This window comes from Poecilia mexicana, unplaced genomic scaffold, assembly GCF_051168715.1.
Source record: "Poecilia mexicana isolate PSO_F unplaced genomic scaffold, ASM5116871v1 scaffold_19, whole genome shotgun sequence".
NCBI classification, from domain to species: Eukaryota; Metazoa; Chordata; class Actinopteri; order Cyprinodontiformes; family Poeciliidae; genus Poecilia; species Poecilia mexicana.
The window spans coordinates 26,455,048-26,514,988 of record NW_028263388.1 but is presented as its reverse complement, the minus strand read 5'-3'; the positions used below and the strand labels follow the sequence as shown (position 1 = coordinate 26,514,988).

The 59,941-nt window shown below is 37.7% G+C and overlaps 1 protein-coding gene and 1 pseudogene across 1 annotated transcript; one reads left to right on the top strand and one right to left on the bottom strand.

Annotated features, from left to right (window-relative positions):
• Nucleotides 1-14,743: 14,743 nt before the first annotated feature.
• LOC106907341 (zinc finger protein 518A) lies at nucleotides 14,744-43,923 on the bottom strand. The gene is made up of 3 exons (XM_014972989.2): nucleotides 43,570-43,923; nucleotides 28,507-28,713; nucleotides 14,744-20,937 (listed from the first exon to the last, which is right to left on the bottom strand). The coding sequence occupies exon 3, from the start codon at nucleotides 20,916-20,918 to the stop codon at nucleotides 16,899-16,901; it is 4,020 nt and encodes a 1,339-aa protein (XP_014828475.1). The 5' UTR covers nucleotides 20,919-20,937; nucleotides 28,507-28,713; nucleotides 43,570-43,923; the 3' UTR covers nucleotides 14,744-16,898.
• A 7,396-nt stretch (nucleotides 43,924-51,319) lies between these two features.
• On the top strand, nucleotides 51,320-56,193 carry LOC148153803 (uncharacterized; annotated as a pseudogene).
• Nucleotides 56,194-59,941: the final 3,748 nt, after the last annotated feature.

Here is a 59,941-nt window from a genome sequence, read left to right as displayed (position 1 = left end):
AAAGATTTAGTCTCAGAGGCAACTGAAATCAATTAATTAAAAAAATCATTTCTGAATATCATCTCATGGTCTCTGAACTAAATGCGTCTTTCTGACCGGAGCTTACGGCGTGTTGAAGAGTTATGGACCGGACGCTTTGGAGCGTCTGGTTAGGAAGCGCATTACAAACCTTTGGTTGAAATGTAGTTTGTAGTCAATTTGTGCTCAAAATCTATTTTAAGTCAATCATCGGCCTATAAAATGCTGGGGGGCCACATGTGGCCCACGGGCCTTGAGTTTGACACATGTGCATTACACCATAGAACTGCCAATTGGTAATTGAAGTAAAGTAACTTTGATTTCAAAGAAGCCGACATTGAAGTCGATTGGCAAATGAACCAATCAACTTGGCATGGAACACGAACGGGGAAAGCTCTTGTTGTCTCACTGCACCCCAAGAGATGCATAACCTACAAAAACTGTTTCTGTCTGGTTTCGAACCAGAGACCTTTTGCATGTAAAGCAAACATGATAACCACTACACTACAGGAACTGAACTTCTCTGCTTTGATTCAGTTTGAGGTTCCAAAGTTGATGATATGAAATGCAACATGAAAATTTCAACTGAGGCTTTCACTCAGATGCCTGGATTCAGAGTACAGACCATGACACCACAGAACCCTTGTTGACCTTTAGTAAACACCTGTGATGAATAGAACATGCAAAATCTGTTTCTGTCTGGTTTCAAACCAGAGACCTTTTGCGTGTAAAGCAAACATGATAACCACTACACTACAGAAACTCATGCTCTTTCCACTGTTCCTGGTAGATGATCCAAATTTTGTTAGAGACTAACATCAACAATGGGCATGAAACAAAGTCAGATACTTACAGATCCTCTCAGAGAGCACAGTAACTTGGTGAACAAACTGTCAGACTTATAATTGTGCCTAATTTCACATTACAGTCCATAAACTAAGCCTGGGATCAAAAATTGTATTGAAGATGTCATTAGCAGAGACAAATGGTTCTACAGAGACTTGGCTAAATGGCTATAAAATAAAATCAATAATTACAAATAAAAGATGGTTCAAAAATAAAATTAACACATTAAAATAAAAAAATATCTCTGAAATACAATCAACACTTGAAAATTAAAAATGGTTCAAAAATAATATCAACACTTCAAAATACAAAATCTCTGGAAAATAAAATATTATGTATGTTGTTTTGAAAAACATTGGAATATAAGCACTTTATCAAATCTACATTGGTCATGTAAGTTCTTCTTAAATCCATGGAAACTCAACAGTTTGTAAGGTAGGTGAGTTAGCTCAGCAGGTTATAGCACAGTGCTGGTAATGCTGAGGTTGTTGGTTCAAACCCCGTATGGGGCAATTCATGTCTAAGGTCTTTCCAACAATCAACACTTCAAAATAAATAAGGGTTCAAAAATAAAATCAACACTTTACAATGAATAAGGGTTCAAAAATAAAATCAACACTTCAAAATTAAAAATGGTTCATTTATGTTTTCGCATCCACCTGAATAATATGTAGTTGTGCCCCTGGTTGTGTTAATCCATTTGAGGAGCCGGGGGTTTATCTTGAGGAAATAAATGACGATGCAAAAGTTAATTAGACTGTAACATGCGCAGTCCGCTGCTCAACCACTGCGGACGCGGCTCCGCTGCTGCGAAGACTGAGAAACCGCTGGGAGAAACTCATCCAGCGGTTTTAACAAATGGAGACTTCTGGGTTCACGTTACCCAGGAGAGCGGCGCTCTGGAGGAGCTGCAGACGTAACATCTGTCCATTTCGGAGAAGCGAAATCACGCAAATAAATAAATAAATAAATAAATCCTGGTAAAAGCTAACACCGGACCACTCGGGGTAAAACACTCACAGAGTTCAGTTGATCTGTTTGGATCAGACAGATCCAACTGACTGATGAATTAGCGCAGATTTCTCTGCAGATGGGAACCAGGAGGAAGTGCGTTCAGACCCAAGCGGGTGAAGTGATGCTAATTTAAGTGAAGTCGCTTAATTTAATTTATTAAAAGTTATCGGGGCCTCAGTCAGTGGTTTTTGTCACTACGGAGAAAAATGTAGATGCATTTATCTTCTTAATTTGTGATGGGATCTGGATTTACGGTGAATATTAAATAAACTGCATAAAATGCGACTAAATAGCCGATGTTAATATGATTGTAATTTCACGGATAAAAATAGTACAGGGCCAATTTTTTTTATGTTGTCGGTCAAGATAACGGATTACAAAAAAAGTCTAGTGCGACCTGCCGCCCTGACACCAACTCACACACATCTTCATTCACAGTCTTACTTGTAAATCGATTTTTCTTTTCTTGGACGTTTTGATGTTAGTTTGTCGATGTCTCAGTTTTATTCGCTGGGAAAATCAATAAGCAGCTTGAGGTGACTCTGCTGCTCTCTAGTGGCGAGAAGCCGCAATGTTGGCTGGTAACAATCGGAATGCATTGTGGGAGATGTAGTTTGTAATCAATTCGTGCTCAAAACCAATTTTAAGTCAATCATCAGCCTATAAAATGCTGGGGGGGCCACATAAAATGACATGGCGGGCCACATGTGGCCCGCGGGCCTTGAGTTTGACACATGTGCCTTATTGGGTGTAGCCTCCTGAGAACTGGCCCATAGTATGTCCTTTATAATGGATATTTTGTTGAAGCTTATTTTTTGTTCATACTTTGCGTTACCCTTTCTAGCCCTACAGTACTCTTTAGAGGACATCGTGGGCTTTCCAGGGATGTGTCATGTGATAGGTTTGCATAGCGGGAAGTCCCTTTTTTTTCCTAAATCAAAATGGCTGACCTGCCAGAAACCACATTTTATGGAAAGAGTGTAGACGAGTCAAATATTTTTTTGTTTTGTTATTTCTGTCATGATAATTATTCATATTCTTGTTAATAATAATAATAATAATAATAGTTTGACCAGTGAAAACAATTTAATAATTTCTGTTTAGAAATAACAGACCTTTTCTGAATGTCAATTATAATGGACATCAGGACTATTTCAGTGTATTTAATGACTCCATATTGTTGTAGGAGAAAGACATTGTTAAGAGAAGACATTGTTAAGAGAATAAAATCATTAAATTCTGGCTTGTTATATTCTCTTGTGCTCCCGGATTCAATGGACCTTACCAAGCTCCGCCCAGAAACGCCCCCTAAAATCCCACGTGGCTGCATGTCTCACAAACAAAGCCTCGCGGAGCTTAGTTTCTATGTGTAAACATGGCGTCTTTCGTTTCAACTGACTCTACAAAGTATTTCTGAGTCGATTAGTGTAGCCTTTCTGCCGGATTTTCAAAAAAATATCAGCCACGACAATGGACAGGGGAACCAACAAGTTCATGTCATCTTTTTTGGATGAAATCAAGGTGTTTGAGCCACACGATGCCTCCAACATTGTGCGCGTCGCAGCTAAATGCTACCGGTCGATGAGGAAAACAGCAGATCCTCACACCCTCAGCATAAATATAGCTGTGGACAAGATTGTTCTTGCAAGGCTGCGTTAAGTCGGTATTCATGGTTTTGATGGTTACTTTTGGAATCAGAGATTTCTGTTGTTGGCAAATGTTTGAGTGTGCCTAGGCCTGATGCTCGGTGCTAGCGTGGCTAACATGATTACAGTTTCGTAAAAAGCCTTTTCAGGTAAAATAAAACCTTTAATGTATGTCAGATACGGTACACATTGCATATTGATCTGTTCAGCTAACGTAAGACTATGTAACAGACAGGCTTCAGGGTGTAGAAGATGTATCGTACTGCCATTATGCTGTACTTAGCTAAAAGGTTTTCATAATGAATGTGTTTATTATTGACTTTCTTTTTCAGACTTGGGGGTCATTGTTCACACATTATAGGCCTCCTTAAGACCTTAAAATATTTCAAACTTCAAAATTCAAAAGGGATCGGGAGGTGCTGGTGCCTATCTCTAGCTAACGTTCCGGGCGAGAGGCGGGGTCACCCTGGACAGGTCGCCAGTCTGTCGCAGGGCCACTCAAAATATCCCCATTCACTAAACACAAAGAAAGCAAAGTAATAATACTTAGACCAGCACACACTCCTTTGTTCTGGTCGTGGACAAGCTTTGATCCAAGCTAGGCATTCCGTATCAGATTTGGGAAATTTGTGAATTTTATTTCCACAAATACGATCAGGATACCTGACATCGCCTGTAGATACCCCACTGACAGTGGAGAACCATTCTTATTTGAGTTCTGTCGCAAAAACTTTGATTGTGTAGATTGTGGTCTGCTAGTCCACAATCTACCTTAGCATGTGTATACCATAGACATCAATACGTATTAATGTCTATGGTGTATACTACTTTAGCTTTTGTTTGTGAGACGGTCAAGCACGTGGTAGCTGCGCAGTGACGTCAAATGGGCATTAGCCAATGAAACGCGGCCCCTGTGGTAATGTCCATGATTCCATGTGTGGAAACAAAAGCCACACAGAAATGACAGCGTCACAATAATCAAAATAATATTTATTCAAGACAGATGCATACTATCACCAGAAAAGCACATCACACAACATCAGAAAACTCAGAGCACAAACAACACATGAACTTAACTGAAAGAGGAAAAAAAACAAAAGATGGAAACGACAAACAAAAAGCAAAGACGTCTTTGGAGAATTGTGAGAGCAAATCTAATTTGTTACTTCTGTGTAGAAAGTTTTATAGTAAAAGGCGTATTCTTATCTTTAATTTATTCAAATAAGGCGTATCTTTGCTCATCCAACCAGGAGCTATCTCTGACCCTCTCTCTAAAGCCAGGAACTCCTGCTGTTTTACGGCTTTTCACAGATGAGTGTGAAAAGGGTTAGGGTTACTAACTTCATCAGATCCAGGACAATCTGATGAAGAGACAGACTCGTGGTGCGTTCTCACCAAATGCGTTACGCATGTCAAAAATGCATTTGACACTTCAAATTTGACACGTGTGCACTTTTGGTGCATTCATACCAAAAGCGTTTTGAGCATCAGGTGCGTCTGGTTTACATTCACAGTCTATGTGGAACGTCATAAAAATGGTTCAAACGGTTCAAATAGTGCCATGCTAGACATTCAGAACACTCCTCCATGGCCCTCAACGCGCCTCCACATAGACTTTGAATGTAAACCAGATGTGCCTGACGTTCAAAACACGTTTGGTATGAACACACCATTAGAGCCAGAGAGAGAGAGCAGGAAAGTTGCTGTGCTAGGTGGGCCAGGATTAATTTGAATGTTTGTCTAGGGCCAGGCATTTGTGATGGGAATGTCCATTTCTTGGTTCTGGTTGACATTCAATGAAAGCTCAACATTTAGTCCTAAAGATCATGGACACAAGTTTTTTTCTTTGTTTGACCATCAACTGCAAATATCATTTAGATCTTTCCCATAAATGGTGGAGGCCATCACCATAGGTTTATCATCAAACCACTTTGTGACAGTCAACTAAGATGCTCCGTTCTGTTCACAGTGGCCCATCTTCTGGTAAATGGTGTGGCTTTGGTATTCTTTGGTTCATCATATTGGTTCCAGTTGCTGGAAGACCCTTTGAGAAGTTTTCAGAACTTATTCCTCATCATTTTCCTGCTAATAACTGGCACTTTTGATTTTTTAGTCCAGAAGATTTTGACTCTGGGAAAACCAAGATACGCCATGTGTGCTGATGTTCTGAAGAAAGTCCTTGTTCATGTATTTTATATTTCTATCATGTTCAAAATAAATAAAAAATAAACAATTAATTAGGTAAAAATAAATAAAGTCTTCATTTTTTGGGCAATAGTGTTTAGCGACACCCCTGCAGTTTGCAGACATTTTTGGTTTTTATTTCAAGTAACAAGCAATAGACTGCAACCAGAAATGGATAACTTCTAATTATTAAATGTATTTTTCAAATTTGACCTCTTGTTGTGTGATTCATTAAACAATAATCTGTACATTTTTCAATTTTTTTGAATTCTGTCATAATTTAGACTGAAATAGTCCTGATGTCCACTACAATGGACATGCTGTAAATTTTAATAAAAAAAATATTTAAAAAAAATAAAATGCTAGCCTAAATATGTAGGAAATCACAAAAAAACTGAAATTGGAAGACACTTGTTTTCTTCGGTTCTCAGGAGGGTAGAACATAGGTTCCTGCCGTGCATTGCATGGGCAGACCCCAATAAAGGCAAATTCAAGACGGCTGACTCATTTTACCTGAGGGAGAGATAAGACCCACCCACCAGAACGTCATCACGTTGCTAACGTCATGACACTACACTCGAACCTTTTGAGTGTTCCACACAAATTAGCTATAAAATATTGAGCCCTGTTCAGTTAAAGTGGCATAAATCTCAACAGATCTCAAACTTTATAGTTTGGTCAACTTCATAATGACATTTGACTGCTGTGAACTTATTAGTTCTGAGCTAGTGCAACTGTTTGGGAATACAGTGTATGGTGAACCCTGACTCATATGCAGCTAACGTCGCTGCTGCTCTCCAGCCAGGTAAGCAGTTTGGAGATATATCCAGGGGTGAAAATAGGGGGGGTATGGCAGGGTACTGCGTACCCCTAAAAGATTTAGCGGGGGTATGGAGTACCTGCAAGAGAGGGGAGCGGCTGTCGTAAAAAATCAGTGGGTTCACTGTGCAGCCGTGAGTGATTAGTTTTTCAAGAACAGTCTAAAACACGACTTAATCAGTTAATAAATAGTTTTTTCACCATTTCATATTGTTGCTTAACTAATGCAGAGCTGCAATACGTCAATCGCAGAAGGTTTTGAGTCGATCTCGGCATTAGGAGACAAACTGAACGCCGCCAAGACGCTGAGACCAGCAGGTCCTCCTCTGATTGGCTTATCAAAACGTTCGTAACATTATAGTATCACAGGCAGATGTTCATGGCATACCAAGTTGTTGTTGACTCTTCTGAAATTGTCTCCTAATCTGGACTTTGTGATTAATCATTCTGGAATACTGGCTCAAAAAAGCCTGTATTCCAACATGTACTCCTTCAAATGGAGATGTAAATACATGTTGGTGTTGCAGTGAAATGAGCCAAACAATTTAACACATTTTAAGACATCTGTAGGTATTGTTCAGTTATAGAAGTATGCCATGAAGAAGTATGTTTGGAGAAAGAATATTAAAACAATAATCTATCTTATCCATTAAAATATATTTTACATGTGTGCTAGGAGCACTGAAAAACTTAGTTTTGGTTGAATTCATGATATAAAAGAAGAATATGCATGAATACATACATAGACTTTTGTTAAACGTGATCTTACTTTGACATTCCTCTCACACAACTTAATCAATAATAATAATAATAAAAACATGTTCCAGAGTGGTTCATTGTGTATAAAGTATTTTTGTGAATAATATTCAAACTAATGTTAATGTTCACTGATTGCTTTAAAGACCCAGAGTCATGCTGTCGGGTCTAAGCTACAGGGGAGACGTCGGGCCTGTCCTGTACGCAGCATAATTTTGGATCATGTTAGGACAAAAAAAAACACAGCCAGATAGTCCAGAAATGGGCAAGCATTTATGTCTTATTTTGTGTGCAAACAGTAAAAAAAATAATAAAAAAAAATAAAATGAAATAAAGAAAAAAACTTCTGTGCCTCATTTATGTTCCTCATATATGAACATGTTGCATATAAGCAATATCAAATGAATATATTTTAATACAGTATTTATTTTTTATATAGATTTTTTTTAAATACAGCGTTCAGAATATTAATGATTGGGGCGGGGTTTATTTATAAAGACATAAGTGCTGTTCAACGGGCACATCAACCAACCAATCACATGTCAATGATGAACTGTGATGTCATTGTTTTTCATCCAATGACTGAGAATCCACGTGGGTCTGCTGAAGAGCCTTTGCACATGCTAAGTAGAGTCGTTAACACCTCCCGCCCGCTCCCTCCTCCTGGGATTCCGCAATCGACAGAATTCGACTCCCGTGAATGAAAATGCAAAACTGTCGATATCTGTCGCTCACGAGCTGCGTTTGCGTCAGAATACAGGGTCAAAAATCCCACTTTTCGTCCTGTGTTACATCGCAGCTCGAAGACTGAAATAATTTTCCAGGTTATTTGTTTAGCTTTCTGACCGTCATGCTAATCCGGGTGAGTGTTTGTAGCTGTGCGCTGCTTTACCTGCTACCTGATCCTCCGTATGTCTTTTTTACTGCAGTGAGCCTCGATTTAGCCAAACTCCGTCAAGTATGTCATTGTTTTTTATGCCATATTAGATTCATCGTGTTGATGCATTTTGACGTGCTTCAGTTTTCTGCCGCAACACGCAAACTTCCCCATTCACTCAGTGCGACATCGCTTAGGATTTGTTGCTGCGCGTTTGCGCAGAGTGAAGGGAAAAGGAGACCAGCTGCACAGGCAGGCTGGAAATAAGAAGCAGGTGATCGGTTTGTGTGATCAGCAACAAGAGACCGTGATCGGCGATCACCGATCATACACTTTGTCACGGAAATCGGCCGATTATGATCGGCCGATTATGATCGGTGGCCGTCGATCGGCGCACCTCTAGTTTTTAACATAATCTCTGGTCGGCTTGTGGAGCGTAGGAGGTTGCCATGGCAACGGGTGTGCTTAAACGACAGAGAGAGACGGAGAGTAAAAATGTGCGAGAGGTTTAGAGTTGATCACCTGTTCAGTTATTTTACCTTTCTTTACCTTTGCTGTGGCTCTTTACAGCCGCTGTAGTTTCTGAACGTTCAATAAACGACAAACTTGGACTAATTACCTCGTTCTTTGTGAGTATACATCATTTACAACAAACATCAAACACGGTAAATATGTTTCATTAAGTATTTAACAAACAAAAGGCTTCTATCACGATAATTATGTGAAATTAAATTGTCCAATATAAAAAAATAGTTTGGTGCTGTCGGGGTCAGAGTCTGAGAGGTACGGAAGAGGTTTAGGGCCACTGGAAAAAAGAAAAAAAAAATCTGACTTTTTTCTCAGAATTCTGAGATTAAAGTCAGAACTGTTTTATTTTTTTTCAGTGGCCCCAATCCTCTTCCGTAGAGAGACTTTTCCTTTATCAAACAAATTTATTTATTTTTTTGCCTCTTATTTAGTGGAAATATTGATGTTGATGAGACTTTCTCCAAAATAATAACCTTTTTCAACATTTATAGCTCCACTGTTGAAAATGAGGCTCTAACATTCACAAATAACATTGAAATAAAATCCAGTCCAACATCTGGTTTGAGGTGATTCCTCTGGAACCTGTTGGAGGAAAAATATCCCAACTTCAGAAGATGAGCTTTAACCTAACAGAGCTCTGTGGTTCCTCCTGTCAGTATGAGAGTCAGAGTGAAGAGGCGCCATGTTAGGAAGAGAAGTGGAAGCTGCAGGATCTTCAGAACAAACAGGTCATGATGCTGGGCTACTGATTATCCCTGTCTGGACACAGGATCAATAGAACCTGTTTAAAAGCTAAAATGAATGGTTATATGCCAGACATGGAAAACTGGGATGACTCCATGCCATGATGTTCAGGATTTAGGTCTCATGGCATCTCAAGGTGTCAACATTGCAGCCAGAGGGCTGAGAGAGGAAATACAGCTTTATTTTGTAGCCATTCAACAGCTACCAGCTTTTATTGCTTTGCAAAAAAGTTAATCAGCACAGAAACTCCAAAGCACACAAAGAAGGAATATATATACTTTTGTCAAGAATTTAAAACTGCTTTCACCCCTGTTTATACTCATCAAATTCTGATATATTTTTGTCACTTGGAGAGTTGCAAACTAAGTCCAGCTAGATAAAAAGCATAATTTTAAATTTCTTCATTTGAGAAGATTTGTCAAAGCAAATTGCAGTCATCTTAAGAATAAGTGGTCCATAATTAATAAACTAGTGTTAGTTTTTCTCTGAATTCCTGTTCTGATGTTAATCTAAGGTGGTGGGGTGAGTTCCTCTGGATTCTAAGTTTGTTCTCATCCCTGAAAGAATATGTCCTTTGGACTATATGTAAACTAAATGTTCCTGTTCTGGAAAGTTGTTTCTGGATTCCAAGTTTTTCTAATTCCTTATCTGGAATTGATGGAATTATCGTATCTTTCCCTGTATATAGATACAGGGAAAGATACGATAACGCTAATTTTGATAGACTGGTGGAAATTTTCCTTCGACTCTAAAACTTAAAATAAAACACATTCATAGAATCAAAATATCAATTTCTGCATAGAGTAAAACACTTTGCATACCGTAGGTAAATGTTGTAATTTAGTTTGGTTAAGAATGATTATAGCAGTGTGAATAAATGACTTCTTATACATGTTCTTAGTTGCCAGAAGCATGCGCTCAATGAGCTCAGAGGTTCAAACTCATGAATAAAGAGGACGGATGCTATCTGCTAGATTTACTGTCTTCCATGTTCTTTCAGAAAACAGTTGAGAGTTGTTTTTGGTTTCTCCACTATTTACCTGTTATTTTACTTGCCATTACATTTCTTAAAAAATATAGTCAGTCTTTTCAGCATAGCTGAGCTGAATGTCCAGAAATGAGCCAAGATATTTAAAATTTGCCACAATTCCAACAGGTTGGCCATTGAGTGAAACTGAACCCACTTTCAGGTATTGTTTAGGTCATTTAATTAGCTCTTGATACTTAAGAGGTGTCAAGCGTACCGTCGGGGTGGAAGTAGATGAAATATTCTCAGAAAATTAGGTAAGTCATTGTTGTGTTACTATTTTCTCCAAGAGAAGGAGGTGGATGGGTACAGGTAAGTGGGGGATGGGGAGCAGGAATCAACATCCACCAGCTGAGTTAATAAACTGTTTTAGACAATAATTGTTATGGAGCTAAATTTGTTTCACAATTATTCAGTAAAAAAAAATCTTCAAAACATTTGGAATTGGAAGAATTTTTTGTTTCAAACAAAATAAAAAAAATTATCTGGTCAAAACCTTTTGAATATGACTTAAAAAAAAGTTTTGTTTAAAAATCTCATTTTAAAAATTAAAATCAATCTTTTTTTCTCATGAAGTCAAAAAGTTATTTGCAGAACAAGCTTTTATTTGCACAGAATGTTTTGAGTGAGAGGCTATGTTTATGATTGTGACTTTCAAACTTTTGGTTTTGATGCTTCTTTTTTGGTTGGACTCAAAGAGTTTTTATTGCTGGAAACATGAACATCCCATGAGAAGTCTAAAGACGGACAATGTAAGACGTTTCCCTATTGGTTAGCGCTGACTAAAGCAGATGACTGACTCTCCCACCTCAGAACTGTGGCTGGAACTGCAGGGCTTGCTACTGCTTTATTAGAAAAAAATTAGAGTGATTTTAATTCTCTGATTTTTAGATCTTTGCTGAGGTTGACAAGTCGATCATGATCTCATAAAATTAAAGAAATCGGCACCAATAAATGGCTGGCCGATAAATTGGTGCATCCCTAGCGAAAAATACTAGAGTCAACATTTTTCATGCAATTGCAGTACAAATATAGGCTGTCAGTCCAGCCTATATTTTAGTTGTAAATAAAAGTTTACTTCCTTCTCTAGCAGTAACTCAGCTCTGCAGAGCCTTGCTAATGAGCTCCAAGTGTGTAAAGTGTGAGAACTGGACTGGGCCACCCTGCTGCAGACCTTTGACACTGACTGCGGTGTAGATGAAAGCTTGTAGAGAGGAGGCTTGTCAGGTTTATTCATGGAAATGACAAAATGTGTTTATAATGAAAATGAGCTGTGCTTGACTGACATTAAAAAAACAAGACAAAAATAATAAACTAGTGAACCAACAAAGGATACAGCAAATTCACTCCAAGGTTTATGTATCAACTTCCAGCTGATGGTTAAACTGGCCCTTTAAGGTGAGTCATAGGCAAACAGACTTTAAAATTTATCCTGAATTGTTTCAGCAGTGTACCTTTTTAGCTAAAGCCTCCAGTTGACTCCTGTGTTTGTGTCTCAGCATCTCTGACTTTGATAAGTCTTAATGCAGAGGTCTCTTCTTTCCCATCCCCCACATACAGCCATGGGCCACAGGCCTGAACCATTTCAGCTGCAGAGAAGTCAGAAAAATTATGCAGACGTCCCTGATGTGAACATGACCTATTTCAGAGCGCCACAGAAGCCTGCAGATCTCGTATTCTTGCTAGAATGGCCTACCGCTTGCACCTGCCTGCCTGCATGTCATAAAAACATCAGTACTCTTGCTCTGTTTTTGTTATAATTTATTTATCCATCAAATAATCTTGTGTCCATTTATTGTTTTTCTTGTTTTGCAATTATTCATATTCAAATAAGCAAAATTTTAATTCTGCATCCAATCCTTTGCTAATTATTTTCTACATATCTATCTGCACTATCTCCTTATGTTAATTGCTCATTACTAATCATCTGTGGTGGGAGGGGGACATGCAGTCTTAATACCCTCCTGAAAAGCCCTGCCCCATCATAGCCCTTCTCTGAAAGCAGTGGTGATGATTACAAATTCCAATTTTTATCGCTTTGGTTTGTTCCCAAGTGGGATCAAGGGGGTAGGGAGTGTGCGCTTGTTTTGGCAGAGTGAGGAGACCAGATTCACATGTGATCTGCTTGTCACTGATAGAACATGCAGTCCTGAGATGAAGGTCATTAATTTTAACTCAGGAAATTAAATGCTTAATTTAAGTGAATACAATAAAATGAAGCTGTAGAAAATACTTCAAAGATGTAAAAGCAATGGAGTAACTGAGTATAAGTATACAAAATCTTTACTGCTTTGAAAATGTATGTTAAAATTTGAATATTTTATTTATGTAGTTGCAATCAAACTACAGACTTTGTAGTTTGATTACAAACTCCAATCAAACTTTAGCAAGTCAAAGTACAGATATTAACCAAAATTAACATAGACATGCTTAATAAGTTAAAAGAACTGTAAGTGTCATGTGGCATTTAAGAAACTGTGTTGAATTATTGGAATTTTAAGTAGGGAATCATTTCATCTAAGATTTTTGAAAGAATCTGAAGAGTGTAATTATAGTAACACTAGGATTGATGGTATATAAAAAAAGATTTGAGAGTCTAAATTTAAATTATGCATTTTATTAAGTTGACTAAAGTATTAAGGTAATGATTTGTTTTCTTGTGCTGCCCTCTTGTGGGACGTTTCAGCACGCATAATCTTTGGTTGCTTTGATTTAAATTGTTCCCAATTCATGAATGACTGATTTGTTGTACTTGTGAGCCCACAAAGGTTTAATTTGTCTATCTCATTTCTAGGTGCTGCTTCCTGGGTATTATCAGCTGCTTTTTCAGACACTGTCAAGAAATGAGTTTTTTAATCTCATCTTTATCCACCTTTTTAATCTGAGTTTAACCTTTAACCAAATTCAGTATTTGGTTTAACAAAAATAAATATAGTTCTTTGTTGTGTGGTAAAAATTAATCAAACCTGCAGTTTTCCAATAATTTAAATGTCATTGTTCTCCACTCTATTTGGAATAAAAGAGTGGCTTTATCTGTTGGTGTGGCTTCATGTTGGCATGTGTGATGTCACCTGTTCATCTTTGGATCAGACCCACAGACATGTGGTAGAACTGAGCACAGCTCTCTAGAACACATTAATGCAATGCACGTTACACTGCAATGGTCTGTTTAAGGACATTCTGTCAAACTAGAACAGCTGTCTGTAAAAACAGAGTCCGTAAAAATGGTATTTAACAATGGTATTTTCTATATTATAATGTTAAAATAATAATAGTACTTGTCTGAATGCCAAAATGAATTAGTGGTATTTTAATCCAGAGTGATAAAAAAAGACTAAAAGAGAAGAAAATGGAATCATGGACCAAACTCAGTGGTTCCTGATCGGTGTGACTGCTGAACAGATAAGGCTCCATGATTAACTAAGTCTGGCTGTTAGCCTGGTCTGGAGCAGTTACACAGGATAAACCTCCATGGTAATTTATGTGTTACCAATTTTGTGAAACCAAATTAGGACTTAATTAAGCCAGAATGTCTGGAAAATCCCAGTTTAACCGCTAATTTGTGAAATATCCCTCCAAGTATGCTGAACAAGACTCAAAATGTTTTTAGATGGAAAATATTGAGTAAAGCAAACAAGGAAGGCCAGAGTAGTTATGGCCTTTCTTAACACTTTATATTTTCAAAAAAGTACATTTATTTAATGGGTTATTGTTCTCCTCCCTTCCCCAAGTTAAAATGTTTGCTCATGAGTTCACTCTAAATATGTTAAGCCTTGGATGTTTTTGACACGTAGCTTTTGTCATAATTGAATGAAAAATCATCTTTTTTGTATGTCAATGTCTTGATTAAAGAGAATAAATGCAACAAAGATCACCTTGTATTAAATTATCAATTTTTATGCAAATATTAAGCTTAGATGGAATCAAAGTAGGTTTAATCATCTGATGTCTTAGTAACGATTATAAATTTCAATACAGCAATTTTTGCTGCCAACTTTTTCCTCCGCCTTATTCACATAATGCCATAAGACTGCTCATTTCATACATTAGATGCAGATTAATTGATTTAATCTTTACACAGGTATTAAACATACTTTTAATTCAGCACATATTTCTGTATTAGCAATGTTTTTATTTGTCTGATGTACAATTCTAATCCTGAATCTTGAACTAAATTATACTTTTAATATAAAACTATCTGTTCTAGCTGTGTAGTAACAGCTTTCAGTTTCTCAGTACTGTGATCAGTCAAAAAATAAAACAAAACAAAAAATTAGACACCAATTAAGAATATGCTTTTTATTTGTTGAAAAATAAATTCTTTGGCCCAGAAGCCATCAGGAAGGAGAAGAAATAGGAAATTTAGGAAATTTGTGAATCAGACAAGAACAAAGCAAAGTCATATGAGGAGGTCATTTGGGATTCCATCCATCTGCCTGCTACAAGCGTCTTCAAGTCTATACAAAAGATTGCAGATGTAGATGAACAATTTAGTTAAAGCAACATGTTATTCAGTTACTGATTTAAATATGGACCAAACACTTAATCAAATCTCTAATGAAGATTTATCAAAAAAAAAAAAAAATCCAACTATCTTTTATTTAAATTCTGTTATATTCTCATATGCAATATATTATATTGTAGCCCTTGAGTTAAAAAATACAGATTTCACAAAAACCTAAAACATGACCAATTCAAAATACCAAAATGTAATCACCAATGATATATCGCAGTTTAGCAGGATCTTAAAGCAATAATGACAATGACAAAAAAACAACAACAAAAAACATAAAACGTTCCCAAAGTACCTGTTCAGCACATGAGTTTCTTTCTTCTTTCTATGGAACAATTATGTAAATACAAAACAGTAGCATGGCTTGTTGCTCAAAATAGTTTGCATACTAAGAGGGAAGAAAAAAATGTTATGGGTCATCCATCAAGTACTACAATCATTTCAACTCAAAGAATCCAGAAACTCTAAAGTCCTAGAAGTAGGAAAATTGTGAAATGTAACATAAAATGGGTTTAAAGCAGAAAAGACATAATGACAATGTGCAGATATACAGTACATTTAAGTAAAGTCCAAATACAGCCTCATCGTGTGCACACACCCACCACACACACACACACACACACACACACACACACACACACACACACACACACACACACACACACACACACACACACACAATCCACCAATACTAGTTGTTACCAGGATTAAAGTATGAACAGTTAAAACATACAAAAATGTCTTTCCAGGCATTGTTGAAGGGACTCCATTTTGAAATAAAAAAAATATTAACAGGAGTGGGTGCTTTTCATTTTTTATACTCTCTTCCTCATTTTAGAAACAATGTGCAATAATTAGACCATAGCATGCTGTGCTTTCATAAAAAATGGGTTGATCCAGCCAACCCCCCTCTACATAAAATGAACTTTTCCATATAAATTGGAACCAACAGCAAAACCACAGCAATAGGTTAGAAATGTGATAACTGGCATTGTTTTTAGATTTGGGGAAACACGCAGTAGCTAATGCTTCAGCCTTTTGTCATGTCCATTGAACCTGCTTGAATGATGGAACACTACAGACCGAGGCTTTTTCTGAGGGCCCTTTAGCTTCAGAAATCACTTAATTAGTTCCAGTCAAATCTGTTAATACATCTTTGAATAGAGCAGATCTTTCTGCACAAACTGGCTACTCACTAGGTAAATGGGTATCTCCCGCTTTTTTTATTCATTTACAAACAAAATATTGCTATCTTTTTGCTGTACAAATGGAAGACATATTTACAATATGACCTGGAAGCCAATCATCACAGAAGCCTAACAAAAAACAGAGACGGGTTCCATGAAGTGAGCATTTGACAAGAACCAACTTGGTTCAAAATGCTCCTTTGCATTTTCTCGTTTTGCACAAGTAGCAGAAAACAACTGCAGGTCCAATGGCTCTCAAAAATAATGACAAGCATTCAAGCTGATTCTTAAGAGTAAAGTAGAACTCCAGTTCCATCATCTGAATCAAAGACATTTTCAGATTGTAACATTGTTACTCATGTAAAGTCACTTTTACTGCTGTATATTTTTTTACAGTTAGCTGTACATCATGTCCAGGAGTATGATTTAATGAGAACAAAAAGACACCTTTCCTTTTTAAAATAATGCAGAAAATGACAAAGTAGGAATAATATGAAATTACCTGAGTTATTTGGTCTAATTGTTCCCCTTCAGTCAATACGCCACATCCATACCTCTCATTACAATATACAGTTTTCACAGTTAAAATAACATGGGTGGCAAAAATCATGTTTACATTTGCCATGATATGCATAAAAAAAACTGTAATTCGCTCAATATGTATTAAAAAGAATCTAGGATCTTTACATAACATCAAAGGTTCTTTGAAAAAAAGTCTTTTCAGATTGGTGTAAAACTTTCAGAAGAGCTTATTCCAGTCTCTTGTTGCCTCCATGAGATGTCTTTGGCCGTGGCCAATCCAATCTTCTTGGTTGTTGAAAAGCCGACCACAAAACCAGCAATCAAACACCATTGAGGCTTGTCCACACGCAGATAAAGTTTTCACTACTTCATATTTCTTTTTGTTTTTCTTTCTTAGTTTTAATTTCAGGAGAAATCGTTCTCGGACAGAACTCAGAACTGGTCTAGGTCTTGAAACACCTTCACTTGAAGATGCAGAGCAACTGTTCACAAGACCACTAAACTCAGCAAGGGCTTGAACTGTCTTTTGACTTAGAGCAACCTTTGTGACAGCACCTTTGTACCTGTTGACTGCCTTCATTATGTTCATCACTTCCGGAATGTCAGCATCAGGATGATTAAGCACCACAACAGGTTGGCCTCTACAGGGATATTTGATCTGCTGTCCTGTGCTGTGTGGCGCAAGTCTCAGCATCCTCTCCACTTCTTTGCCAACTGGCGACCATAAAACATTGTCCTTTTCAGTCAGCACCTTATTTGACAGTCTATTAACCTTATGCAGGCTTGCTGGGAGCTCATCAAATAAAGCTTTCCTGTGTCTTTTCCTTTGGCTTACAAGCCTTGGAGCAAGGAGCAGTCTATTTGCTTCACCTGGCTGTAGGTTTCCATTTATAACTGAAGGTGACCCTCTAGGCTCCTTTGGATGTTCATGTACATTATTTTCTACACTGATCAACTGAGATGTTGGACAGGTTTTGTTTGCAGACACTAGGAAGCACTGGCCTTGAGGTCTGCTGGCCAAAAGCAAAGGTTGCTTGCTTGATGTGGGAGCTATAGTAGTATTGAGGTGAGCAGTGGGCGAAACTATTTTAAAAATGACTTTATTCCCAGGACATTCGCTGCTCTGGCTCAAAATAGTTCTGTTCTTTGCCTCTTGCTTATTTCCAAAAAGGCTTGATCTAGAAGGAGAAATGTATCGAAGCAAGTACGCCTGACGACCAGTTTGTGGTGTGCTGGATTTTTCTGAAAAGGTTCCTGCCAGAACTGGTTGTGAGTTGACTGAGAGTTCAGGACCTGACAATTTGAAGTTAGCTTTACTGGGGTTATGAGCAGATGGGATTGACCTCTGCACAAAGTAGCATGTTGGTTGTGCCTTTGCTGCTGTATTTGTTGATGGACTATGCAGTGTTCTTGAAAGAAGCACAGGTCTCTTGAAACCTGAGCTGTTGATAAAGTAGTGATTTGAGGAGGTGCTACCACCTGAACGAACAGCAGAGAGAACAGTCCCCTTTTCTGTGGCTTGTGGATTTCCTGCTGATATACCTACAATGTTGGCTTTTGGAGTAAGCATTACACCAGTAGTGTTACTCAAGTTATTAAACTGTTGTTTCATGCAAGATAAACTGACCTGAGGATTTGGAGAACTAGTTAGGAGTTTAAAACCTGGAGTGGCCTTGACTTGCACTGGCATGGCAAATTTATTGTTAGTTGGTTGGATGTTGGTTGCTCTCACGAGTACTGGTTGCTTTCCAGCAGGCAACTGAAGAATTTGAAGAGGTTTTTTAGCTTGCTTTAAAAAGACATTTCTTGCATGTGAAAGTCCTGTTCTCTCTCTGTTGAGCTGTCGAGTAATGATAGCATTTGAATGTTCTTTGACAAAACTTTCTATAGAATGTAAACTAGTTTTTATTTCTGGCTGTTTTGTGGATATGGGGATCCCATCTTCCTCAATTTTGATGATATTAAAGTCTTGAAGAACTGAATCTCCATTTTCCTCACACAAAAGATTATCATTAGCTATGCACTCATCAACCTCACCATCCCCATCCGTATTTCCTGTAGTGTGTTCTGGAGATGCTGTTAATCTCAAGCTAAACTTTGATGGATCCCAAGCATTTTTTGTGTGTTCAGAATATTCACCAGTACAGAGCAAGTTTTGGGAATCGCTCTGTACTGGTGAGGAGTTAAACATTTCCTTTGAATAGTTGTGAAAAGTAAACACCTCCGTGTTTGATGTTTTTGGTTCACCTTTTCCTGTGCCCAAGCCTTCCACTCTGCTCCTAGCAGAAAAAGGTTGTGACAATTGAGACGAAGATTCTATGCGTTTTACAATTTGCTGACAAATTTGACTTCCATTTTCCATGAATGCGCCATCTCTGTTATCCATAGAAATCTGATGAGGGGAGTCATTGTACAAGGTGTTGGTAGCAGAGTTATCTTTGTTATTTTTGCATAATCCGCCAAAATCACTGGTTAGAATTGATTCTTCTGTGGTTCTGTTGTTCTTTACCGTTTCTCTGCAGAAAGTTTTGGAAAGCAATGTTTTCTGGGCAGCATTTAAAGGGGATTGACAAGTACTAATATCCTCACATTCCATTTTAGTATTACTCATTTCAGATCCATAGGTAGCTCCATCACATTTTAAATTTGCAGCATCTGAATTCCCGGACACTGCTACCTTGCCTTTGTCACTAGACACAGACTCACAGCTGTGGCGACCTTCATCCGCCACCGAGTAAAAATGGTTTTGTGAGGGATTTATTTGTTCACTATCAGAGTACGGAGTAGAATTAAGTTGACAAACAGAGGTTTCCTCCTCCTCAATCTTCACTTTTACAGCCATAATATCATCATGATCCATTTGAAGCAAAGATCCGTTTCTTGGTGAAATAGCTAAACATTTTGATGTGGAGTCCTTGCATTCAGAGTACTGCTCAGTCCCAGTGGAGTCCATCGTTTTTGATATCACAGGATTTGATACCAAAGGACTTACACCATCCATTAATAAATGGCTCTGAGAAGACACATTTTGCTTTGCTGTTGGTATTACTTTGAGAACCAAATGCTTTTTGCCATCAACTATCTTGAATCCCATCACTTTAGTTGTACAATTAGGGGGAAGAGAGATTTTGTTCTTCACCATCAGTACAGTAAGCCCATTGGCATTGGGATGACTTCCAGTGTCAGAATTATTTGCATTTTCACATTCCTGTAACATGACGGAAGTCGAGTGTTCTGCATTATGAAAGTTCCGACTTCTATTGTCCTTTCGTCCTAGAGTCCCATCAGTAAAGTGGTGGATCTCCTCCAAGGGAAATTCTTGTTTGGTCACTCTGCCATTTTCACTTGGTACAGTTCTAGGGGAAGAGTTCAATTTTGACATCTGTTGTGTTTCCTGTGAAACCGCAATCTTTTTATACAGTTTTGTATTTGTAGAAGAATTTGTTGGTGAACCACAGTCTTCAGCAACTTTTAGAGCACTCTTTCGCTGTGCCTCTTCTTTGTGAACAGCTGCTGTGTGCTTTTTAAGCTGTTCACTTTCTGCTGTGCCAAATCCACAAATTGGACAAGTGAAAGTAAATGTACCAGAGTGAGCTTTCATATGATTATGATGATCTTCTTCATTTAAGCTAATATGTTTACATTTTGAACACTTCCAATGACTCTCATTATGGTGATGGATGTGCTGAACAAATGTTCCTGCATCAACAGTAGTAAACTCACACCAGTCACATTTAAACTCTCCGTTTACACTATGACACATCATGTAGTGTCTGGTAAGCAAAAGCAGGGAATACTGAACATTGTCATTGCAGAGCTCACATGCAACCAGAGTATTCCTGTGCTCAATTCGGTGACGTTGAAGTGCAGGAAACTCATTTGTGACAAAATCACACAAGTCACAAGGGTAGGTGGGAAGGGATCCTTTATGAACTGCTCGGAAATGTTTAAGGAGATCATTGGGGCTAAATGTTAAATTGTCTTTACACAATGAGCATCCGAAACTAAGAATTTTTCCAGAGAAAACAGCCCGCTGCTGAATTTTACAACGGCCTTGGACAGTTTGGTGGTCATCCTTTTTAATCACATTTGTGATAGATTCATCAGTATTGTGGAAGAGGGGCCCATCATTTACTTCTCTGAAATGCTTGCAGACCAAATCTTTCCCCTCATCTTTTTCTTCCTCCCCACCTGATGAATTTTTGTTTGGATCCTGGGACAGTGTGAAGTCTTCCATAATTCAAATTGGAGAATTACTGTAAGAAAAAAACAAAACAAAACATAATTACTTACTATTAAAATGTAGAGGGATTATTATTTTTTGCACTGTGTAGCTACATACAAACATTCACATTCAAATGCCATGATAAATACTTATATAACCATTTGTCTGAAAAGAATTAAGTTATAGAATCAGAACACACCTAATAATTCAAAAATTGTTAGAAATAAAAAAATTCCAGCAATAAACCAAAGCAGTGACAAATGCCTTATGACCATGTCCCTCATATAAATAAAATAGACACTGAAACGTAAAATCTGAAAGTCTCTCACTTGCCCATTTCAAATATTGCTTTAAGAATAAGCAATGAAAAATAAATATAAAAAGAAAAAAAATATTTCAAAACAATTGTTTAGTTCCTAAGTGCAAATTTAAGCAGATTTCAAGGAAAAAAACAAATCAAAACATAATAGTCTGCTTAGAAAGAAGAGACATTTTAATTCTTTACATTCTCAGTGAAAACTTCAGCAGCTTTCAAAGATAAGAATTAAATATATACCGTATAATAATATTACATATTACAATGTACATTTTGTAAAATTTAAAGGTAACACTTTATTTGAAGGGGGTTGAACAAGACTGTCATGACACTGTCATAAACATGACATTACACCTGTCATGAACATCAATAAGTCTTCATGAATATTTATGACTGTTGTCATAAAGTGTCTTTCGGTAAATAATGACACTTTTAATACAAAGTTGACATTATTCAAAATGTCTTTGTTATGACAACTTGTCATTAACCAAGAAATCATTATCTAACATAAATTTGTCATAATAGTAGTCATAATGATTTAATTATTACACTAGCAAAAGCTTTAACAAAACAATGATTAATATTTCCACTCCCTGAAATAAAGCAAAACAAGTAGGACAAGCAATAAAGATTTCACTAAGCTTTATTACACGGCCAAATGATTTAATAACAGACTCATTAACAATTTCTTTTACATCAACTAAAGTGGAACAAGTAGCACCAGTTATGAATATGTCATTAAGTGTTATTACAGTGTCATTAATATTAACTGTTACCTCAAGTAAAGTGAAACAAGTAACAGTTATGAAGACGTCATTAAGTGTCATTAATATCAAATGCAATGCTAACAGAGTTATTGATATTAAGTCTTACCTCAAATGAAGTGAAACACACTGAACTACTTATAACTACCATCATAACTGCAGAACAAACCCTTTGTACATTGGAATAAAACAAAAGACAACTTGTTCTAAGATAACAGAGGGTTTAACGTCTGGTCAGTATGTTGTTACTCTGAAATGCTGATTGAAAAACTAAAACAGAATTACTTATTCTTTAACTTAAGAAAATAGGTTCTTTCAACAGTAACATTTTTTGCTTTGATTATGTCAGCCATCTCCTTCGTAATAGTCTTCCTGTAATGCTCTGAAAACAGGAGATCTTCTTCTTGTCTTCATTTCCTGGCAGCAGCTCTTTGAAGGTGTCCAGAAATGCTCAGAAATTACAGCTTTGCAATAGTTAATCATGGTGAAAACCTTTTCATGAATTCAAACTTGGTGAATCTCTTCTGGACATTCTCATAGTCGGTGATGACTCAATTCATTGTGGTCACTTAAAAAAAGAACAAAAACAAAAAACAATGTCATCATATTCCAGCATTTATTTAAATACCATTTCAAAAATGTCCCTTGCTGCACACTGTCAGAATGGTAGACTGGCAGACAAATGGCTAGTTAACATGACTGGTTGTTATAAAGTGCAATACAATTATTTCTTAATACAAGTGGAATGATAACTGGAGCTGAACAAAATTATTCTGATCAAATATTTGTCTGGCAGAAGTTCAGACAGACTGTCACTGTTATTCAGATTACATCATTTAACATATAGTTTTAGGCACATGAATGCATCTTTTTACTTAATGAGCATTCTAAATTATTTCTAACCAGATACTCTAACTTAGGGTTGTTTGCAAGAAGCTTATTAATAAATAAATAGATTTAACATCAGTTTTAGTTTTCTAAAACGTAACTTAACTCAGCTGGTGAATGTTGATTCCTGCTCCCTATTTCCCACTTACCTGGCTGTCCCACCCCACTTCACATGGGGAAAATATTAACACAAAAACGACTTACCTCATTTTCTTGGGGAATATTTCATCTGCTTCTTTCTCTTTGGTCAAACAGGAACTTCTTTCTCTGGTGGCTGGTCCTTATTATCATCCTCCACACTCATAGCATGTCTTCATTAGCCAACTTTGTCCTCCCACCATGTGTCCTTAGGCTAGCCTGGGTCTTCATGTGGCTAAACTTGCCAAAGCAAAGAACACAAACTCTGTGTCACATCAGCCAAGTCGCTAAATAATGCACATGAAGGATAACTTTGACTAATATATTAGTTTTTAATTTGCTAGATTAAAATTGGAGGGGGGAAAACAATTTGCCTGTCTTTAAAATATATTTAATATTAAGGGCTAACGTTACAGTAATTGTGTTTAATAACTTTAGCTAACATTAATTTACAGCAAGGTAGGATTGGCTTGAATTGCTTATAGCAAACATTACAGAGAAAGAGAACATAGTCAATGTTATTTTCTCAAAGAAAATGTAAAGTTAATAAGACACATACCTCATATGTCTTAGGTATCAAACTTCGGCTTCTTCTTAAACAGGAGGTCTGGCCGTTATAACTTGTGTTAGGTTTGTGCCACAATATGGAAGATTTCTTCTTCACCAACACACTGCACGCCTGTTCCTGCACTGCTGCCTCTCACTGGTGGAGATGGTGTATTGCACTACTTAGCCCTTGTGTTTAGAAATGGGGTCCATACCAAACTTTTATCATTTGCCACAGTTCTCTACGTTTGCCTCAGTCCTCGCACGCACAAGGGTTAAAACAGCCTTAAATAATGTTTCAAATGCTAAGTTCATAAGTGCTTTGTAGACATCTTGCTGTAAAACTTTAGGATCGATTAAATTAAGAAAATTAAGACTAAACAACATGGCAGAGCTTTATAATATTACTACATGAAGTTAATTTTGAAAGTTTAATCGGTAATACTTTTAGAACAAATTTATGTCAGATCATGATTTCTTGGTTAATGTCACTTTGACATAACGAAGACATTTTGAATAATGTCAACTTTGTATTAAAAGTGTCTTTATTTACCGAATGACACTTTATGACAACAGTCATAACTATTCATGAAGACTTACTGATGTTCATGACAGGTGTTATGTCATGTTTATGACAGTGTCATGACAGTCTTATTCAACCCCCTTCAAATAAAGTGTTACCAATTTAAATGCCCTTCAAAGCTAAAAATCTTATTTTCTGCTTAGATTAAAATTCTGAGGTTCTGAACATGAATTCATTCTCGTTTTCCCTTTAGCACAGCGTTCCTAAACGTTTTCAGGTCGAGGACCACTTAATCCATTACACACTCACAGACCACAACATCTTAACATATACAACCTGAAATTAAAATACTAGTCTCTTAGCACACTTGCTGTCATGAACAATCATACTCCAATCATACTCTGAATTATTTACATATTGTAAAAGTGTGGTTTCTATGATGATGTTAAACACATGGAAATAAAAAAGATGTTATTTACTATAAGCGTTGCATCAATATTTAGGTCTATTTGCAATTTAGAAGCACAATTAAAGAAAAATAGACTTGAGTTGCTTTTGCAGAAACAAAAACCTTCAGAAAAATTCAATATAAAAAATCCTTCTATCCATTTTCTTTACACCTTTACACCATTCCAGAATTCTAAAAATGTATTTTCACTAGACAAAACTACATTTTGACTATCCAGAATGGTAATTTAAGATATCTACATTTACATTCTGACTAGTAAGAATAATAATTCAAGATATCTTAAATTATATTTTGACTAGTCAAAATTCCTTTCAAGATATCTCAAATGACGTCACATGATCTGTCATTTGACGGGACACATAACCGTAATTACAATTTAAGATATCTTCAACACAATTATGACTAGTCAAAATTAGATATCTGAATTAAGAATGACGTGGAAGCCCCTTTGTGCTGTCCAAACAGTTGCCTGCAGAATTTTATGTTTCCTGCACAAAATTGTCAGTAAACTCCCACAATGTAGAAAGAGCTGGACAATGTTGGAAATGCAGAGATAGCAAAACTTCATAAACTATAAGACTGCTTCTGATATCTGCAAAGAATTTCCTGTTGATTCATTTCCGACGAACCGAATGCACTTACAAACAGCTTTGAAAAGCTAAAATTGTTATCGTCAAAGCATTTTCAACATGAAAGTGATGCATTTTCAAACATCTTTTTTCGTTTTCTCTATTTTTCATTGTTTTATTAATGCTTCAAATTGCTACGCAAGTCAGGGACGTTTTGATTGTACATAATACATATTCAAGATATCAGTAATGTCATTCTGATTAGTCAGAATGTCAATTTAAGATATTTTAAAAAGAAAAGCTGTGTAATTCAAGATATCTCCAATTCATTTAGAGATATCTTAAAAGGAATTTTGACTAGTCAAAATTACAATTCAGGATATCTTTAATTAATTTTGTCTAGTCATTATTTGCTTTTAAGATATCTATAATTCAGTTTTCACTAGTCAAAACTACATTTCTCCTATCCAAAAATAAATTTAAGATATCTTCAATTATGTTGTCATTCGAGATATCTTTAATTAGAATTATGACTATTATGACTAGTCAAAACTAAAATCGAGATATCTTGAATTTACTTTATGACTAGTCATAATTTAATTGTAGATATCTTAAATGTGTATTTCAGATAGTCAGTAATTCATTGTAGATATCTTGAATTGAAGTCTCCATACAATTCAATGGTAAATCTGACATCATTTCGACTAGTCAGAATGTAATTAGAGATATCTCAAATAGGTATTTTGTCTAGTCGAAATATAATTAGAGATATCTTAAATCGCTAAAACATCTAGTGACAAAACAATTTGAGATATCTGGAATATAAGGGCGGTAAAACCGAATTCATGTTAAAACGGCTTGCCATACCTGGAGAGAACCCATGCATGCACAGGGAGAACATGCAAACTCCATGCAGAAAGAGCCTGGGCCGGGAATCGAACCCAGGAGCTTCTTGCTGCAAGGCAAACACTCTACCTACTGCGCCACTGTGCAGCCCACAATATAAAAAAATATACACCCACTTATTTATCTATAGTATTTACTTCATTTAATTTTTAATTAAATAAAAAGTCGATGTGTGAGCAAGCAAAGTCAAAAAATAAAGAACAATTCTCACTAACAGACTTGAGTCCAACCATTCATGGCAAAGAGCCATTCAAAAGAAGTGAATCTCTAGAAAACGACATCAAAACTCTCAGCAGGTTTGACTCATCTTCCTCTGATCATATATGTAGTCCAGGAGTTGTTTTCTTTCCACTGGTATCTTCAGCTTTTCTTTTGAGTGACCCAGTTTTAAGCCACTTACCCATTATTACTAAACGCGATCATTTGGTAAGTCACGGCAAAAAAACTGTCGTTTACATGCATTACCTTGCGGACCGCTATGGGGAGCCCATTGACCAACAGTAGTCCAGGGACCACAATGTGAGAAAGACTGCTTTCTCACATTGTGAGACACATTGTGTCTGTCTTGGACTCCATGTTTTAATTCTCTCCCCTCTAAGAAGTGTAAACAAATAATTTAGAAAAAATGGAATCCTTTTTCAAAATGACAAAAAGATGTGGCGTGAAATGGAACTTCTCTGATAGACCAGCAATACACAGAAGCAAGAAGTCAAAGAGCAAGTTTGAGTCATTTGTTTAAAATTCAAACCTGCTGCTTTACTCGCTGCAAATCCTTTATCTTTTTGCAGGAAGTTCCTCAAGAGAGAGGCAATGTCATTCGAGTATCAATGTCATTGGACCAGGAACAAATAGCTGGTGCCTCCTTGAATTGGGATGTTCAGACTAACTCTTTCAGTATGAAAGATTGAATGGGATGCATATGGCCAAAAGCTGATTTGGGTCACATTTGCCACTGTGTTAACATAGCCTCTAGGGCTGAAACGATTCCTCGAATGATTCGAGTACCTCGATTACTAAAATTCCTCGAGGAAAATTTACCTGCCTCGAAGCTTCGTTAATTTATGTTTTATTAGTTAGCACACCGTGTTCCGGCCGGGACTTCATTTGCGTTGCGAGGAGCTCTCACTTCCGCCTCTAAGTTGTTGACAAAAGCTAAGTCTCAGCGGCATAAAGTCCAATCTTCAAGATTGGCCCGTGGGGATTTTATTGATTGATGATAATGCCCGACTTTTTATCGTTTTTGGGGAACCAATAAGCATCCTTAAAATGACTGGGGGAATGCCTGGAGTACGGCAGCATTTCTCCTCCGGGGCTGCTGGTTGAAAGCGAACGGCGGGAAGAGCGCTGAGGTGAGCGGATAGCCTGAACAGGGCGGGCGGCTGAGTAGCTGATGCTTACCGTGTAAATGTAGCTTTACCGACGAACCGCACAATAAATTTCATATCCCGGTCTGAAGAAACGGGTGGCGGAGCGCATCGTACATGGCTGGTAGATGAGTTTCTGAGTGTGACCAGTGAAGGTGTCGTAAATATCCCGTATTGCTTCCCCCCGTGTTCGTCCCCCGGTCTAACGGTTCGTCAGTCCGCTGGTCTATTTCCTCCCCTCCACCCATCTTACGTGCGTTCATTCGCCCTCTCCTCCCACTCCAGGCGGCATTTCCCGTATTTTTAAACCCAAAGCGTGACAGGTTAGGTGGCAAGGTGAGTTTAATTAATCTATTAAACTCACTGAAGATGAATACATAAACTAAAAGCTGGATTGTAGACATTTTTATAAGCATATTTGTGAGCCTGCCTCTTTGTTATTACATTCAATATAATTTCAGATTTTTCTATAACTTTTCTTCTGGTTAACTTAGAAAGTGAGCTATTATTGTTACAGGTTAGTTTTCTAAACTACAAAAAAGCAACTGTTAGGGATGCTCAAATATGAAAAATTGGACTGATATTGATATCTGATAGTAACACCGGTATTATGCCAGATTTACCAATATTTCATTTTAGAATTTTTTTTAAATCCGATTACTCGATTAATCGTAAGAATAATCGATAGATTACTCGATTACTAAAATATTTGTTTACAACAGCCCTAATAGCCTCTAACCTCCTCTACTATGTAACCAGCTCCCAGCTTTAGTGTATGAGGCAGACACTCTGTATACTTTTCAGACCAAGCTTAAAACTCAGGTTATCCTAAGCCTTTTCTGTAGTTATGCTTCTATATGCAATTCATGTTCAATTATGTTTTTCTCTTCATAGAAGCTATGTCTGGCTGAGTGTTCTGTTAGCTGTGACACTTTCCAGGAGGGAAGAATCAGTTCAGCTAAAACTTAGCTTATTCATTTAGCAATATTATTGCATCAAGTAAGAAGATTTTAAATTTGTTAACATGAAGAACTACAGAAGAATTACTACTCTGATTCCTTGAATCAGAGTAGTAATTGAGCCATGGATTACTTTCCTGCATAGAAGGTGCATTTACCAGGCAAGAAGGAAGAAGCTAGATGGAGTGTTGAAGAAGAGGGAGCTGGTTCTACTGAAGAACTGCAACCACAGTTTTTGAGCCATATAGTTCAGGAAGCAACGATGACTCCAATGTTTCTTGGGAAGGAAGGATCCGACAGTGAGGGGTTGGAGCAGGACATCTGTCGCCTCCAAATCACTGAATGGTGATAAACCGTTTCAACACCTTTAAAAAACATGAGCAGAAACAAAAACAAGAAATGAAAATAAATAGTGGTTCTTCATATCAACCTAGTTTTATTTATTTGACATGTTTAAAAGATTACATATCAGTCAATACTGATATTAGTACTGATATATTATGCAACTCTATTTACAACAACATAGTAAACACTAGTGATGGGTTAACAAGGCGTCACAACATTTTATCTGTATTGATACTGTTGATATTGTCACTGAATACTGACACCTGCTGGACCTTAAAAATCTCTACAGGCAACTTTGTTGACACTGTCAACTGACACTGATTTGATGACCTAGTACATACAGTACTACAGCAATTTAAGTCATTGTATTTTATATTGTGTTACTTCATCTCTTCATTTAAATTTAAAATATGTTTGATATAGGAGAACCATAGGAGAAAGCAGAGGAGCTATTTTTTTCCCAATGATCTGTTTCATACAGTCATGACATAGTGATAGTTTGAACAAATATGTAAAAAACATTTTTTTTTAATAAAAAAAATTACATACTGTAGCTTTAAGGTGAGGTTCTGCAGAAGTCATGTTTCCACAATTGTATAAGAAGAAGCAGCCCTGAAATGGTTTGCAATGTTTTGCAAAATTATAGTTGCAAAATTACTGTAATCAATACATATTTCACGAAAAATTCTCTGGACAGAAAAAAGTGTAATTGCCGGAACTGTGCACAGGATAAAAACATTATGCAGAGCCTACAGAACCCCTCCAAGGGCTTAAAAGCAGGTAAAGCAAGATAAGGTAGTCAAGTAAAACAGCAGAGCAAAACCCAGAAGCAACTGTTGAGAAGATAAATTTAAAATAAGCTAGTTTTAAAACTTAACATGTCTTGATTCAAATGGCCTAATTGTGGTTTTGAAATTAGTAATGTATTCTGACTTTTTGACCTTTCATTTACCTGTAGTTACAGCAGATGGTTTGCTAGGTTCGTTTGAACTGCCTTTTGTCGGTGTGGGAAAACAATATAGGAGAAGTTGTAGCTTTTCACACTCATCTGTGAAAAGCCGTAAACACGGCAGGGTTCCTGGCTTCAGATAGAGGGTCAGAGATAGCTCCTGGTTGGAGGAGCAAAGATACGCCTTATTTAAATAAATTAAAGATAAGAATACGCCTTTTACTATAAAACTTTCTACACAGAAGTAACACATTAGATTTGCTCTTGCAACTCTCCAAAGATGTCTTTGCACGTCTTTGCTTTTCTTTCTTTCCTTCTTTTCCAAGTCTGTCAGGTAAATGAATGTATGTCTCCGTTGTTCTGCAGTTTCTGTGTAAGTTTATGCATTGTCTTATATTGGATTAAACTCTGTAAATCAGTGACGTCAACATGCATTTGCCGTTGTTTTCCTTGTGGCCACACGTGGCCCGCCGAGAGGACCTGGGATCCAGAGGAAGAGAGAGCCAAACTTTTTCCAAAGTTAACTAATTTAGATATTTTCTTCCTTAGCACAACTTTCACATAAAACTGATAGAATCCAAAGATATCCAGTGTTTGTTGAACTGTCTGGAGATCTTGCCACCAATAAGTCCCTCATTCTTCAGTAAGGTCTTCATATTGATCCATCACTTTAATAGTGCAGGTGTCACATGACGTCCTAACACACCCTGAGATTTTTAAAACGTCTTGTAATTTTTTAATCCTTTCTACTGTCGCCTTTGGCACAAGAACAGAATTAGATATGGCCTTGCAGTGTTTTCTTGTGTTCTGAGGAGCCACAATGTGCAGACATGTTTCCTCACTTATCTCCGTTTTAGCCACAACTTGCTTCAAACCAACTGCAGAAAGCTGTTGTTTCTCAACTGTTGACTTGATGAAAATAGTTGTCCCTAATTAATCAATGTAATTACCGTAAATTTTGTATGATATTTTGACATGCTTGGACACAGCACTCTATTGAACATCCAGTTTCCTTAGCTATGAACATTTGCCAAACACATCCTATGGAAGACATCAATGATGGTCTTCTGGCCAGCAGTAAGGTCTGCAGTCTTCCCTATACTGAACAGAACTGAGACAAATTAAAATAATGTAATGACACCTGGTGGAAGGGTGTTCCTTAGCACAACTAAGGAACGAGGTAAAGGGACATTTCTGTCCCTTTACCTCGTTTTATTGTTAAAACGTTTTAAAACCGAAAAAGTAAGTGAATGTAATTTTTTTTTGTAATGACCAGGTGTCATTACATTATTTACACCAGTGTTTCTCAACCTTTTTTGGGTCAGCACCCCCCTAGCCCTTATCCAGGTTCCTCACCGCCCCCCACCAAAAAATTTGCAGGCTACTTTGCACTGACCATTATTTTATCATTAATATTACTATCACTATTGTAGATGTTTTGATTTTTATGCTTGTTTCTGTATTTATCATCAAAAATAATTTCCCAGAGAACAAAAAAGCCATGGGAATAGAAATTATTTTCACAGGTGTCTATGAAAAATGCAATGAACATTCATCTTAAAATCTGTAGGCCTAACAGCAGCCAATCAGAGTTGAAAAAATATTCTTATTTTGTGCCATTTTCTAGTTGTTAAATATTCCACAAAATGATCAGATAAAAGATGTTCAACATGCCAGTTTAAACTTTGATCTATTTGCAAAACGACTGAACATTAAAACATGGATAGAACTGTAACTACATTAATCACAGCTCTTCTTCTCTTCGGTGTTTGTCAGTTTCTGGTGGTGCAGCTCTGTGCTGCCTTCAGGAGAATGGGACATCAGAGTATCATCCATAAAACTTCACCCACATGGCATTTATTGTGCAAACCAGAGCTTTCAGTGGAAAAACAAAAGTTCCAGATCCTTTTAATACGATACAAATATGAGACAGAAACATGGATTATATCTTTATATAGATCTGTCTACTGATTTATAGATTAATAGTTTTACTGGACAGAAATTACAAAGAACAAATCTGGTTCTTAATCAAATCTAATTAAAAACATGAATAAGTGATAAGTTATTTACTGTTATGATCTGTAAGATATATTTATTCTCAGTACTAGATGTGGTCTCAGCAAACCCATGACATTTCAACAGTATTATTTTACTTTTTATCTGGAAATAGTGTCTGTTTATTCTTGCCATACAGTCTCTGTTTTAATTATTGATCGAAAGGTCTTGCCATACCAGTTTATTCCTCTGTATTTACTTTAGTTTCTTAGTTTATTCTTGCATTTTGTTCTTCATTCATTTCCATTTAGTTTCCTTTGATTAGTATTATCCTCTCTTGGTTTATTGCTATGTCCACTTTAGTTATTTCCTGTTGCTAGATTTATTTTATCGTTTATTGACGCTCACCATCATTAATCTTCACTCATCACCTGCTGCGCCGCCTAATCATCATGTGTTTCACATCATGTGTTGATTTTTCACTGTTCAGCGTCGGATTCTCTGTTTTTATGCCATAATTCACATCTAGTTCGTCGCTCCGTTTTATGTCCCGCTTCTCCTTGTTTCAGAGTTTTGCGCAATGTGTGCGTCTATTTTTTTTTTTTTTTTTTTTTTTAAGCCCCTAAGGTGCAGGGCGGTCGGGAAGCGTATCGATGGGGGAAAGGCAGACTGACATAAACCTTTTAAAACGACGGAAACAATTTCTGCAGTCTGATTATTGAAATTTAAAAGTGCTGTGGTACCGTTGTTCTATCACCCCAGTTTCATTCCGGACCACTTTCATCACCGATGTTAACGCTATAAAATGAACGCTCTCTATCGTGGTATCACTATGGAGGGATTTCTTTATTTAAATGGGTTCATTTTTCAGAGGGATACACAGTGAGGGTATCGTGATTTTTAGCTACCAGTAGCAGGAGAACAGAGCTGCGCCAAGAAGCTAACAGAAGCTAACAAACACTGAATAGAAGAAGAGCTGCCATGTATATCATTGAAGCCAAGCATGGTTTAATGTTACACAATACAGTTTTACCAAGTTGCTCAAAGTCTAAACTGGTATTGTTGTGCATTTAAAGTGTAAAGTTTACCTTCGACCAAACGCCCCCCAAAGGAATCCCAGCGCCCCCCTTTTGTAAAAATGTCCGCCAGTGCCCCCTGCCGTCCTCTGAACGCCCCTTTGGGGGCGGTACCGCCCACGTTGAGAACCGCTAATTTACACTTTACAACATTCATCCCCTGTAAAATTTGAGCTGATTTCTTCACAGTATTCAAATTTTTAAAATTCCTGTTTTCATGGGATTTATGTAAAAATAAACAAAAAATACTTGGGAGGATAAACCACAAAAGGCAAAACACATGTAGCAGTTTGCTGCTGGATGGTTTGAATTCTTTGATGACTCCGGCCAATCACGCTACACAATAACCAGGTGCTGCGGCTCCAACAAGCTCTGAAAAAGCTTTTTACCAGCAAAAATAGGAAACAGTCAAATAAGAAAAGGACAGCCCTAGATGGATTACAGGGCACCTTGACTGTAAATATTTCTTAAAGGAAAAGACATAAAAAACTTTTCCAATTGTCGTCACAAATGGCAGGTATATATTTATATAATCGTCTGTACAAAACAAATTTTAAGAAGAGCTAACATTGGCTGGCTTGACTGCATATTTACAAGTATCGGCTCACTTTACCGCAGCGTCATGCAAGCACTTTGTGACCTTGTCTTCAACACCACTGGTAAAATTGTTAACTATCTGCACAGGCTGGGAAAACTGCTAAATAAGGTAAACATGCTTGTTTTCCTTATCAAATGAAGGAGCAAATGCCTATTTTCCCTTTTTCTGCTTATTCTAGGTTTGTACAGTTTTTGGATGTTTCCTTCATATATGTATTGTCTGGAATCGATTAGAAATATATTTTATTGACCCATAGAAGGACAATTCAGAATTTTTTTTTAGGTAAAATGTTCAATTTTGCCTAAAATATTCTGATTCAAATGTAACTCAGGAATTCAGTAATATTCCACAGTATGCTGATCAACTCGACTACTTTTGATTATATCTCAGTCTCAAACATTTAATGCATATTAGCTTGTACTTACATAATTAATTATCCCATTTCTATAAAATATGGCTTAAATTAAAGCAGAGGAAATTGCTGATGTTTTGATACGTAAAATATGTATACTCCCAAGATATAAATAAATTTATAAACAGTTTGGTTTCTGTCAGTTCAGATAGAAGAGAGGTCAAAACAAACTTCTCTTTTTTGGTCAGTAATTTAATTACACTTAATTAATAATTGACACTTTAGGAATCTTAAGTTTGTTAAAGATTAACAAACCATGCTCTACTTTATGAAATATCATCCTGTTTGGTGATTGTTATGGATATCGCCATGTTCTACAAACAAAAGATGCAATTAGTCCAGAATGGCACTTATTGAACTTTCAGATATTGCAGCAGTTGCAGTATGCCACAGTAAACGGAAAATAATACTGAAAAACAAGTGAAAACAATGCTAAACCACTTTTTGTTCTGCTTTTTCTCGGTTTTTGTGTCGGTTTTAGTCCACAGAAAATGACTTTTTGGCTTGGTTATAGCAAGTCATAGCAAGACTCATTGCTCTGACAACAGACAACAGCTCTACAAGTCCACAGAGCAGAGTTTATGTTCAAGTGTATCTGGAGTAAACTCCAAAAAACAGAAACATATTTCTTATGTAAAAAAAACATGCATAAAAACAAACAAAACAGAACAGCCCACTGCAGTTTTGTTTTCACGTTTGATGTTAATTCTGCAATCATCAATAAGTGAATGAATACCTGCAGTAATTAATTAGCCAATTTAGTCACCTGCTCTACTGATGATCTGTCAGAAAGTAGGTGTGTGGGTCGCTTTATTTTAGTGTTAACTGATCCAAAACACACCGATCTGTGCAGCACAGGTACATGAAAAAATTATCAAAGTCAAGTTAGCAGAACTGACCTACTTCCCACTTTTTAAACATTTTTTTAGTTAAAACATTTTACAAACCTGTGAAATGTGATACACTAGGACCTTATTTAGTTACAGTGCATCCATTGCATCTCTTATTCAGATTCTTTGCCTGATCTTGTCATTTTCCGACCACCGATTTTCCCGACTCAATGTGCATAATTGTGCACACGACGGCCACACATGCACCATCATGTGATGTACAGTTCAGTATATAAATACTGCTATCTTCTGTCCTTAAAGCTCCTCTCTCATTTCTCGCTATTTTTAATGCAGGGGGAATTACACCTGACTGTTGGTGTTCGTAGCAACTGTCTGTTGACAATGATGTACACTGCTGTACTCTTCCCATTATGTATTGATTTATGTTTCTTCTTTGGTATGTTTCATTGTTTTTATTTTTTAACTTTGATACTTTGTCTTTTAGTTCTTATACTTCCTGTAACATCAATTGCCCATTTGGGACACAAATAAATCTGAATTAGAATCTATTCAGTCAGAAGTCTGAAATTGGTGTCAGGTTATTTTGTGTTGCATTCAATGCTGTTGGGAAAAAAAAATTCACATTCTTATGTCCAATTTGCGATGACTGTTTGTTGAATTCATAGTTGCCGGCTATGGTGGCAACCAGAATGGCCAACCCAGTAGAAGTGGCAACCCAGTAGATCAAAGGGTGGCAACCCAGTAGATCCGCCCTTGAGCAGATCTGTTGTTTTGGCTGGAAAGCTACTATTTTTTTACCCCCCTTTCCCGCAGTGCTCCCGTATAATAATACGAGAGCACTTTCCCGTAAATGACCCGTATTTTGCCCTCGCGCTCTCATGTTGGCTTCTCTCCCTCCCTGCTCTGATTGTACCCCACATGCCCACGCAGCCCTCGCTCTTACGTTAGCCCCACTATTATGTTAGTGTACAACTTCTTCAACCCCTGCCTACACTGATGGGTCAGAGCAGGCTCTAACTGCTGAGAAGGCTGAGGTTGCACCTTACTGTTGCTATGGCAGCACGTAAACACGCAACGGCACGGAGCGCTCAACTTTTCATTTATTTATTAACATTTTTAGTCTATTTTTTGTTATCTGGTAGGACAGCTGAAGTGCTGAAGCAGTACAGCAGGGAAGACTTACTGAAAATTAAGAATCAGACATCCCGATTTGTATATTCAAAGCAGGATTTTATCTCACCTCTCTTGGACCACCACTCTTGGGGTGGCCCAAGAGACGGCTGGCAAAACTTAGGTACAGGTGGTGCATTGAGGAACACTTCAACAACAACAACTCATGAAATATGTGGAAAGGACTCAGGACTATGACAAACTACAAGAGCACTAGCCAGTGGATCTGTGAAGATCCCTTCCTTCCTGATACATTAAACTGTTTCTTCTCTAGATTTGATGCCACTAGTGGGAGAGAAAGCAATCCTCCCCTCCAACTAGAGGAGCAATATCAGCCCCTAATCCTGCAGCTCAACCAGGTGACTTCTTCTCTGAAGAGGATTAACCCCAACAGAGCCGCAGGACCGGACAAGGTACCTGGAAGGACTCTGAGGTCTTGTGCTGACCAGTTGGTAGGTTTCTTTTTAGACATTTTCAATCTGTGCCTGCAGTTTTCCACTGTCCGTCTGCCTTAAGTCCTCCATCATTGTGCTGGTACCAAATAAATTGGCTATGACTGGCTGAAATGACTACTGCCCAGTTGCATTAACCCCACGACCTGGGACTTTCAACATCAATGTGCCTTTGGATCAGGTACTTTCTCACCAACCAGCCTCTGGTGGTGAGAATAGGGGACAGAATATCATCCATACAGGGTGCCTGTATTAGTCCGGTTTACACTGTTCACCCACAACTGTGTAGCCATCCATTCCTCTAACAGGGTTCTAAAGTTTGCAGATGATACCACCATAATGGGTCTGATAACAAACAATAATGAGACCCTGTACAGAGAGGAGATCCAGAACCTGTCCAAGTGGTGTTCAGTGGTGCTCAACACCAGCAAGACCAACGAGGTCATAGTGGACAGGAGGTCCAGGAGGAGTGCATCCACCTATTAGAATACAAGGGGAGGTAGTGGAGTCAAATTCCTGGGCATCCACATCACCTCGGACCTGATCTGGTTGCTGAACACCTCTTTTCTGATGGAGAAGGCCCAACAAAGACTCTTTGTCTTGTTGGAAATTGAAAAGGGCCAGACTCCCTGCTCAGTTGTTAAAGAACTTCTACAGAGCCGCGAGCATCCTCTGCCACAGCTTGACTGTATGGTATGGTAACTGCACAATCGAGGACAAAAAGAACTTGGCCCGGGTGGTGAAAACAGCCCATTGGATCATGGGAAGTCAGCTACCGAACCTGGATGTAATATATACTGGCAGACTGCAAAGGAAGGCCAGTTGTATTGCTGCTGATCCCACCCACCCAGGACAAACTGTTTGTACCACTACCACCAGGGAAACGGTACAGTGCACAACCACGCAGCTAAAAAACAGCTTTTTCCCCCAAGAGCTATGAAATCTATCTGTCCACCTTACATCCTCTCTGCCCCCTCCAGACATACCCACACCTTATGCTGCACCCTAAGGACTGATTAAGACTTTATTTATCACTGACGGTACCACACACTTTCATTACGTTCTGGAAACATAATGACAAAAATCTTGTCTTATGAAGACATTCTTTGACCCTAGTGGCATCAGCCATCGTCTATGGTGTCCTTTGTGGGAGCAGCGGGTATCTACAGCTAAGAGGACGCGGTTAGATCAGATCATCAAGAAGGCCACATTTTTTCAAGGATGGCCTTTGACCCAGTACAGATGGTGGGAGACAGAAGGACTCTGGCAAAAATAACATCACTGATAGACAGTGTCTTCCATCCCATGTATGAAGCTGTTGCTGAACTGGGCAAACTACTGCATACTAAGTGCACTAAAAAGTGTTATAGGACTGTCTTCCTCCCAACTACTGTTAGACTTTATATCCATCACTATTTCCAACAGAATCAATAACGTATGAACATAAGTGGTGAACCAATAACTGAGCTGATAAATTGGCCCTGATTTCCTTAATTTTTGGAGATTGAGGAGTGGTTAATCTTATCCACCGGTCTATCTTGGCAAAAGACTAAAAGTCAGCTAAACCATCCTCTTTTGCTCTGCTGAGAGGGTTGTGTGATAAACCCACACATCAGGTCATGTCTGCATGTTCACAGTTAACAATAGTCATCCCACTGTCGCCAACTCAGCAACTTTCTTGCTATATTTAGCAACATTTCAGACACATATACAATCTGTATTGGCCAAAATTGAAATCAGCAGGTCAGGATTTTTAAAGATCAGTAAATTGACCAGAAAACTTCAATCGGTGCACGCAGATGTGCTAGAACGCAAGACTTTCCTGTCCAAGGCTATCAGGCTATATTAGAGATGAAATGATTCCTCGAATGATTCGAGTACCTCGATTATTAAAATTTCTCAAGGAAAATTTATCTGCCTCGAAGCTTCGTTAAATTATTTTTTATTAGCGGACCATGTTCCGGCCAGATCATTATTTGCGGAGGGCAGAGCTGTCAATTCCTCCTATGAGTTGTTGTGAAGTGATAGCAGCATGGTCTTGAATTGTGCAACGTTTTGCCAGGGTTGGCGGACAAATAAGGATTGTTGAACTTTGTGGTGAGATGGTTGGACTACGATAGCTTTTCTGGCATCGGAATTGCGTCGTCATGGTTTGGAAGTGAATGGTAGGAATGTGAGAGAGAAAGAGAGCGATCAATCCGATTCCTCGGATAATCGTAAAAATATTCTATAGAGTACTCGATTACTAAACTATTCTTTTACAACAGCCCTACTTTATATGGACACAGTCTCTAGAGCTGTGTCTTTTAAATGTTGAATATATATTCAGTAATATACTGAGCGATATGCTTGTGTCCCTGCTCAATGATATTTATTATTGCTGTATGTTTACTCTTATTACTTTATTTATTTATTTACACTTTTATTGTGTGCTATGCAAAGGAGGGGGGGACAAACAAAATCCCTTCGATAACTATAAATGCACAGTAACACTAACCCCTCACTTCCGAAAGTAAAGAATGTGAATGAATACTCACGACCAGTTATATTTATGGTATGATTCCCCTAGACTGTTTGTTCCCAATTCTTATCACTGTAATGGACTTTAAAACTATAGCGCATGTAAACAAATGAAGAAAATTTATATTTTAAGTTAAGAGTTGTTGAACAAATAAGCACAACTGACCAAGTTCAGACAGAGGTGTATAATTACTTAACCACAGGTTGCACTAGATTTTTTGTTGTGCATCATTATGACTAATGGGGTTGAAAAAAATCTCACCACTTTTAAAACCAAAATGACATATTTAATTGCATTTAATCTTAATTCGATTTAATTAAAGACAACATGTCTTGCAAAATCAACTTTTTTAGCCCTTAAATATTTTTTGTGTACATTGAGCATACAGGAGTACAAAAAGTTTAAATTTATTCTCTCACGGTTTTGCATAGACTTTTTTTTTATTAAGCTACTCATCACTAGTGATGAATACTACTTTTTTGATTTTGAGTTATATTTTTCACTCAGCTCATTTTTCTCTATTGCCTATAATGTTTTCTTGTCTATGAAATCACAGCACTTGCTGTGGAACTGCTAATCAAGGTTATGACTTCTAGCTAATCAATTTTGTAAATCTGCCATCAAAATCACAGCAATTTCGGAGTCCCAGTTCAGTTATGTCGAAGTTACAAGTAGAGAAGATTTCTTACATCATCCCCCGGCATCAGAGCCTATTCGAAGTGTCTGGTTCAATTTGATTTTTTTCGGGAATGTTCCCACATCAGTGGGGAAAGTCTGTTTGCACAGAGCACTTGAGGAGGAGTGCTTCAGCAACCTCTGAGAGATTTTCAAAAAGACTTTGAGGGGAAAGTTCCTTCTCTATACGGAAATGAGGTTCACAGCAAAGCGGTAAGCTGCTAATAATGCTAAAATGACTTTAAAGCTTATTTTAGACATGGATTTTGTGGGTTCTGGCTATTGGTTTGATTTCCAACCACAGGTTGCACTAGACTTTTTTGTTTTGCATCATTATGACTAATGGGGTTGGAAAAAAATGTCACCACTTTTAAAATCAAAATGACAATCAATTGCATTTATTCTTAATTCAATTTAATTAAAGACAACATATTGCATTGTGCTATCTGCTTCTGTTAGCCCTGTGTTAGCTTTTAGCTGGTCTTTTGATGATATAACTGTACTGCATTACTGAATATAATTATTTGACCTCGTTTTTTCAGTTTTTGTCTTGGAAAACACATGACTCAAATGCATTCAGTGACGTTCTTGACGCTCTCATTTGCTAACTCCTTAATTATGTTGAGGCTTTGTTTACTTTTTTATACCGTGGTAACATGTGACTACAAACTGTACACGTGTGCAGCATTGTAAAGAGACATGAGCACAGCCTGCCCTACCTGTACACAGCCAAAAAAAGACAAAAATGACTTCTTCACTTTTTTACACATAAAATGCCGTCATTAGCAATATAACGCCAAACATTGTCATAAATTGCCTATAGACTTGTCAGAGGCAAAGACACTTTCCAAGTCAAACACTTACTGCTTAGGGTGTCTCAACACAACCCCATAAAAATAAAATTCTCCCTTTAAATACATATTGTAAATTAGTTTTAATTTAACTATTTAAAGGAGCTCCATTACATATTTTTGAGGGGCATAGTGCCATTTTATAGCACAATCTACTAACTATGCTACCATATCGGTGGTTCCCAAAGTGTGGGGTGCGCAATGCCGTTGCGGGGGGGGGGGGGGGGGGCGCGATGAATTAAAAAAAAAAAAAAAAAGCCTTGCAGGGAGCAGTTCATGTTTTAATCCCATTTTGCACAGAGGCTTTATTTTTAATGTATTGATGATAGTAAAGTTGAATATTGTTACAAATAAAAAAAAAGGAAATATTTTTTAAATAACACTGACAGCAAAGAAAACTCTTCTACAGTATAGAACAGGGGTCAGCAATCTGCAGCTAGCACTGCCTTAGTGGCTCCCTGGAGCATTTTCAAAAATGTTCGAAAATTGAAAAAGATGGGGGTGGGAAATATATTTTTTGTTTTAATGTAGTTTCAGTAGGACAAACATGACACTATCATTCTTAATGTTTTCCAATGCTATAAAAATGTGTAGAATAAATATTAAATTTCAACATTTCTGTCAACAAAGATTTGCGTCATAGCCTGTGACGTGTTTCTTTCAGCAGGGCGGGGTGCGAGGCAGGTGGCTGTTGTAAACAAACCGACGGGTGTGTGGTGGGCCATGGACAGCGAAGGGGAAAAGAGGAAAATAGCTGAGCAGAGATTCTACAATTCATGGACCGAATCATTTGCATTCATTGCCAATGCGGAAGGATTACCTGAATGTTTGCTTTGTAGCGAGAAGTTGTCAAATAAAAAGAGTACCGTACTTTCCGAACTATAGAATAAAAAAATAAAAAAACTGGAAACGTACATATATAAGTCACATGTTTCAAAGCGTGGAGAAAAAGTAGCAGCTTATAGTCTGAAAAATATGGTGATGTGGAGAGACATTTCCAGGGAAGGTGCTACATTAGCTGCCGCATCAAGATTAAAGTTACATCTTAGATGCCCGATGTTGAGAAGCTGCCCAGTGTAAACATAAGTCACATTAAACAAGTAGAACACAATCCACATATATTTAGTAATAAAGTGGTTGTTTTTATAAATTGATTAGTGATTTTTGTCAGTATATATTTAGATTGACACTTAGTGATATTATTGTGTCTAACATCCTCAGGTCCGAGGATGGCTGCATGTCAAACAGAAGAGGATGCTGCTATGTTTTACCATTGCAGTGACTTGCTTGGCATTTGCACAGAAATCAAACTGAAACTATTAATTTAATTTTATATACACATTACCTTTTCAAAAGGCTGCTCTTTTATTTTATAACTGCAGGTTGTGTTTTAATGCACTCTGTTTGTTGCCCAGATAAGGGCCACGTTAAGCACGTTCCGTTTTGTTGTTTTTTTGATCACACACTTCACAGTGATTTTTTACAAAGAGCGATCGTTGTTATGCAAACTGCATTTGAGAGTAGATTTTTCGAGTCCTAAAAGAAACAATATCTTTCCCTGTCGAATCTTCATAGTAAAAATTACATAAAAAATCTGATTTCTTTATTGCATTTCTTAAATTTTATCAATGCAATGAAACATAATACATCAATATTGTAACGGAAGGTAAACTTAAAGCACCATTAATAAACATTTAATCATGAATGCTAATTATGTGTACACTTAGTCAATTTGATGATAGGCTAATATAAACACTTAAAGCCTGAGTTGTCTTCATTATAAGGCTTTTAGTTTTTTGTGGCTCCAGACAGATTTTTTTTTTTTGTTTTTTAAGTCCAAAATGGCTCTTTCAACATTTTGGGTTGCCGACTCCTGGTATAGAACTAAGAAAAAAAAAAGTGTTTCACTGTAAAGATGATTTGCAGTTTGTTTTGTTGCAACCTGAAGTGTGAAATAAACTTCAGTGGAGTCTGAAAACAAAATATTTGTCACATGTGTAAAGTTAAAAAAAAGTTAATTTTACATAATACATTGTCTTGAATGGACAATGTTTTGTCCATTTAAGTAATACTGTCCATTTAAGTAATCTATAGGTGTGAGTATTTTTATCAAGTTAAAGTAACATCCTGGGGGTCAGGTCAAACTAATGCCCGATGCAAACTTCCCAAGTTTATGTTTTTTCTATGAATGTTAAACCAGGTTAGAAGATGCTGACCAGTAGCGTTTGATCTCTGCTGTAGAGCAGTGGTCGCAAGCTGCATTCCTTGAGACAGAGTCTTAAAACTTTCACATGTCCTACACACTTAAATTAAACAGTAAAACTGTCTCATTAGCATACAGTCAAACTCTGCAGAGCTTTCCTTATAAACTGATATAGGAGCCAGGTGTGCACAGAGGTATCTTAAAGTAGCAGGACCCCGGTCCTTAAGGACTGTGGTTTCACAACACTGCTGTAGAGTCTGCAGGAAAAAAAATGTACAGTCAACTCAAGTTCACATTATTGTGAACTGTGTGAACTGTTAGGATGCAACTTCTATATCTTCAGAGGCAAATAAAACATTTTAATATTTTCTATCAAAAATGCAAATCAAATAGAAGCAACATAGTAAAGAACTTGTTCAAATATTAGTCAACTTTATAAACAGCAACTTTATAAATATAAAAATGCTTGCTTGTACAGATAAAGACCCTAACTGAATAAGCAAAATGCAATAGTCAATAACAGCGATGAACACTTGAAGTGACCCTTGAGCTTACTTTTGGCTCAAAATGAACAGACTGGACCAGATTCATGTCATGCAATGTGCAACTTATTCTATGTTCCTGCTCAGGTTAAAGCAGTGTGTAATTCAGCAGAATAGTGACAACACCTGAGGTTGCCACAGGTAGGCTACGATCGGCCACACCGTTCTCACAGCAACATTAATTAAGCTCAGCAGGAAAAGTTGTGTCGTCTCAAACCCAGAAGCTCAGTTTGTTCACTTGCGGCTAAATAGAAAATGGACAACAGATACGAAGCTCCATCACTGCGTTATAGCTGGGTATTTCCGTAATGGAGTTCACTTTTCCAAAGGACTTGTTCCTTAGGAACCTAACTTCAGATGAAAGCTGCATCACGGGGAGAACTCCAGGCTGAACCCAGCCAGCCAACAATGCGACCACATTTTATCGCACTGCTCCTGTTTCTACAATGTTCCTGAAAGAAGCTGCCACTCTGCGATAATCTGAGACTCTAACGACTTTAATCAGCACTTATGTTACACCTAAATAAAGAACTCACCAAAGCAAGCACATCTAAAGTTCTAGTAAATAAGTTTGTGCTTACTATGAAGTCGAAGGAAGCTCGGGCTGTTTCTCAACAACGTCCAGCATTGTTAAAGAGGGTCAAGCATGAAAGGAACATACAACAAAACATCAGCCTTCCTTCTCTCTTCTCTGAAGAACCACATCGACGGCGGCCATGACAGTCCATCCGGGTACTCCTTTGCTCCTGACACTCATGTAGTCGCGGATGAATATGTATTGACTGTCAAACATTAAATTAGTGCCACGGAGGATATTTTTGTTCCGTCGTAAACACAAAAAGCAACTTTCAGTGGAACGCAACAGCATTAACTTAAACTAAAATACAACTAAACCTTTACAACGTTGTTGCTGCACAATACCTTTCATCCTGTTTCTCTCTGTGTGTGCGTGTGTGTGTATTTGTGTCTCTGCGTATAGCTGGAGGTAGAAGTAAACAATGGTTAGTAATGGCGGAAACATGATCTTTTCTGTGTTACTGTATGATCTGCTAGTGTATTTATTGACTTGAAGTCATTTTATGAATGTCTTATTTTCTGCCTAACTCGGATTCACGCACGAGCACACGCGCATCAAAGACAGAGACCCATGGAGAGACGGAGAGTAATGGCGGACGCACTCTGCTAGTCTGTATTGTGTAACTAAGCATGGAAACTGTTTCCGAAGCACATCGGATAGTTTTATGTGTATCTACTCTAACATAACGGTTCTACTCGCTTATTGTTTCCATCTGTTCAAATAAATTATGTTTTTGTAAGTATTCCAATCTGCTTTACATGATGTGATTTGTAAGAGCAGTTACCTCGCGAACAATATTAACAATATGGCTCGGGGTTCAAAACAGATCTTATTGAAATTATATTTCATAAAGTGGATTGGTAATAATTTAATTCCTGGATCTTAAAAGGAAATAAAACTGCAGCAGTTTTAATGCTGCAGTTAGGAAAAAAAACTAATCATAAGTGGTGGTATGGGATGATGATGATGATTATTATTATTTAATTAATTAATTAATATGAGGTACAAGCATTTAATTTCCCTTTGGGATCAATAAAGCATTTTAATGAATTGAATTAAAAACAAACCTTTGCACTCTGACTTATGTACACATATCAGAAGAGGGAAAATCAAATTGTAAATAAATTTGGCACCAGAATCATAACAATTCCACACTTAACATGTATTTCTGAAATATGTTTGTTTTTGGAGGTTTTTTAATAATTTTTTCTTTGCTGAAATTTTCTTTGTTGCTAAGGTACTAATTTAATTTAAATAATCCAGTTACCTAAAGTTGATCTGTAACATATCATTTTGTGGGGTATGTCCTTTCTGGACTGATGAGACAATCATAAATATAATCACACCAATATCAGTTTAGATACTTCTATTATCAATAAACAAAATTTTATGTTTTTTGGCTAAATGTAAATCAGAACAAAATATTTCCTTTCACCATTAAATAAATTGTATAAATCAAATTAAATAAAAGTTTTAAACTTCTGAAACAAAAAACAGCACAATTTGATCAAGGTATCAAGCACTAGAATCGAAAACAAATCTAAATTAGTGTGGTATCAAGTACACATTCTTAAACTAGTCCAAATGTGGACTCAACATGTGACGGGTGTAGTGCACCTGCTTCATTAATTCACTTGTTTTGGTATTGGCCCTCTCTTTCTAATTTCTGGAATGCAGTCTTCTGTAACCCTGACCCAGGCTGATGCTTTGCACTATGAGAGTGAGCCAAACCCTTTCTCCGCTGTCTTTATAGTTGCCCCAGAATTGGACTTACACATTTCAAACAGAATGCTCTCATTTTCATCAATTGCCAGGAGAGCTATCTTATTGAGGTAGAAATGTCCACTTACCAACAAGGGCATAGACCCCATCTCATTAATGGGAGGGACCATAAACAGAGAAAGTTTTTAAGAGCAATTTTGGGGGCGCTGGCAAAATTACAGTAAAATGTGGTTTACATTTTGTTGTTCAAGCTGCACCATCAGAAATGACTAGTAAGTAGCAATGAATAACAAAAGTGTTTTTCTCAATGAACCCATTGAGACCCGTAAAAGTCAAACTAAGATTCAAATGTTGCTTGAGTTTGGTTCAGTGTCACAGATTTAATCTCTGCTACACCTTTACAAAAACTTAAGGCTCTGACTAAAAACAAGATTTAATAAGTAACTCCACTGATTAAAATTCCGCATAAATATTGATTTATTGCAGTGGTTCTACAATACAAGTCGTGTTATTTAAATTATAACTTAAGTTGCTTTAAACTTTTATTTTTTCTTTGGGGCGGGGGGTGTCCATGTTAAAACCTATAAACATGTAGGAATTAAATATTTGGGAAGTATCATAACTTAAACATAAAGGTCAGCACCAGAGTTTTCTAGAAAAATATTCAGAATTTATTTTGTGGTTTTAAAGGCTCTACGTTGAAGATGGTAAGAAACAAAGGCATAGTTTATTTTTATTTTTTTTACTGTCAGCTGCAGTAGCCGCTCTGCTCTCGACTCCCATACAGAGTTGTCAGCTAGTGGTAACGCTCAGCCGCTCCAGTTTCAAACTCTTCTTATTAAAGTAAGCGTTAGAGAGCTAAATATAATTGAAATATTGGCAGGTTTACCTTCGACAGAAAAAGGAGCTGAGTCTATGAAAGCAATGTAGCAGTTTAGCTAGCTTTGATTTCCAAGGCATAAGGTGGCAGTTTATCATGATTGAGCCAAAGTAATGAAATAACGAACTGTTTATTGTTAATGTGTTTCTTCCTATTGAGCAGTGAAAGTAAATAAAATGTGTTACATGTCTTTTGCTTTAAGTATTTACTTACTGGAGGGTTTTTGTTAGTGCTGCAGAGCCACAGCTAACAGCTAGCTCCTCAGCTGTTGCTCCTTTTTTCACTTTGGACTGAACCATTGTTCTAACATTAGTGGGGAGGGACCTAAAAATTTATTCTTGTTCTTTTTCTTAGATGAATGGCAGATTTACTTCGTTCTTAGTTTATATTGCCTTTTTTATATTGATATTGTTTAAATACAAGGGTTTCTTTCATGATTATTTTATTTTTTCTTTTCATAGATATTTGTGGATAGTGTATTTTATTGTCATAGGATCAAATGGCATTATTGTATCTTTATTCTACTTTGTGCAGATGTTATTTATTTTACCTCAGTTTAGTTTTACTTGGGTGTGTCTACACTGTAAAACATTTGAACCGCATTTAGTTGTGTTTACTGTCTTTTACTTTTTAAGTCAAATCAATTTTGAGAGTTTAAATCTTGAACCTAAATGTGTGAGTTTGTGAAAGATAAACTTACATTAGTAAGTTGTAGAAATTTTCAGACCTCCAAGAGTTGTATAAACTAAAGCTTTTAGGTTAGCTCTCAAAAAACACAAAAAAAAACTGAAAGAAGAAAAAGACAGAAGTGGGAAATATTTTCCAGAGTGCTTACCGGGAAGTTTTTGTATCCTGTGTTGCACCATAAGTGAGATGGAATTGTGTTACATTGATATGATTCTAGTGTGTTATTAAGCCAAATGCTTATTTTAATGCATCTTAGAGTTTGTAAATCTTGAGGATAATGTCCTGTTCATGCTAAATGGTTTTGAGCAGAGTTTATTGTAATGCTTAAAATTCATTATCAGATCAGACATTTTGTTAATGCAATTTGAAACAGAATTTAAATTATTCTAAAGTAAAGTAAGTTGTTTAATTTGATTTTGTGAGTCAAATTTGACACATTTGACAGAGAAATGTGTGCTCTTTAAATAGGCGAGAGAAGTTTTTTTCCTACATATTGTGAAAGAATTTGGTTTAAATTGCAGCATTAAGTTAAAACTCACAATTCAAGATTAATGAACTAAAAAAAACAATATTTTAACAACTTGTCTCTTGTTGTGAAATCAACTTCATTAACTTTAATTTCTGAGTTAAAGCTATACAATTTTCTTGTTGACTTATATTGCATTTTCAAGACAGCAGGTGGACTTTTATTTTCAAGTTGAACCACTTTCAAATGTTTTACAGCGATTTTTTTGTGGGTTAAAATCTGTTCAAATTTGATTACTATCCATCCTTTTGTGCTGTAGATATTAATACACATACAGTGGGGAGAACAAGTATTTAATACACTGTTGATTTTTCAGGTTTTCCCACTTGCAAAGCTTGTAGAAGACTGTAATTTTTATCATAGGTCCTCTTCAACTGTGAGTGATGGAATCTAAAACAAAAATCCAGAAAAATACAATGTATGATTTTTAAATAATTAATTTCCATTTTATTGTGTGAAATAAGTATTTGATACACCAGAAAAATGAAACTTAATATTTGGTACAGAAACCTTTGTTTGCAATTACAGAGATCAGACGTTTCCTGTAGTTCTTGACCAGGTTTGCACACACTGCAGCAGGGACTTTGGCCCACTCCTCCATACAGATCTCCTCCAGAGCCTTCAGGTTTCGGGGCTGTCGCTGGGCCACATGGACTTTAAGCTCCCTCCAAAGATTTTCTATTGGATTCAGGTATGGAGACTGGCTAGGCCACTCCAGGACCTTAAGATGTTTCCTACGGAGCCACTCTTTAGTTGCCCTGGCTGTGTGTTTTGGGTCGTTATCATGCTGGAAGACCCAGCCACGACCCATCTCCAGTGCTCTTACTGAGGGAAGGAGGTTGTTGGCCAAAATCTCACGATACATGGCCCCATCCATCCTTCCCACAATATGGTGCAGTCGTCCTGTCCCCTTTGCAGAAAAGCATCCCCAAAGAATGATGTTTCCACCGCCATGCTTCACGGTTGGGATGGTGTTCTTGGGGTTGTACTCATCATTCTTCTTCCTCCAAACATGACGAGTGGAGTTTAAACCAAAAAGTTCTATTTTTGTCTCATCAGACCACATGACCTTCTCCCATTCCTCCTCTGGATCATTTAGATGGTCATTTGCAAACATCAGACGGGCTTTGACATGCGTTGGCTTGAGGAAGGGCACCTTGCGTGCACTGCAGGATTTTAATCCTTGACGGCGTAGAGTGTTACTGATTGTTTTCTTTGAGACTGTGGTCCCAGCTCTACTCAGGTCATTAACCAGGTCCTGCCGTGTAGTTCTGGGCTCATTCCTCACCTTCCTCAAGATCAATGATGCTCCACGAGGTGAGATCTTGCATGGCGCCCCAGACCGAGGGAGATTTTCCGTTATTTTGTATTTCTTCCATTTTCTAATAATTGCACCAACTGTTGTTGCCTTCTCACCAAGCTGCTTGCCTATTGTCCTGTAGCCCATCCCAGCCTTGTGCAGGTCTACAATTTTATCCCTGATGTCCTTACACAGCTCTCTGGTCTTGGGCATTGTGGAGATGCTGGAGTCTGATTGATTGAGTGTGGACAGGTGTCTTTTATACAGGTAAAAAGTTCAAACAGGTGCAGTTAATACAGGTAATGAGTGGAGAACAGGAGGGCTTCTTAAAGAAGAACTAACATGTCTGTGAGAGCCAAAATTCTTACTGGTTGATAGATGATCAAATACTTATTTCACACAATAAAATGGAAATTAATTATTTAAAAATCATACATTGTGTTTTTCTGGATTTTTGTTTTAGATTCCATCACTCACAGTTGAAGAGGACCTATGATAAAAATTACAGTCTTCTACAAGCTTTGCAAGTGGGAAAACCTGAAAAATCAACAGTGTATCAAATACTTGTTCTCCCCACTGTATTAATATATGGGCTGCGCAGTTAGCACTGTTGCCTCGCAGCAAGAAGGTTCTGGGTTCGATTCCCGGCCTGGGGTCTTTCTGCCTGGAGTTTACATCTTCTCCCTGTGCATGGTGGGTTCTCTCCAAGTACTCTGGCTTCCTCGCACAGTCCAAAAACATGACTGTTAGGTTGATTGGTCTTTCAAAGTTCTCCTTAGGTGTGAGTGTGCGTGCATGATTATTTGTTCTGTCTGTGTTGCCCTGCGATGGACTGGCGACCTGTCCAGGGTGACCGCTGGAGATAGGCACCAACACCCCTCCTGGCCCCAATGGGATAAGGGTGTAAGAAAATTGATGGATATTAATATATTGCTAATAATGCCAACATCAGCTGATTTTTATCATATTGCTGACTATTTTTTTCTACTTCTAAAATTGAGTCATACTTTTTTCCTTTCCCGTTTTTCTGTACTCTTTAAAATACAAGTGATTTATCTCTTTAATTGTTCTGTTGTTTTTTGTAGGCTTCTGTAAAGTGCAGTGGTTCACTGAATGGGAATGTTCTGCTGATCCTCACTGTTCTTAGGAAGGAAAATTGGAGTTATGAAAATGTAAAATGTTTTGGAAATGTTTTATTTTGAAAGGCTCCCCGGATGGTGAGTAGAGCGAATGTTCAGTGACAGATGAGTGCGGGACAGCTGATTGAATAATGGAAAAGAAATGAAATGTTCGACACTGAGAAAGTACAGAAGCATATTGTTTCTGTGCGCAGAAAAAAAGTTTTGAGCGCTATCACGTTATAACGTGATATGTACCTTGTTAAAATGTGATAATTTCATCCATTCTGAAGGTGGTGGTTGTCTGCTTATCGTGAATGCAACAAAGGCCAGCACAATAGCTAATTTACAGGAGTTGGTCAAGTTTTACTTTATGCTCAGTTTAAGACATGGAGAAATCCTTATGCTGCTGCACACTGTGGGTGAAGTTATATCACAGGTGTCAAACTCCAGTCCTAGAGGGCCACTGCTCTGCAACTTTTAGATGTGTCTCTGCTGCACCACACCTGAATAGAATAATTAGGTCATTAGCAGGACTGTACACAAGAAGGAGGTAATTAAGCCATTTAATTCCAGTGTTTTGTACCTGTGGGACATCTGAAACCTGCAGGATTGTGGCCGTTGAGGACTGGAGTTTGACACCCCTGTATGAACACTTTGAGAAGGATCCACAGAAGAAAAAATCACTCTGATCCTTTAGATCAGAGGTCTCATTCTCGCGGCCCCTGCAGGACAATGTCTCGTGGCCCCCACCGTGATATGACTGTATAACATTAGTGCGGCCCACAGGGTGAGCCGACCTCTGAAGGAAGTCCCGCCCACTGTTCCTCGTCATGGCTGACATTCGGTGCTAGGCTAAGCTACACTGACTTCATGCACACTACACTTGTAACAATAGTGCGGCGGATGATGGAATAGTCCGGTACCAGTTGCCCTTCTCTGCAGTCCCCATTCTGGTACTTTCTACCATTAACAAATGCCACGATCAAACGCAGAGAAAGGCGACTGCTACCGGGCTGCTCGTCATCCACCGTGCTGTTGTGACAAGTAGAAGGGGTAATGACGTTACGGGTCGAGACGTTCTCCATACGATGCTAGCTGGCTAAAGACTTCTATGAAACACAGAACAAGAGCGATGCCAAGTGGAATAAACTAAATTTTGTCACAACCTCATCATGTCTTTGTCAAAGCCAAAGCTTGCAGTTCATGTATTGGAGAAATAATTAAATGTTGATGACATTTGAGGATATTTTTAAAATTTTTTTGTGGAATCCTTTATGCGGCCCACCCTCACCCAGACTCTGCCTCCCGTGGCCCCCGGGTAAATTGAGTTTGAGCCTCCTGCTTTAGATGTTGCTGCCTTCCTCATTGACCAGCTGGAGAGTTATGGGAGCCTCCATGGATAAGTTTCACCACCTTAAATGTATTTAGCATGGATATGTTGTGAGTCAGACTATAGTAAGACATCTGTTAAGATTCCTTGATCCCAGTGGTGTGGAACGAAGGCGAAGGAGACGGCTGATGTGACGAGTGTATTTAAATCTTGGGCCTATAATTTCATGTGCCATGTAGACTCCTATGATAAGCTGAAGCCGTTTGGCATATGTATTAATGGAGCAATCGATGGCTTTTCAAGACAAATTATATAGCTTCATGCTTTCTCTACAAGCAGTGATCCTAAAGTCACTGTTGGATATTTCATAACAGAAGTTGAGAGGTGGATGGGGGCACCTGCCAGAATCTGTGCCAATTTTGGAACTGAATATGTCATGATGGCAGAAATGCAGAGATTCCTACGATGGAGTGCTGATCCCTCCACAAGTAACTGCTTCATCTCTGGATCCAGCAGTCACAATCAACGAATTGAAAGCTGGTGGGGCTTTTTGAGGACTCATCATGCTCAGTTCTGGATGAATCGTTTTCATGAACTGAAAGAGAATGATTATGTCTCCAGTGACTTTTTGGACAAGCAGCTTGTTCTGTTTACTTGTCTGAAGATAGTTGAGGTACGTCAAAACATCAAGGCTGTCATGCTTATTTTCTTTCTGTGAATGCTTGTTTGTGTTTGCAAGAGAATGTGGAGGGTGGGGGGAAAATAAAATAATGTATTTTTGCTATGTATTACTTGATTTAAAAGAGATCGCTGATGCCTTTTCCATTTCAAAATAAAAATAGAACTCCCTCCAACCCCCTAAAAAATAGTGTTTTGTTTCAAAACTAAATTATAAAATAGACAGTTGCAAAAAAAAACAAACAAAAAAACATGCTATGTTTATTATTATTAAAATGTGGGACCCTGATCTAATTAAAACGGTTAACCTAGGAATAAAACCAAGATAATAGCAAGTGTGAGCAGGATTTTCAAAACGAGCTGGGTAAAGATAATGATTTATTAAAAAAATAAGTCACTAACAAATGCAGGGGCAATGTCACGCAACAGAGTAAATAAAAAAATTGTGGAAAAGAATCTGGAAACAGAGTCTTAGCTAAGGGAGGGGGGCCTTGTCCTCTATCCTCTACCGCGCCAGCCTCCATGGTAAAACACAAAAAGTCAGAAAGACAACACAGAAACCTCCAAATAAACTCAAATATAACAGCAAAGGTGAATAACTTCAAAATATCACAGCAAAACAAATCCAAAACAACAAATATATAAAGAAACATGAAAATAATTTAAAAGAGGCCATATTACCACAAAACACTTCTCTTTGACTCTCTTCTCTTTGGCTGTTCACATTGTGGTGCTGAAAACGCACCGGCTACTTCTCAACCTTAATTATAACAACGTGAAGATGTCATAAAACACACACCTCATGTGTGTTAGAGAATACCTAGACTAAAGAAACCTAATTAAATTAGAGTGACAAAGAATAACCATAGAAAATAAATATAAGTAAAATCACTAAGTAGAACTGAACCAAAGGAAAACAGGAACAAGACAGATTTAACCAAAATAATAACATAACACTAAATAATAATGAAACTACAATGAAGTTGAACTACCAAAACAATTCCCAACCCGGGATCCCAGAAGATGCAGGAGGTTTAATACCACATGGAGTCACTTTAACTGTCGTCCTTAAATCTGAATTAAATTCGCATTGCAAGCTTTCAACTAACACAATTTTTAATAAATAAATAAAATAATAATAATAATAATAAAAATAATAATAATAAACATAACTATACCTGTACTGAACGTCTTTACACAAGACATCTACTGACCCATATTTTGTCAATTGGTTTGCCGTAGAAATCTAATCAAGTATAAATCAGCAATTTTAGTCAATTTTATCAGAGACAGAATTTTAATCACAAATTTTCAAATCAACAAAATATATGTAATAAATCTACAAGTATGCAATGAAGTAACAGAATACACAAAGTAGATGTCAAAGTCGGCGAAAACACCCCTGAAATCAAAAATACATTATTCTATTAACAGTAACTTGCTTAAAAATTATGCTAATAAAATTAATTGCAAGAGCAGTCAGCACTGATCCAGTCTCTTCATCTGAGACAAGTATGGCACACAGCTTTGCAGAATCTGCTGCATGTCAGAGGTTCTTTTTTCAGTGCAGTATATTCACAAAATGTCTCCTTTTTTGGACTGCTGTACTTTTTATTTCTGATGGCTTAGACATAAACCTTGTTCCACCACCTTTAATGCCTGTGTGCCCTCTATAAGCTTTGTACAAAGTTCTTCTCATTTATCATGTTAAATGAGAAGAACATTAAAATCAAAACTATACATTTAATTTAAAATAGGTGAAGGACAATTCAAACACTGGATTTTTAATCAGTTCAATGAATTTTTTTTTTATACGTGTGATTGTTTTGACACAGAAAACCCAAAGGACAAACCATGGATGGATTAATTAACCAAACAGTTGCTTTTTATTCTTGAGAGTAAGCTTCCATGTACCTGCTGTAGCTAGCATATTATGATATATCAATTACATACCATCTTGTAATGGTATGTAATTCCATCCATCCATCCATTTTCTATACACCCTTGTCCCTTATTGGGGTCAGGAGGGGTGCTGGTGTCTATCTCCAACTAACGTTCCGGGCGAGAGGCGGAGTCACCCTGGACAGGTCGCCAGTCTGTCACAGGGCAACACAGAGACAGACAGGACACCCAACCATGCACGCACGCACGCACACACACACACACACACACACACACACACACACACACACACACACACCTAGGGAGAATTTAGAGAGACCAATTAACCGAACAGTCATGTTTTTGGACTGTGGGAGGAAGCTGGAGTACCCGGAGAGATGGTATATAATTGATGTGTTATATTTATTATATATATTACATTTGAAATGTAGTTATTAATTTCACATTATCACTCCATCTGGATTGTACCAGTTTTAAAAGTTTCCCTTTTATTTCAGAAATAATGTGTACTGTTAAGAAAATAAATTTAAATATGCTAGTTTTAAAACTTAACATGTCTTGATTGAAATAGCCTAATTATAGTTTTAAAATCAGTAACTTATTCTGGCCTATTGACCTTTATGTTACCTGTAGTTACAGCAGATGGTTTGTTAAGATCTTTTGAACTGCCCTTTGTCTGTGTGGGAAACAATCAGGAGAAGTTCTAGCTTTTCACACTCATCTGTGAAAAGCCGTAAAACAGCAGGAGTTCCTGGCTTCAGATAAAGGGTCAGAGATAGCTCCTGGTTGGATGAGCAAAGATACGCCTTATTTAAATAAATTAAAGATAAGAATATGCCTTTTACTATAAAACTTTCTACACAGAAGTAACAAATTAGATTTTCTCTCGTAATTCTCCAAAGACGTCTTTGGACGTCTTTGCTTTTCTTTCTTTCTTTTTTCTTTCTTACTTTCTTTCTTTCCTTCTTTATCTTTCCATTTATGTCAGGTAAATGACTGTATGTCTCTGTTGTTCTGCAGTTTCTGTTGTAATTTTATGCGTTGTCTTCTATTGGATTAAACTGAAATTCTGTGACGTCTGCACTCATTGTGTCATGGTCCGTGTTTCTGTGTGTTTATTTTTGAGATTTTCTGTGTTTAGTCCCGTTTCCCTGTGAGTCTTTGTCCTGGCCTCCCCGTTGATTGATCCCAGCTGTGTCTCGTTCCTGTGATTACCCTCCCAGTGTATTTAGTCTCACCTGTCTGTGTTCCTCGTTGGATCCTTGTCGTATGTCAAGCGTTACCCGTTTCCTTGTGCCGTCAGTTGTTCCTCTGTGCTGTTCTCCGTTGTTCCGTGCTTGGACAATTATCATTAAATTCATCATTCTTCATCTTACCTGGGTCTCCGCGTCCTAATCCTCACCACCTTAACCACAAATTATGACACATTGTTGTTTTTTGTGTGGCTACACCCGCCCCGTCGGGAGAACCTGGGATTGAAGGAGATCGAGCCAAAGAGTTTCTTAAGAAATATTATAACCTAAAATCTTATTCAACAGTACCCTACCAAATGATTCTGAATAGGAAGTATTTAGACAAATCTTAACTGAATATTTATTTACAGGAGGAACTCCAATAGGTTTCCCACTTGTGGAATACGCACATCATCTGACACAGCAGAAGTGGCTCCAAGTGGACGTCCAATTCTTATGTTCACCATCCCACATCTGTTTGGTGGACAGGAATACCTGGTGGAGGTCTCCTAGGAGGCACTAGAGGCTTGTAAATAGGAATGCCAACAAAGTGGACCTTATCGTTGTGATGAAACAGTATTTAGCTTGTGTTGCCATATAATGTCTGAGAACTTTTTACTCGCACCATCCACAGCAGATGAAGCCATTGAGTTATACATATTCTTGACAACATACATACGTATGGCCTTATAAATGGTGCAGTGTAGCCTGCCATATTAGGATGAGGCTTTTTCTTGCCATTGATGTGTAACTGATGCTCAAATATTGTGAACATTTTTCATTATTTCACATTTTTGAGGAAAAAAAATCCTTAAAAAAAATCTGAAAAACCAATTATAGAAATAATTCCAACTTGCATTTCTGTCAGGTAGTTAATGAGAACATTGAAAACATTTTAAACCGGAAAACATGAGACTAGGCTATTAATGGGCCTCACTGCCAAAACACAAGGGAGTAGTACATAGTTCTGTGTAACTGCTATGAGGAAGTCCTTGCAAGCCTGAACCAATAATATATATTGTACTTAGCTAAAATATATAAAAAATGGAATAGGACATTGACCAATTGATGATGATACCCTTTTTAATTGCATGCCTTTTTTTAGCTGCTGAATTATAGGTTTACATAATGATGTGTTAAGACTAAGAGTCGACACCGATGGACCAAAAATGTGCTGACACAGAGTAGAAAATCAGCCAACACAAAGCAATCAGACTTAACTTTTTTTATTCTTTCTCTTAGCGCTAAAAAGAAGGAGACGCTTACCATCACAGACAAGAAGTGAATGTGACCGATTCTATACAGCATCTGGTCAAAAAAGGAAAGATTCGTTGCTTATGGTCTTAGAACACGCCCTGTGGTCATCCGATGTTTTGTGTCAACTAAGTTCTGCTTCCTTGGAAATGGGAGTGAGAAGATAGTTCAGTTTCTGAATCTGTTACAAATACAAAGGCCTTTGTGTGAAAGTATGTGAATGTAATGTGTGTAAAGGCATGTGAGTGTACTTGACCTTGGTAAGTGTCTCCACAGATGCTATGTGGCATCTCATGGCTGTCAATTTTATTCATTCAACACTTACAAAAACTAACCATATTTTTAGTAGTTTGGGTGTTAAATCATTTTATAGCCCATTACTTCAACTTTAAGAGTTAAGTTTTCCATTACTAAGCTGAATTTCCAATGGAAAATTATATAAAAGTAAATTGATGAAACTGCTGGCAAACATGTTTATTTTTCACATCTGTCAATCAACAACTACTCAGATGCACATTTATTTATTTTTTCTGTAACTTGATAAAAACATACAGAACAGCTACTGAAATATTATGTTTATTACTGGAGGCTTAAACCACTTTGGAAATAGAAAAAACAGTTCACTTGGTGTTTACCTTCAAACTGTATAATACTAAATCTCATATTGAAATGTAATCCTTTTAAAAATCATTACACAACAGAAATGTTTTACATTAACTGAAAAAAATTACCCACACATACAAAAAAAACATGTGCTTACATACTTTTGTATATTTCTGTTATGAACTCTACACACACCTTCAGTTTGAAACCATAATGCAGTTCTGGATTTTGGTCAGGGAATCTGCAATTTATATGGAGCAGATTTCCTCTCCTCAGAAAAACCCAGTTGGCTCCCTTGAACTGTACTGAATATATATAACAGAATGTACAGTGGTTCCACCACATTGTGAGGTCAACTGTGAAGTGTCATTAACCCTCCCCTTCCACCCCCCAACGACTCCCTGACAGTAATTGTGGACATTCCTGATGTCTATGATGGCTGCCTTGAGCCTTACCAGTTGGACTTGGATGGCATTTCTGTGGCCTGTACTCTATCCACAGCTAGATATGGTTTTGCTGTTGTCCGTCTTCTGAACCCAACCAGTGGATCTGTTACGTTACAACCTGGGATGAAAGTAGGCCAGTTTTTCCCCGTCTTTAAAGAGGACATTGTTTTGGACTGTACTCCATTTCAGACCAACCCCTATGTGTTGCATTGACATGGACCAAACTCACACAACCACCAACTCAAGTTAATTCAATCAACAGCTCCAACTGTCATTTGATCTGACTGAGGTACACTTATCTCCTGTGGAAAAGTCTCAACTTAATGACCTTATGCTAAAGTACATGGACATTTTTAGTAAAAACCCCAATGATTTTAGACGGACAGACATTGTAAAGCACAAACTTGATACCAGCACTGCACCCCGTTCGTAAACGAACTTACCGCACTTCACCACAAATGCAGGAGATCATTGAATCACAGGTGAATGAAATGTTGGATAAGGGACTTATTGAGGTCAGTCATAGCCCATGGGCTGCCCCTGTGGTCATGGTGAGAAAAAAGGACGGTTCATGGAGGTTTTGTGTAGATTATAGGGGTTTAAATGCCGTCACCTCTAAAAATGCTCATCCTTTGCTGCATACTGATAACCCACTGGATGCGCTCAGAGGCTCTTTACTTTTCAGCACCATGGACCTTTCATCAGATTATTGGCAAGAGCAAGCTTGATGGACAAGATAAAATGAAAACAGCTTTCACCACAGGTAGAGCTCTCTACCAGTTTAATGTAATGCCAATGGGACTGGTAAATGCTCCACCTACCTTTCAGCATCTGATACAGTTGGTTTTACAAGATCTGTCATGGAAAACCTGCCTTGTAATTATATACAGTGTTAACTTCTCTACTCATTTGGAACACCTAAGAGAAGTCTTTGACCGCTTCAGAGCAGCCAATCTGAACCTGAAACCCTCCAAATGCCACTTTGAGCAAAAAGAAGTGGTTTTCTCGGACATGTTGTATCTGCTGGAGGCCTTAGGCCCGATTCCAAAAATGTTGAAAAAGTAAAGCAGTGGCCCACACCAAACAGCACCAAAGAAGGGAGAGCCTTTTTAGGTTTGTGCTCATACAACAGACGGCTTATCTATCACTTTGCAAATCTGTCTCAGCCACTTCATGCACTCACGCAAAAAGGGAAACTATTTTGTTTGACAGAAGCTGAACAGAGTGCTTTTGACGCGTTGCAACATGCTCTAAGCAGTGCTCCCGTTCTCTCTTATCCAGACTTTCACATGAATTTCTGCTTTTTACGGATGCTTCAAATGTGGCCATTGGTTGTGTACTATTGCAGATGTTGCGCAGGGGAAAATATGACTTTCTTTTCTTTTAATTTTTTTGTTATGCTTTGCATGTTTGGATTGTTTTGTTTTTTGTTTTTCCCCTTTAACAACTCAAACGCACTGGATTGAAGGCGGCCGTTTAAGGAGGCGGAGCTCAGGTGTCAGCAGAACTGATTGAAGCCAGAATAAAAGGAGCCTGGATGGAAGGAGAGGAGCGAAGACTGATCCTGTGATTGATAGAGACAGTTGCGCTGCCGAGCGAGGGGTGGACGGAATCCGCACCCCAGGCACGGAGCGCCGAGAGGTGGGCCGACGGCTCAGTGCAGAGGATCGGGGCAGAAGGGAACCTCTGCCCGTGCCCGTAAGTAGCGCTCCGCTTCGATTAGAGGGTTTTGGCAGGGAATACGTCTCTCGATGGCGTCTTGGTGCAGGGATGCTGGCGCTTTCCTGCTACTTTCTTTTAGCTGGATCGGTCTGAAAAGGGGCGTGGCACACCGAAGAGTGGAACAGTGCTGGAGCGTCGCAGAGTCAGCTGGGGATCGGCAAGGGAGCGCCTTGCTGACAGATTGCCTTTACCTGGAGCAGCGTGATGAGTGGAGCCCAACTGGTGGCCTCGGATTGGTGACTTTCTTCTAAGGACAATTATTGAATCTTGGATTTTAAGAAGAAAAGGACTGTTTTTATTGTATCACTACTAAAAGTGACTTTCTTTGTAATAAAACATTTTAAATTTGATCGTGCTGCTGTTTGGGTTTTTGAGTTGTTTGCTCCCCCTTGTACCAAGGACGAAGTGTGGGGCCATATTGGTCACAACTTGATTTTGGCGTTGTTGGCAGGATACAAGTAGGGAGCAACACTCATACCCAAAACTAAGAGCACAACATGATGATACCAGTCTTCCCTGGTGCGCCTTGGGTGCCCAAGTACAAAGGGTTTGAAAGTGAACTAAAATATGTGGACTGGAAAGAACAAGTGCATGGACTTTTAAATGCTCAAGAACTAACAGAGACAAAGAAAGTGGACATTTTAATAAGGGCTCTAGCTGGGGAACAAAGCAACAGATGAATGTTTTCGATGAGACTGAACAAGATCAGGTCCGTAAGAATTTTAATCATTTGGACACATTGTATGGTGTCATGCTTACCCCCTTATCTCCTTTTCACATACAAATGACATGAATATGGAAAATGTCATTGCCTATGGTAGTCATGTCCTCACAAAAAGAGAAAAATGTTGGTCCACTATGACAGACAGTTGGGGGGCTTTTGTCTGGTCTTTTAGGTACTTTCTCCCAGAGGTGCCGCCAGGAATCTTGGTCCCCCAGACAAAAAATTAGTTTGGCCCCCCCCCCACGGAGC

Coding starts and splice junctions, on each gene's coding strand:
- LOC106907341 (XM_014972989.2), bottom strand. CDS start 20,918: ATGGAAGACTTCACACTGTCCCAGGATCCAAACAAAAATTCATCAGGT.